General features: G+C 34.4%; 2 protein-coding genes and 1 long non-coding RNA gene across 3 annotated transcripts; 2 read left to right on the top strand and 1 right to left on the bottom strand.

Moving 5' to 3' along the window:
* Nucleotides 1–30,552: 30,552 nt before the first annotated feature.
* On the bottom strand, nucleotides 30,553–34,658 carry LOC141483448 (uncharacterized). Its single transcript, XM_074178097.1, has 2 exons — nucleotides 33,466–34,658; nucleotides 30,553–33,377 (listed from the first exon to the last, which is right to left on the bottom strand). The coding sequence occupies exon 2, from the start codon at nucleotides 31,876–31,878 to the stop codon at nucleotides 30,553–30,555; it is 1,326 nt and encodes a 441-aa protein (XP_074034198.1). The 5' UTR covers nucleotides 31,879–33,377; nucleotides 33,466–34,658.
* Nucleotides 34,659–53,490: 18,832 nt separating this feature from the next.
* Nucleotides 53,491–54,653, top strand: LOC141483446 (uncharacterized). Its single transcript, XR_012466093.1, has 2 exons — nucleotides 53,491–54,041; nucleotides 54,597–54,653. It is a non-coding gene; the product is annotated as an uncharacterized lncRNA (long non-coding RNA).
* Nucleotides 54,654–55,208: 555 nt separating this feature from the next.
* On the top strand, nucleotides 55,209–57,904 carry LOC141483402 (uncharacterized). Its single transcript, XM_074178053.1, has 2 exons — nucleotides 55,209–57,019; nucleotides 57,841–57,904. The coding sequence occupies exons 1-2, from the start codon at nucleotides 55,209–55,211 to the stop codon at nucleotides 57,902–57,904; spliced, it is 1,875 nt and encodes a 624-aa protein (XP_074034154.1).
* Nucleotides 57,905–72,089: the final 14,185 nt, after the last annotated feature.

Here is a 72,089-nt window from a genome sequence, read left to right as displayed (position 1 = left end):
ACCAGTATAGCAGGACATCGACAGAAAATGACCACGTAGTCAAGTTGAAGATCAAACTCAACTTCAAGGTCAGATCATGAAATGGTGGAGGGGAGGAATCAGTTTTCAGGTTGAAGTGTGGAAATACCTCCTTTTCAGTTGAATACACGCTTACGTCATATGATATATTGGCTTGAATCTTGGATAATATTGGGTTTTAAGAAGAAGATAGTAATACATTTCAAATTGAAACATGTGTATTGCGACATGTAAAAGTTCATGTCGAGAATATATTTAGGTGGGAAAAATATGTCTTTTTCGCTGCAAAATGCTGTGTTGTGACTGTATACATTGTTTTGAAGAACTTCCAAACCCCGTTTAGCATGATTTTCGCTAAGAATGAACTTTGTATTCATTTTCACAGTCAAACCACACTCCACCGTCAGATACTGCAATATAGTGTTGAATTTCAAATGATTAGATTGTACTGCAATACGTGAAAGTTCTTGTTAGGCGAGCATATGCATGTGTGAGAAAAATCAATCAATTCTACTGCAAAACGGCATGACCCTACGCATCTCTTTTGGAAACTCCGCAAATCTCCGTCTAGCATAACCTGGGCGTTCAGTTTCAAGCTCAAACCAAACTGCTTTGTCAGATCTTGACATGGTGGGGGAGAAACAGACCAAAGTGAGAACTAACCTGTTTTTCAGTGGAAATCATATCAAAATCATCTACTGTATGGCTTCTGATTTGTAATCAATTATGTTTCGAAAAGAAAAACGTAGTGTGACATTTTAAATTATTACTTAAATTATTTTTAAGCATGCGGAAGTTCATGTAGGGCATGCATATATGTGAGAAATATCAGTCTGTTCTCCTGTAAAATGTCAAGTGTTGACACTACATGTCTACAAATCTCCGTCTAGCATGACATTGACGGAGAAGTCAAAGTCAAATTTCAGTCATCATTTTTGATACATGAATGTATATATGACACGTCACATTTTACAAAAGATATTTTATCTTATAGCACTAAAATCAATAACAGCACATGTTAGACAAAAATATTATTTTCATACTCTATCAGAAAGTAAAAACAACTTGTTACCAAAAAGTCTTTGACTTTTTTCTTGAATATGAGAAAATTTCTTTCATTATGGTTTATTTTTTCCTGATGGAAATCGTGTCTCCGTCTCGTTTAATGACAGTGAATTAAACTGCTCTGTCAGATCTTGACATGGTGGGGGAGAAACAGATCAAAGTGAGAACAAACCTGCTTTCCAGTGGAAATCATATTATAATCATCTACTGTATGGCTTCAGATTTGTAATCAATCATGTTTCGAAAAGAAAAACGTAGTGTGACATTTTAAATTATTACATCATTTTTTAGCATGCGGAAGTTCATGTAGGGCATGCATAAATGTGAGAAATATCAGTCTGTTCTCCTGTAAAATGTCAAGTGTTGACACTACATGTCTACAAATCTCCGTATAGCATGACATTGACGGAGAAGTCAAAGTCAAATTTTAGTCATCATTTTTGATACATGAATGTATATATGACACGTACATTTTACAAAAGATATTTTATCTTATAGCACTTATATCAATAACAGCACATGTTACACAAAAATATTATTTTCATACTCTATCAGGAAGTAAAAACAACTTGTTACCAAAAAGTCTTTGACTTTTGTCTTGAATATGAGAAAATTTCTTTCATTATGGTTTATTTTTTCCTGATGGAAATCGTGTCTCCGTCTCGTTTAATGATAGTGAATTAAACTGCTCTGTCAGATCTTGACATGGTGGGGGAGAAACAGACCAAAGTGAGAACAAACCTGCTTTTCAGTGGAAATCATATCATAATCATCTACTGTATGACTTCAGATTTGTAATTAATCATGTTTCGAAAAGAAAAACGTAGTGTGACATTTTAAATTATTACATCATTTTTAAGCATGCGGAAGTTCATGTAGGCATGCATATGTGTGAGAAATATCAGTCTGTTCTCCTGTAAAATGTCAAGTGTTGACACTACATGTCTACAAATCTCCGTCTAGCATGACATTGACGGAGAAGTCAAAGACAAATTTTAGTCATCATTTTTGATACATGGATGTATATATGACACGTCACATTTTACAAAAGATATTTTATCTTATAGCACTTATATCAATAACAGCACATGTTACACAAAAATATTATTTTCATACTCTATCAGGAAGTAAAAACAACTTGTTACCAAAAAGTCTTTGACTTTTGTCTTGAATATGAGAAAATTTATTTCAATATGGTTTATTTTTCCCGATGGAAATCGTTTCTCCGTCTCGTTTAATGACAGTGAATTTCCTCATTTCTTGTTAGCAAATGGGAATGTACATGAACGTAGCTTAATATTTTGTAACGATAAATGCATGGTAATGTGAAAAAAAATTGTGTCTTGGAATGTTTTCTTACAAGATTATCTGTATTTGAGATCAAAAATTAGTCTAATGAAGCGTTTTTGCCTTATAAAGATTCTATTTATTTCTGATGAGTGTCCCCAAATGGTAATATCTATATTAAGCTTAGAATACACTAGACCATAGTATATATCCAAGAGATTATGTCTCAAACAATTTAATTTCATTGTTAGGAAGGCAAAATACGTTTTTCAGAGAAGTGCACAAGTATTCGATGTGATTATTGAAAGACAATTCAGTTTCGAAACTTAGATTTATTTGGAAAGGGCGCTGATACTTACTTGAGAACTGGATAAATGTTGTTTTATTTCCATTATTTATTAAATGATTGTTTCTATACCAACATTCGAATTCATTGATTACTAGTTTCGTTTCATTTTCAATTTCATTCAGATCTGGGGACGTCACAATGTTGTGTCATCGGCATACATGAAAACTCGACCCTCGAAAAAATTCTAGTATTTAGTTTCAAGGTTAAACCAAACTTCACCATCAGATTTGCCAATGTGTGGAAAAAAAGAGACCAAAGTGAGGCGGTACCCACGTTTCAGTTGAAGTTACGTCAATATCATCCACTATGTTGGTTCAAATTGTAATGTAATCATATTTCAAGAAAAAATATAGTGTAGCATTTTGAATCATCATTAAGTATGCGGTACCTAGTTCATGTTAGACATGCATATGCGTGAGAAATGGCAGTCTGTTCTCCTGTAAAATGTTATGTGTTGAGTCTACGCATCTGTTTTGGGGCAGATAATAACCTTGAATTCATTTCAAAGTCAAACCAAACTTGCCGGGTAAATCTGGCAATGACAGGTGAATGAATTTATTTTCGATCAAAGTGATGGCACAGCCTACTTTTCAGTTATAGTTACGCTGATGTCATATGCTGTGAAGGTCGAAACAGAATGCAAAAGCTACGTGCAATATCAAAATCGACAAGTTTTTGTCATGCGGGACCAAGAAATACAGGCACAAACTATAGAAAATCGGCTCATCAAAGCAGTTGTCTCTTTCGACAATTTTTAAATTCTAACCAAACCTCAAGATTTTTCCAAATCCTACTATATTTATTTCTCTTCCGAATATGTATTCTGTAATTCAGTTTCACTCTCTTCAGTGTTTTCCGTACATAAAATAGACCTAAATAATAACTGTTCTTTCATTCGTTATCATGAATATAACATTGCACAAGATTCAGATCTTAAATTCCATTGGATAGTTACAAGCAACAAGAATCCACTCTCTGAACTCTCTCTTCTTATCACTTGTGCTTCATTGGTTTGTTCCATGTTGAATCATTTGAATACATGCAATGAACCCTTCTCATTACTTATCTCCAATTATTTTATAACCTTTAACTTTGCAGTCCGACGCGGGCCTCAATAGTTCAATGAGGTTTCAAAGCGAAAATGTGAGATCAAATTTTGCTATAATAGAGAGAATTTCTGTCAATTGTTATATGTATCCAATTCGCCCTAACCATACCTTGGCACAGCTCAAGTTGATAATTTTCAGATTATTACTTCACGAGAAATTTTCAGATTAATACTTCACGAGATTCCACAATATTATCTATACAAATGCACGTTATTTAACTCTCTTCAGTTCACCCTACTTCGCTACCCACTAGAGATGCCTGACGTCACAGCCAAACCCACCTCCCAACTGAATGTCCATACCAACAGGCAGTGATCGTTCCGCTCTCGGAGAGGGCAGATGTTAGCACAGTCCTCGGCCGTCTGCGTGTCACCATCGATAGCGAGGCTAGAGCGATGCGTTACGTCACATCTTTCACTGCAGCGATAGGGGTGAGGGCACGCCGATGAATACGCATTACTCAGCCGCACGTCGTGGAGTGAACATCTCGCTCTCTTACCGATGAACGGTTGATGCTGTGACGTCACACCACTACTAACTTGGTGGGATCACATCGATGAAACATTTATTACTTGAAGGATCTTCGAAGTATGCAGACGTTTGTTTGTACATAGACAAGCACATGATGAAACCCTGTACCGTGCATTCTCACACACACACACCAATCAAATGTAATTACGTCACTATGTCACACACACACACACAAAATCTCATATGAAAAAAATTCTGAACGATCCATGCACCAGACCCTTCAAGGTCACATCGCCTTGATGTTACTAAATAACAACAAAAAAAACAATTAATACGTCATAGTGGTGGGGGGAGGCCCAGAACCTGCTGTAATCTGTGATGTACACATACCACCTATGCACCAGACATATTTTTCAAGGTCATATGCACCATACATATTTTTCAAGGTGGCATGCACCGACATATTTCTCAGGGTCACATGAGTCGGTCTAGGTCATCCACCCCACGTGACGTCATAGTGGTGGGGGGAGGCTTAGAACCGGCTCAAATCTCCTACTAAAGAGCACGTTACCAAGAAGTTGAAAAATGCATATTGTTCCTTGAAGTTGCATTTCTCACAAAGAATGTTCCTGGATTCCGTGATTCTCTTGTTCTCTCACACTTTATTCACTGTGGTAGCGTATATGGTCCTTGCTTGCATAGTATAGACGACAAGCACATTCAAAAAGTAAGGTACTGTCTCATTCGACTCATTCGTGGAATAAGAAAACGACAGAGTAATAAATATAAGTTCAAAGAAAGAACTGTTGAACATCGTCACACTCTCCATAAAACATATCTTTTTTGATAAATGATTTGGGAAAGAGAGGTTTTGGTTTTCTACTTCCCCATCTTTATACAAAAAAATTGTGAAAATATTCCAATGAAAGGAAGGATGACAGTGTTCTTTGTAAGACACTTGTATTATCAGATCTTCAGTACCAAATCTGAATAACATTATGAGAAATAACAGTCAACTCATTCATAAATACAGATTTGATACTGAATAGCTGATAAGGCAAGTATCTTACGGCAAAATATCGGATGACTACCAGTGAGGATGACAGTGTTCCATGTAAGTGAAATATTACTTTCTTCATTTAGTATATTGTGTAGCAATTCTGTGAATGATATCTGATTCAATTCCTTACGAATGTTTGAAATATGCACTGAATAGAGAAAAGTTATTTTTGTATAATTCAGTGTTCATATAGAAGTATTTAATAATAATAATGAATCATCTTTATTGATAATACAAAAAAACAATACAAAGATATATTTGAAAATGAAAGTAGGTTACAGGAGATTCTGGTACTCCTTGGCGAATTCTAGCTCAAAGCTACTCTAACTCAACCAACAAGCACCACTCCATAATGCACGCAAACATACAAAAATAAAAGCAATTAACAGTGATGGTACCACGAAATGAGAACCGTAAATAAAATAATAATTTGTGATTACCTTCTAAAGATGGTTGATAAATAATTTAATTTAATTGATCTGTTGTCTAAAAAGCAAAAGTTGACATTACTGACTATCATAGATATAATTTTCATATTTGTATTTGAATTTCCTGATATTGAATCTCTTCAATTGCTCGGACAATGAATTATAGAGTTTTACAGCACCAAAAAGAAATGATCTCTGAAACTGTGCAGTGCGATGTTGTGGCATAGTTAATTTGTTTTTATGTCTAATGTTTCTTGAGTGAATATTTTCACGCAGAATTAGTTTTTGTATTAAAAGAGGTGAATGGGAAAGGGTGATCAATTTATGAACAAAACAACCCAAATGATGAATCATACGGTTTTTCATATTGAGCCAGCGGGAGTTTTTAAAGGCTTCAGAAATTGAATCATACTTACGAAGTCCATGAATTAGGCGGCAACAAAAATTTTGCACTTTTTGTATTTTTTTTTATCTGAATCATATAAGTATGGCCCATATATGAAGTCACAGTAGTTGAAATGGCTTATCACCAAACTATCACAGAACATTCTTTCTAGAGGTTGGCTCAAAATAAAACGATTACAGGTATAACAGTTTCAATGACATATAAGCTTTTTTCATTAAATTTTTAACATGACTAGTGAATCTAAGATTAGTGTCAAGCATCACCCCTAAGTTTTTAGCTGTATTGACAGGAGTCAAGATAGTATGACCTAGTTCTAAACGGAAATTGTTTTCTGCAAATTCACGATTCTTCTGCGATCCAAAGTGCATCATCATTGTTTTATTAGGATTAATTTTCAAATCATGTTCACTTGATAGCCCATTGATCAAATCAAGATCAGTGTTGAAGAGATTTTATGCCTCAGCACACTCATCGATTTTAAAGTGCATGTATAATCAGCATACGCCTGTATTTTACATTTATTGATGGACGAGATAATGTCAGTAGTATAAATGATGAACAATAAAGGTTCCAAAATGGAACCCTGTGGTACTCCTGATAGAATATCAAGAGGTAAGGAGTGATGACCATCAACAACAACTTTTTGAGATCGACCAAGTGAATAAGACCAGATGAGAAATAAGGCAGCACTATCAAAACCATAATATTTAAGTTTCATGCAAATCAGCTCATGATTGATGGTATCGAATGCTTTCGAAAAATCAAGTAGTACCAAAATACTAATCATTCCCTTATCAAATCCCTCAACAATGTCTTGTGTAACAGTAGCAAGAGCTGTAGCCGTGCTAAAACCCTGCCTTAAACCACATTGCGATGGTGATAACAGATTATTGCTATTGAAATATTCAATAATTTGTAAATAAATAACTCTTTCAAAAATTTTGCTCATGGTTGGAAGTATACTGATAATTCTGAGATCAGAATAACTAGCTGGATCATTATTCTTGGGAATGGGTTTCCCAATGGCAATTTTCCACAAGTCTGGAAAATATGAACATTCAAAATAACAATTGATGATATGTGTAATATATTTATCTATAAACGAGCTACAAAATTTCAACATTCTGATTGAAATAGTATCAACCCCTGAAGCTTGACTTTTAATATCATTCAGGATTTCATGAATAGCTTCTTCAGTAGCGAATTGAGATGAGAAGTTATCTTGCCTGATTGAATAATTATTGCTATAAAATTCAATATTTCAATCACAATTATTATACATATTTCGTACGAATTGGGCAAAATAGTTGTTTATTTCATCGGGATTCGAGAGGTAATTGGGTAATGAATATTGTTTTTTTGAACGAACATTGAGGTTAGAAAGAGCATTCCAGGTTTTGCGTGGTATTTTTGGACAGACTTGAGATATGTCTTTTTTTCAGTTCTAACTATTGACAATGTATAATTTCTCGATTCTTTATACCTCATACGATCATTAACAGACTTAGTTTTTTTAAATTTTTGAAAGGCTTTATCACGTTCTTTCATAAGAAGTCTGAGATTTTGAGTGAGCCAAGGAGCGGGTGGTTTGGTAATTCAAACTTTTTTAAGACGGGCGTGTCTGTCAAAAGTAGAGATTAAAAATGAATTGAAATTGTACAATTTATCATCAATATCATTTTCACTTATAATTTCGAACCACGGCACCTGGTATAAATCTGATAAAAAGTATACAAAGTGAAATTGTTGAAACAGCGGTATGTTACAAGTTTGGGTTCTATTTTGAATTTCTCTGTTGAATATTCAACGTAAACTAGCCTGTGATCTGAAATGCCTTGGAATGATAAATTACCAGATCCTACAACATGATTATTATTACTAACGAAAATCGGGTCAATGAGCGTGCTAGAAACGTTGGTGATTCTAGTAGGCTCATTAAGAATTTGTTCTAAATTGTAACATTCAAAGCAGTTGAGTAGGGGATTGGGTAGTTTGAAATGGTCAACGTTGAAGTATCCCATGCATATCACATAATCAGAAACAGGACAAACAGCGGATAAAATATTATCACGGTCACCAATCATGCTCACAAAATTAGTATTTGGAGGCCTATAAAATACCCCTAAGGCCAGACTCCTACATCCAAGTTTCACTTCAATAAAGATGAATTCAAGAGATTTTTCAACCACAAAATCAAAAGTTATGTTGTTGTATTTCAAATCATGTCTAAGATAAATTCCGACACCCCCACCTCTCCCTTTTCTATCGTCACGTATGAACTTGTAACCATAAATTTGAATCAAGTTAGAATCAAACTGATCGGTCAGCCACGTTTCAGAGACCATTACAATGTCAAATTTGTTCTCATGTATAAGTAAAATGAGGTCATTAAAGTCTGTACAAATTGACCTGAGATTCAGATGAGCAATTTTCATAACGGTAACGTTAAATTTCAAATACAGGAAGAGCAGATCGTTTATTCATTAATTATATCCATAATATAAGTATTGAAAATATAGAAATACGGATATTTTTTAATACAACTGTTTGAGAGGAAAAACGGATGAAATTGATCGGTAATGTACAAAAATTCTTGAAATGTAAGAGATATTATAATTTATTATTAGTAACAGATCAAACAAAGAATCAATTATATATCAAAAGTAGAAGTATTTTCCTTTTGTGTAATTCAATATTTGTATGAAAATAGCTGTTTCGAGAGGGCTTTTTTTCAATTTGTGTCGAATCTATATAGATTTAATTTTGAAATTGATTGCATTCTTTCTTTCTTTCTTCTTTCTCCTTTACCAAAATATAATCCCTCCTGAAAAATATACTCCTTTCAATTTAAATAAATGATCATTTTTCAAACAAATCCTGTTTTAGAACTGAGGTTCATACTCCCAATATTTGGAGATTATCATGCTCATTGTGCCACAAATGCTTATTTACCTATTCTATTGCAATTACTATAACAATATCCCGACGATGTCTCCATCTTCACTCGACATGTCACTCGCATTATTCAAAAAAGCATGCAAACGTCTTCTATTCAACAACCTTCCCTACTACTTCGTTTTTATTTGTCTTCAATGTCTTTTATTCCCTTTCAGTTTCATTTGTAGTCTGCTATAGTTCAAAAACCGAACTTTTCTTGACTGTACCCACAATATTTTTATATCAAGGTGAGGTCTGGTGGAAGAACGGAATAAGATTAAATCTTGCCTCTGAACCAGCAGTCATTCATTTGCCTTGTAGATTTGGAAAATAAAGGTTTATTTTGATATCAGACATTTTATAACAAGAATGAATGTGGTGAGTATAAACATTTCTTTATATCTTGTTGAATTGAAATTTCGCATCCCATTTTTTTCACATCTAACTAATTTAAAAATTTTGGCGAAGGTGCCAATTTAAATTCTCGTAGTAGAACCCTTCAAATTATTAGGCATCAATTATCAAAACTAAATGTTGTCAAAATTTGAAGAAAAGTTTCACATATAGTTTTCATGATATTTCAAATTTGTTTGATAATGAAAGTTCAAATGTTCAAACAAACTACATTTATTTCGAAATAAAATTATGATTTTATAAAGTTATCTATACAGCATTCCTGAAATGAATTGAATTTCTGCAGCATTCATATCAATACCCTGAAAAAAAGATATTGTCATTGTGACGTGAAATTTCAGTCAATATTTTCATCATAACGCCTCAGAATATAACATGATAATGATGAAAAATTAAGGTTTCAAGTCATATCAAAGACATTATCACAACATATATTGGACAGGAATAGATCGAATATATATATATATATATATATATATATATATATATATAACATATATAACAGAATAATTAGTGACTGGATTAACTATAAATCGAAATCTAAAGAGATTTGATTTTTTGACTGAGAGACCCCGTTAATCCATTTTGCTATATATATATATATATATATATATATATATATATATATATATATATATATATATATATATATATATATATATATATGCATATGTGCATATGTGATGGTTTTTCATTTTTGGTAACCAGTTGTTGTACATCTTTGCAATTGGCTGCACCGCGCTGATGAGGCCAATAGCCAGAAACACGTGTCCGCGGTTTGCCTCCATATTTCTTGAGTGTTCTGTCCACGAATTTCCCCCTTTTGATGTATATCATACACACTCGACAATAATCTATATCTATGTATATATATATATATATATATATATATATATATATATATATATATATATATATATATATATATATTCTCTATCTTTTACATTCATAATTAGGTCGTTTAAAACAAAATTTAACTAAAATGGGGGAAATGGTGTATGCAGAGATCCAGATGATATTATACGTACAAAATGGTATAGGAAACCAGGTGCCAGTAACAGGTTACTGAACTACCATCCTTACAATCCATAGAAGATGAAAATAAACTTAGTCCTAACCATGAACCATGAAGAACAGGGTGATCAATCTAACACTTCCACTTTTTAGAGAAGAATGTATTAAAGAATTTAAAGGTATTCTTCTCGAAAATTCATATCCTTGCAAACTTTTGAATAAACTACTTTTTAGGTTCCCTTCCACAGTCATGAATACTTTTCCAAACAATTTAAATAATTCCATAATTATATCAAAATAATAATTTGAATATTCCAAATAGTGGAGAGATACCTCTGAATACATTATTTTTCAAAACACTACCATATTTTCAGTCTTTAACATCTAAACTCCTGTACGTTTTCAACAGTGAACATATTAAATTTGCCCAATGCATTGTTACTACTACTAATAGTCTCTTTTCCAAAATTAAAACTCCGTTGAAAACTTTAGAAAAGTCAAATGTAGTATATGAAATTCCTTGTCATACATGTGACAAGACATATATAGGACAAACATCTTGAATTTTATCTGGACGCATAATGTCCAATTAAAGTGATTGTAACAAAAACAAAACCATCTGTGCACTTGCAGAGCATGTCATCAGCACTAAACACACAATGAACTACTTCAAAGTTAAAGTTTTGTGTACTGAAAGCAACTTACAAAAACGGTTGTTTAAAGAAATGTTCTTTATGCATCAATCAAATATATATATATATATATATATATATATATATATATATATATATATATATATATATATATATATATATATATATATATATTGTATATATATATATATATATTGATAAGTACTTTTTGATCATTCCCATATTGATTTCAATTTAAGAGCCACCGGTAGACAGCTGTTTCAGCTTATTGGGCATCGTCAGTACTGGGCAGGCGGTCCTCGATTGAAGACAAAATGAGAAAAACCGAAAAAAAAAAGAAAGAAAGAAACATAAGTGGAACCACCTATTGGTGTGACACCCAAGTCAACTTGCCAAGTTTTTATATCAGTGTTGGTGGTTTGACCAACCAACCGACAACTGCGGTGGCAGAAATTTGGGAAGCTAATCTGAAATGCCTTCGGAAAACGAATCCACATGTTTCTAGAAATGATATGAAATCGAGAAAGGTTAATGCAGTCAAGCTGCTGGAAAATAATTCCATGAAAATCAAAAGATAAATTGATAAGTACTTTTTGATCATTCCCATATTGATTTCAGTTTAAGAGCCACCGGTATACAGTTATTTCAGCCTATTGGGCATCGTCAGTACCGGGCAGGCGGTCCTCGATTGAAGACAAAATGAGAGAAACCAAGAAAGTACTTGATGAAAATAGCTGCGTAAACGCAAGCGAAACATAAGTGGAACCACCTATTGGTGTGACAACCAAGTCAACTTGCCAATTTTTTATGTCATATATATATATATATATATATATATATATATATATATATATATATATATATATATATATACTATCTCCATTGTTTGAATAAAGAAAATAAATTTGACAACAACTGATAATTTCATAACAGGAACTCCTTACCTTCACTCTCTGTGATTTATCATTTTACAGTTCTGTGAAATCTCATTGGCAGCAATGCATTGGTCAGAACAAGAAATTCTGTCAAACTTAATGTTTTATATTCAATCATGTCCGACAAGCTGTTGAGTTCAATTTCCAATTCATAATTTCATATTATCTCTGCAATCATCTCATATTATCGCAAAATTGTTACGAAATGTTACATGTTTTTAACCAATTTTAATCTTGACATACACATATGAGGATCCTCTTTGTTACTTATTTGCTAACTTCATTTCAACCTCACTTTCGGAAGTATGAACACGTTGTCCATATCCTTTGTTTATTCAATAATTATTGTAGAGTTCCCGATGAAGAGACAATGAACGCCTCGAAAGCTTGAACAGAAAAAATAGTTTTACAATCTTTTTGCCTCTGACTGCTACACCCGATTCAATCCCTACGTTTCGTAGCATTGAATTTTACTTGGTTTCTGTCACCCAAGCTCAAATTTTTTCAGATCTCAATGTTGATATATAACCTAGTGTTTTCGCTCAAGGTATACATAGTAATCCAGTCATTCAAGCTTAAATTTGGTAAGAATCTCGAAATTCGAGATACCCAGCTGTTAGTCTGTAAATACTTGTATATTGACACCCTTAAAGTTGTCTCAAAAGCTACATATGGTAGAGTGTAAGCAACTATTAAATTTCAAGGTCAAAGGTCACAAAAATCGGTTTTTTGCGCTTTTTTTGAAAATATCTCATTTCCTATGGGTTTTTTGCTATTTGTATTTATTATCAATATTGCAGAATACGAAATTTTCTACAAATTTTGTTTGAAAAAAATTTTTATACGGTGAACCGTTTTCGAGATAGAGGGCGGAGAGCGCGCGGTCACAGCATCACTTCAGGTCAACCGGTGCCTCCGGTCGAAAACGCGCCATATATAGTTGATGAACTATCGATAAATCAATGATTATAAATATTTGTCAATTTGTCATTGTATGACAACATGAGCCCAATGGATTTTGTTCTCAATGAAAATAATGTGACGTTCATTATTGATGGCGGATTTCTTCTTCATCATGTTGTATGGAGCAGAGAAGATACTTTTTCTATTATTTTTGATAAATACATGAATTATTTACAAAGGCATTACAGTTCCAAAATAATTGTTGTATTTGACGGATATTCAGACTACAGTAAGAACGTAAAAGCTATGGAGCAGCAGAGAAGACCTGCTGCACTTTCAAAAACGTATGAAGTTTGTTTCGATGAAACAATGGTTGTACCAGTTACTCAAGAAAAAATCTTATCAAATCGAAATAACAAAGATAAGTTCATTAATATGTTAATTGAAAAATTACAAGCTGCAAATATTACTACTAAACAAGCCAGAGATGATGCGGATGTTCTTATTGTTGAAACTGCAATTGAAGAATCAAAGTCTAAAAAAAACTGCAGTTATAATAGGACAAGATATTGATTTACTTGTCATTTTAATTGAGCGTACACTGTCTTACGAACAAGAAATTTTCTTTAAAAAAGTTGGGAAAGGTAATGTAAAAACGGAGATATACTCGACTAAAAGTTTTGATAATTATCCTCATTCTAGTAAACATATTTTATTTCTGCACGCATTAAGTGGCTGTGACACAACTTCTGCGCTTTTTAAAAAAGGAAAAAAATCATTTTTATAAGTTTTTGAGAAACTGACAAATTTGGATGAACTAGCTGCAACATTTGAGGAAGAAAATTGTTCGGCCCAGAGATTATTAAAGAGTGGAACTCAAATCTTATTGGCAGTCTATGATGCTCCGAAATCTATGAAAAGTCTCGATCATCTTCGTTATATGCATTACGTCAAGTCTACAAAACTCAATAAACCTGTGCAGCTTTCAAATATTCCACCAACAAGTGCAGCTGTTCATCAACATTTCAACCGTGTATATTATCAAGTTCAAACATGGTTAGGACTTGATTTGGAACCCCAGTTATGGGGTTGGGCAATGCGAAACGATTTTCTGGAGCCTATCATGACAATTTTACCACCTGCTCCAGAAGATTTGCTAAATACAATTTTCTGCAACTGCAAGAGTGGTTGTGGTTAGCGATGCGGATGCAGGAAAGCGGGCTTGCAATGCTCTTTAGCTTGTGGCCAATGTAATGGGCAAGCTTGTCTCAATGCTCTACCATATCAGAGCGACATTAACGAAGATGGAACCTTTGACCCCGAAATAATAATAATAATAATGAGTTTATTCACCATAATGATAACAACAAAAATATTATAAAATAGGGGTGAACAAACAAAGGCATCACAAAAGAAACATTTTCGAAAAAATGTTTCTTGTGCGTGATATCGCCTAGTATAATATGAATAAATGAATGAATAAATATACAATACATAGATAAATACACGAGTATCGTAAAAACATGAATAAATACACAATACATGAATAAATACATAATACATAATACATAAATAAATACACAATACATAAATAAATCCACGATATTAAGATAGATAAACGAATAAAATGAATAAATAATATATATATATATATATATATATATATATATATATATATATATATATATATATATATATAATATATATATATATATATATATATATATATATATATATGTATATATATATGCACTATATATATATGTATATATAGTGCTCTTCAGAGATTTAATTTCTTCCGGAATGTGATTATAGCATTTTGGTGCAAGGTAAGAAAGCGATCTTTGTGTTGTTGTTTCAGTCATAGAAGGAAGTTTGTAATAGTTTTTACTTCGTGTGTTATAGTTATGAACAGGGAGTTGGTTGGAGAGTTTTGAAGTATGATATTTGATACTTGTGATGAAGAAGTATAACTGTCTAAGATCTGTGATTCAGAATAAAGTTTGTCAGAAGGATATCTGAGGTTTTTAGAGTATATCAGCCTTATGAATCTCCTCTGTATCACTTCTAATTGGTTTATGTGCGTCCTCAAAGCTCCACCCCATGCTAGAATTCCGTAGCGTAGATGGCTTTCTACTAATGCATGGTATAACATTCTCATCAGACCCACAGGTATGTTTTCTTTGAGTTTTCTGAATTTGAATAGAATGGTTCCCAGTTTCTTCAATACGTATGCTATGTGAAGATCCCATTTTAAGCGATAGTCATGGACGATTCCCAAGTATTTAATTTTTTTACAGGTAGTATGACAAATTTTTCAGTGGTGCTTTCTATTTTCAATTCTTGGAAATCGGGAAGTCCAGGTGAGCTGCAGCTAAACGGTAAGTAATGAGTCTTGTCTGTGTTGATTGTAAGTAGTTTGTGCTCGAACCATTTTTTTATAATTTCGAAATCGTGTTCAGTTTCAAGTTTCAGATTCTCCCACTTATCAGATTTATAAAATATAGCTGTGTCGTCAGCAAATCCAATTAGATCCCCGGAGCATCTCAATGAGAACAATCCATTGATATATATATATATATATATATATATATATATATATATATATATATATATATATATATATATATATATATATATATATATATTAAATAGAATAGGCCCTAGGACTGTACCTTGCGGTACTCCATAGTCAATCGGCTTTACGTCACTGAGTACACCATCAACATTTACTGACTGAGTTCTATTATTTAGATAGCTCTTGAAGAGCTGCAAGCAGATTCCTCTGACACCAATATCTTCCAGTGACTGCAGAAGGAGACGGTGACTAACAGTGTCGAAAGCTTTCGACAAGTCTACAAATATACACAGACAAGGGCTACTCTCATTGAGGGCTTCTGTTATTTTTGTTGTTAAAGCAATTATTGCGTCTTCAGTAGATGTCTTCTGTCTGAAGCCAAATTGATGTTCGGATAAGATTTTATATTTGTTGAGGAAAGAGACTAATCTGTTTTTAATTATTTTTTCAAATATTTTCGAAAGATGGGTTATTAAAGATATGGGACGATAATTACTTATTTCTTGAGTATCTCCTTTTTTATGTACGGGAATTACTACTGAATTCTTAAATGCTGACGGGAATGTACCTTGTTCAATGCATTTGTTTACAATATGCTTCAAAGGGTCAATAATATGATAACATATAATTTTAATTGTTTCAGCTCTGAGATTGTCAGTACCAACTGCCTTTTTATTTTTCAGTTCTCCTATTATGATCTGGAGTTCAGCTGAGTCTACCGGAGTGAAGACTAACGAGTTGGACTTAGTTATTCGTCTTAAGATAAAATTTGGATCTTTTTTGATTCTGTTGGCCATTTTCCTACCCATACCTGAAAATGTGGAATTGAATTCGTTGGCTATATATCTTCTGTCTGTCAACACCCGCCCACTTTCGTCAAGAACGGAGTCAATATATTTGTGGGTTTTTTCAGTTTTACTAATTTCTTGTACTACTTCCCATAATTTTTTTGTATTATGATTGTTTTGTTCTATTCGATCTTTATAATATTTTGATTTAGTTTTTTTTATGATAGTGTTTAGTCTATTTCTATACATTTTGAATTCAATTCTGAGTTCAGTATCATCAGGTTGTCTTAGGAGAGCTTTTTTCATTTTATTTTTTTTTGTTTATAGAGTTCAATAAACCATCAGTAACCCAAGGTGCAATTTTTTTATGTCTCCTATTGAATTTTCTTTCCGCAGTACATGCATTCACCGAATCAGAAATGATATCAATAAATATATTTGTCGCAGAATCTGCATCATTAGAAGAGAATACCGGGTCCCAGTTTATACTTTTGAACGTATCGTTGAGTTTTTTTCATTAATGTACTTGATAATTTTACTTTGTTTGTTGTTATTACGAGTTTCATTTTCTAACATAATTTGAAGAATAGTTGTATAGTGGTCTGTTATTGATGTTTCTAGGATTATTGGTATTATTTGGTCTTGAATGTCAACACTAGATTTTAGAAATATGTGATCTATACAAGTGCTACTGTTGGATTGGACCCTTGTCGGTATATTGATTGTAGATGTATAACCATGCTCATTCATTCAATCATGGAAGAACTTGAGACAAATGTCGTTGAAAACGATAATGAAGACCAGTTTGAAATTTACCAGCAACCAGAAGACGACGATGAAGAGGAAGAAGATGATTAAAATCATAAATTGTAGTTTTTGTACCCTTTATTCCATTTCTTTACTTTCAATAAAAATAAATGAATTCAATGATATTTTTTAATAAAAAGATTAATTTATAATTTATTTGTTTTTTTTTTCATCATGTAAGAAGTTATAAATATTAATTAGGTTAAAATTCAAATATAATTCCTATATTTCCATTAACAATTTTGCAATTACATGGGCAGGTAAGTGTTGTTAAATAAATTAATACTGAATAAAAAGTGGATAAGTTAGGAAAAAAATGATAAAATATAATATAATAGTTAATAAAAATTGACAAATATTTATAATCATTGATTTATCGATAGTTCATCAACTATATATGGCGCGTTTTCGACCGGAGGCACCGGTTGACCTGAAGTGATGCTGTGACCGCGTGCTCTCCGCCCTCTATCTCGAAAACGGTTCACTGTATAAAAAAATTTTTCAAACAAAATTTGTAGAAAATTTCGTATTCTACAATATTGATGATGAATAGAAATAGCAAAAAACCCATAGGAAATGAGATATTTCCAAAAAAAGCGCAAAAAACCGATTTTTGTGACCTTTGACCTTGAAATTTAATAGTTGCTTACACTCTACCATATGTAGGTTTTGAGACAACTTTTAGGGTGTCAATATACAAGTATTTACAGACTTACAGCTGGGAATCTCGAATTCCGAGGTGAACTTACTATAATGACTGGACTATAGTCAGTTGATGTCCGAATAGAAAGAAGAGTTGGTTGGTTCCGAAAAGATATTTTAGATACCAAAACTTCAGAAAACAAGAATATGTTCATAGAATTTTCATACAGGGTATCATATTACTTGGGCCACACTAATATTTGAAATTTCATAGGGATCTTTATTGGTGGAGAAGTTTTCTGATCAGCAGAATGTCGATAATGCGATGCAATGCAATGTTGCACATTTAGACCTGGATAGCTATAGATCATCTGAGAGGATCAGAGGAGCTTTTTGTAGCTGGTGGGTGATATTTCTCAAGCCACATATTTGTGATATACATGTTTGACGAAGGCTGATTGACCGCTGATCAGATCCTCACTAGATGGGAAAATGTACCAATTTATCAACCTTGAAGTGAATTAATTATTCTTCATTGAGAAATTGAATCACTGGTTGCAGAACACATAATCTATGCCTGTCCCACCGCAGACCAGATCAGGTTTTTATGAAGTAATCGGCTTAATTATGAAGCTGGATTTATTTTATTGTGTTTGGATATGTATGAGCCACAATTAACCCTCGCGAATTGCAGTGGAGAGTCGAATAGACTCTCGTAAAATATGTTCAATTTTGCATTCAATTTACATACATTTGAAGACTCATGTGCTGCAAATTGAAAGTGCTAGTGAAAGAAGTTTGGGAAAGAATTGTTGAGACAATTTTCATTGGAAAATTCTCTGTATATTAAAATAATATGTAGTGTAGTTCATGTTATCATACTATCATTTGTTTGGCTTTTATGTTTTCAATTATTCATTGAGTAGGCTATAGTGAATCTGATTGAGTTATTCAAAATTTTGTTCTTCAAATAAATCTTAATAAATATTTTAAAGTGACTGGAATGAGGGCAACAAGTTTTTCTATCTTCCCACCCCTCAGTGAAAAAGTTTAATTCGAAAATGTTTGAACATCTTGTTGAAATATCAACTTGGCGTAGATCGTAAAAGCTGGATTCATAGCTGCATCTGGAAATTGTTGATTACATTTCACCAGTTAGATAGATTTTTAGCTAAGAAAAAATAGCCATTACTAAAAATACCAGTTCCGTCTCAGAACTCAGGGATTTATTCCATTGAATTTTTGACAGTTATGACAGTTCACTCTCCAGCAAATGTCATTCATTCATCAATAAGATAAAAGATAATAGAAATGGTCGAGTATTTAACGTTGGATTTGGATGATTCCATCTTGAAATTTCTACTGTCGCTGATAAGGCCTTCACTCTTCTTTACTTCCTGTTGACTACTTTTTGGTGCATAGTACTATTTGTTTAAAACACAGCAAAAGACGCAAAATAGTGAAATTCTTAGTCAAAAAAACTGTTTTTACTCATAACAAATAAAAAAAATAAACATTAGACAGTGTAGATGATTTACTAGAAAGACGCTTCATTCAGTTCATTTGTACTTGGTCCCACCCGACATCGCTTGATGAAAGTGGTTTAGCAGCGGACACACTCAGGTTATAATTGAGCTAACCAGGATTCCTTACTGTGATGGAGAATATGGTAATCTTCTGTACCTATCAACGAATCCAGAAATTCACACACTTACCATGAGGTCTCCATTCGAATCTCCAGACCAAAAACTCATTCCAGTGTTGAGTGAATTACTGATAAATATTGGGGAAAAATGCGCGCAAAGTTTGACATTACAGATTTGCTTAGTGGAAGGATCTTTAAGACCATTTCCGAAATTTTTCCTAGCTAGATGTTTGTTTCAGCTCTAATGTGCTTCTGAAGTTACGAAAGTTATTCTATCGTCCATGGAAGCATGAATTGCGACCAAGCTATCTCCTCCAACTTCTACCGGCGGTGGCGCAAAAATCCCAATGTCGAAAACCGAACTAGGTTTGTTGATGCTAACAACAGCTGCAAACTCAAAATGGATGAAAGCAAAGAACTTCATAATCATATTGGAAAAAACGAAGAACCCAATATATCGCTTTACTGACGACAGCACACTTGTCTCGTCATTCCATTTGCAATCTGAACATCGGCTGCGGATGCACATGTTCACCGGCAGCAGGGGGTTGCATTTCCAAATGAGGAGAAGTGATTAAGTGATTTCGAATCAGGGTGGAACTAATCAGGTTCAATTCAGTACCACGAAAACCCATATATCGGTTTTCTACAAGAAAATAAATGTCTCCGAACTGGATATAATAATGTGAAGACAGATAATTCCGCTTTCTGTTTCGATAAATTCGTTAGGGGTTGAAATAGACACGAAAATGTATTGGCACAATCACTTCGCTGGAATTGCAAAGGCTGCTTCTGAAAAGCTTGGAACACTGTTCCAAACCAAAAAACTGTACACACCTCGGCAACTTCCATATGCCTGATTGGAGTCTGGAACATCGAAGAAAGGTTGGGGATTTTTGTCTCTTCTATTCTTTCACGGGAAGTGTTCAAGTGACTTGGCACATTTGATTCCACCAAGAACGTTACATATCAGAAATATGCGACGCACTGTGACTGCTAAATGTTTGAGGATCAACTCAGTACACCTCGAACTTCACCATTTGAGAACCCTTTCATTTGGAGAACTGCGTTTTTGTGGAATAAACTTCCTGAGAATGTTTTTCCAAATGAATTTAAATCCAATGTGGTGTGTTTTGTCCTTAGAAAAAAATTCTGATTTCAAAAGAAAGTAAACTACAAACTGGATAAACCAAAAAATCCATTTGAAATTCTCTTTGAATCAACATGTCCAAATAGGAGAGTAATAACTTTCCATGGAGTTGATTCAGTTCTCATTTCGATTCCAACTGGTTTTTGACATTTTCATATGATCACTTTCAACCCTCTAATGTGAAACAAAAAATTACAGAGCCCACTTGATTCTACCCAAATGTATGTCAGAATTGTGCAACAAAATACTGCTGCCGTGTCTTCGAACTTCAACTTGAACTGCACTTCATGATGCTTATGTCACTTGGAGAACAGCACGTTATGGAACAATTTTCTCGGAAATATTTCATTTTATGTCATAGTGTTGCATCAGCCTGTTTATAATAATAATCTCCTCTGGTGAAATTGACTCAAACAAAAGTATATTAAAAACTATTAGCAAGAAAAATATTGAATTCATTCATGTAACTGTTCTTTACGAGATATCCACAGAACAGTTTTCATAACCCCAACATGAGTTAGACACTATTGTATAGTGAAACACATCTTGTGAACAGTTCAATTAATATCTCACAATAAAGTGTTACTTGAATACGTTACGGATTTTCATCAAGTATCGACCAATTTCATCACATGAAATTGAAAAATAGACAGGTACGTATCTACACAAAACAAAAATGCGACCTTAATCTTGGAAACAATTCCTACGTTAAACAAAACCAATGCAGTTGCAGCCTTTCGCATCGGTTTGTGGGGCTGCTTGAACTTTTTCTTGCACGATATTTTTGATTCTACAATGACTCTTAAGCAAATAATTTCAATTGTATGGTGTCAACGGACATTATAATGTGCATGTTATGCTAAAGGTAATTAATGTATTTATTTGGTGAGGATCAATATTGTATTCGTCATCAGTCTAAATAGATAATTTTTTCAAACATTTGAATTGGTATTTTTTTTTTGGGAAAGAAAGTTTTTGGCTTTCTACTACTCCATCTGATACAAAAAAAAGGGGATGAGATAATCTTCCAAAGAAAGGAAGGAAGTAATCAATTTGAAACTCTATACATGAATGTGTAGATCATGCAAAGAAGTAACTTTCAGACACAAACTGAAAGAAAGTCCTCCTGAAACAGCTTCTTTCATATAAACATTGAATTACACGAAAGAAAATAATTCTTTCGAAACAAATACTTCTATATGAACACACTTCTATATTACTTTCGTGTAATTCAATGTTTATATGAAAGTAGCTGTTTCAGGAGGACTTTCTTTCAGTTTGTGTCTGAAAGTTACTTCTTTGCATGATCTATACATTCATGTATAGAGTTTCAAATTGATTACTTCCTCCCTTTCTTTGGAAGATTCTCTCATCCCTTTTTTTGTATCAGATGGAGTAGTAGAAAGCCAAAAACTTTCTTTCCCAAAAAATTAATCACTCCTAAAAATATAACCCCTTCAATTTGAATTGGTATATTCTGAAAAGATAATCATATAACATCATGGACTTTGTTGTAGATCAGCCCCCACTCCTAAGGATAACATCGTCATACTTTAACCAACTCATTGAAAACAATAATAAATTATATAAGTGAACCTAATTTGTTTTATTTTTAACTTCTTCTGCACAAGTGCTTTTTGAAAACATTCTGAATATCCCATAATACATGAAAATTTATATTATCAAAATATTTCCTTTACTTATACCAAAATAAAAAGCAAATTTCCAAATGTTGTTTCCAAAAATACGTTTGACCTAATAGCACTATGAACTCACAAGAAATACAAATAGTTAAAAAAAATTTATGTCAGAGAAACAATCATCACTTTCCCACTTTCCGCCTGGGTAGAAATTCCAGTTCGATATTATCCCTATATGATGTTAGAACAACATCGTGTGTTGATATTATCTTACATATCAAGGTGGTGAAGAGTGCACGAATTGCAAATTAGGCCATTAGAAAACACCGCTGGCGCAAATTCCACGATCTTCATTAGATAGCAGAAACAGATATTCCCTTTTGTTGTAAGTTATCGCGTACCTAGCACGCTTTCTAACATACCAATTTTGATGTACCTATCAATTCATTAATATCATAGATAAAAACAAATGAATATAACACTCAATCAGTAGATGACAATAGGTAACAATTATGATTTTTTTCACATCCAGGAAGATGAGCTTTCACTTTCTCAGATCATGGGGTTGTAGTCAGTTGATCGAAGATTTCATTGTTACCCTTCGGGATGGTGTCTTCTTTAATTCATTCTGCTATAGCACGATTAGAGTTTTAGAAGTTCCTGTTGCAAGATACAGGTCCCATCGTAGGACTAGTGAACTGATTATTCCAAGTCGTAGTACGTTTATAAAGTATTGCATGACTATATCATCTGAATAAAAAATAATTTTTTTGAAAAGACTTGATTTTCTGATTTTGAATATCTGTTTAACAAAATGCCAGTTGTCGTACCCAAAAACAATATTATAAAGAAAGTCAGCAATGTATATTCATCACATTGTTTTCTACAATGTTGCAAGCGAGAAGGTCGAAGTTTCACAACAAAGCCGTAACGCAATTAGACTGCGGAATATTGCGGATCAATCCTCTTCAGATGAAAAAAAAATCACACTTGAGGAACGCCATATTCAGTGTTGGCTTTCGAGCTACTGTCCTACTGTGTAAGTTGTGAAATCTACTGATGACTCATTTCACTTTCTATAACAATTATTGAATGACTAAATAATCGAAATTACGATGTATGTAGTATCTATGAAATATTTTTTTTCGTTATTTTTTTATATCAATCTACTATTTTTGTGTCACAAAGTCTTTTGCTACCCTTGAAAATGATCAGTCAATACTGGTCAACTTCGTGCTTCATAAACACGTTATAAAAAACTTGGTTTAATTCAGCCAATAATTCGACACAACATGTTTAGAACTCTAAGGCCGGGCCAGCTCTTGGTGACGTCAAACCTGGTCTTATCTTTGGGCCCAAGAATCATGTGCCCCAAGCAGAATGATAGTTTTTAGCATTTGCTTGGTGAAGATTCCTGTCTTGGTGTGGAAAGAGAATGATCTTGGGATTTGAAAGTCCAATGTGAGGCCTGAATCAGAAAATAAAAAGTCATGTCCAGAAAAATATGACTGTAAGAACTAGAAGAGAAAACAAGATTGTTGTTGGAATGGGTGTCAAAAAAATGATGGTGAATAAGATAATGAACCAGTGTGATTGTAGTGTTTTCCGGAGACTAGCATGAAATAGACATTCAGATGACCCCCAAGTAATAGAAAAAAAATAGACACTCAAAACTCGCATACTCCTCTTTTGGCGTGTGTAGTGTAGTAAACCACTCACGTCAACCCACCAGGCTACCATACCACTATTTCGATGAATTGATTTATGTATGTAGCAGGAGAGGAGAGGAAAAATGGGAAATGAAACTTTCTATGTATTTTATCACATTTATTTGGAACTAACGTTTCTGCAGTTTCTTCAAACTAAATACAATATATTGAAAATTATTTGATAATAATAAATGATAATGTAGAAAGGCTTATATTATCAATTAATTTTCAGTTTACTATATCACTTTGAAAATATCCTCATGGGACGAAATTGCAGAAACTTTAGTTACAAATGAAAGCAGTGAAAAACATAGTTTCATTTTTCATGAACTCTTTCGACACTGCATGATCCGAGAAGGTGTACAGTTCAGCTGGCCTGATCACTCGTTTGTAGATCAGTAGTTGGTTGTTATAATAGATATTCAGAAGCGTGACTGGTCAAAGATTGCCACATTTGTGAATTCCTATGTGAAGTTCACCAGCTCTGTGATAGCCAGGTTGATTCTTCTATTATTACTCTCCATGTATCTTCCAAATAACTATAGATCAGTTGCTTTGCTATCAGTGATATCAAATATCATGTAAAAAGCCGTAAACCACCATATTCATCAACCCTTTCATCAACAACTCATTGGAAAAAAACAAGAATCTAAAATAGATATTGGTTTGCTGACAACAGCACACTTGTCTTGTCACCTCACAAACCACAAGAGGAGACTAAATCATCTGTCGGTAACAAATAAGACAGATGGGTATCCGCGGCTAAGCTAAACAGTGGAGACGGAAGTGGGTTAAACAACTTAGCAAATTTCAAATAGATCTTAATGGGCGCCAGGTAAATTTAATCCTCCAGATACCCTAAGTAACTCACAATATCAATAACTTACCAATTAATATTGGAAATAAAAGATAAAGATCCCCAATATGATTTATTCAGTAATCCTAACTTACATGGATTAACCAACAACGCTTCTAAGACAACAATGCAATATTCACACTACTACGCGATGTTCAAATGTCAATACACGAGCGCGGTGTATATAACCACGAATTCAATCAGCCATAAATTACGGAAGTAACGACGCTCAAAAAAACTACAATACGTCGAGTAAAACTACCACGAAAATTGAGTAGGTGAAATCGTAAATACTAGTATCGGATGGTATGACAAACTCGTTTGCGTCGCGTGAGCTCAGGCGTAGGCGCATCGGTGTCAATCAGCAATCGTGAAAGGAAGAATATACCTCAATTTCCGTTTCACAAATATCTATATCAATCAGGTATCAATAAACAACTCTTAATCAATAAACGATAAACAACACTATATCAACAGGTATCAATAAACATAAGGGCAAACAATTATTTAAATATCTCAGTATATCACAAATTTTCAATTAAATCAATTATAACTTGCGTGCTCCTTTTGGGCCACCCGGTATATGGTGTTAGGCTACCCCGTAGTTCGACGGAGGTGGATCACCCTGTAGCACCGGTGGATCACCCTGTAGTACGGCGGAGATGGATCACCCTGTAGCACCACCAAGATAGATCACCCTGTAGGGCACGACAAGCTGGACCAGTAATGGATCACCAAATAAGATCCAGAAAGACAAATAAAACTTAAAGAAGAAGAAAAAAAAAACCCTACGGAAGAAAATTCTCAATCAGAATCAGATAAAAACAAGGTGAGATTCAACCCCCATTCAATAGGGACTATTTGACTAATCAATACCCCTGGTATATTTTCATTAAGCAAAGTAGCAAGATAACAAGAGTATATTTTTGGGTGCCCTGTATAACCATATGACCCGTAAAAATCAAGACAATTGAATGAGTGTTGAAACCTCTCTTCAAAACTAATATTCACTTGAATGACAACGCTGGGAGCAAATATTACTGAAATCATTTAAAACACATTTAATGGTAAAATTCTTACCCTGGCCAAGGGGTTTTCTATACGATTCTTCGTGTGCGGTGCTCTGCACGGAAGTCCTGCTGGGACTTGATGAGTGACTGAGGGCCTTCTGTTTCTTACGAATCTAGAGACGAGAAACGAAGGTTGTAGAATTGAAGAGGTGATATCATAGCTAAGACCACATGAGAGATGCGACAGTGATTCAGACATACCTAATTTCGGAAATCCTTCCACCTGGCACGAGTTCGGTAACCACCACAAATCCTCAAAAGAGCTTAAGTTTCAGACTGCAAATATCCACACCAAAATGACCAATCAGTCTTCCACTATACAATCCTGACTTGTAGAAATAATCCCCGTGAAGGATGGCACAAATACAACCAAATATATCCTACAATCAGTCTGATGGTACTCTTTGAACTCCGAACCAAGTTCAATCGAAGGCCAACTTCCGAATACTAAGGAGACTGCCACATCTGACAGCTAACCAGTTGTTGCCACACTGCGTCCAATCTACACTACAAGCACCAAGGGGGCGCTGTGCACAACATCATAAATCTATAAATTCCTCCACAGCCACTTGAGACAATATCAACAAGTCTATGACCCATCAAAACTCCTTCTCAAAGCAATGCAACCCTAAAACAACCCTTGACAACTTGAGTAGCCGATAAATCCTCCACCCGTGAACAACTGTAGAACTAGTTCGGTGTAGTTCGTCGGAACGACACTACGAAAGTTCGGCGGATGTCAACCAACAGCTGTCTCTTAACCTTGTAATGAATAGAATGTACAAAAATATTGTTCCAACCTATTTTCAACTATTTACCAATCCTTATTTATGCGATGGAATAGAAACATATAAGGTAAGTCGTCACATCTTTCCCATTCAGTACGAATATTTGAACATTCATCTTATGCAGAATATTTACCGAAAATATCAAACAGTATTCAGAAACCAGAGCTAACTAATATTGTTTTTCAGGCTATATGGCTCTAATATGTCAGTAAACCTTCTGGAAGTGATGAATAACAATCTATGCAAGAAATATTCTCGGAAAGGTATAGGGAATAAGGCAGACAACGGCTGAAAAAAATGATAGGTGAAGAAAACTGAGAAACAAACAATAACAACTATTTGAACCTAGCGAGGAATTTCGGATCTCCAACGTCGATTGGCAATAGGAGAATGCGTAAGTACTGGTCAAAGCAGTTAGTCAGGGAGCATACATTTATTCTTATACATTTCAGGTATGGTTTTCTATGGAACGGAAGATTCCCATTACTATGATGTTAAATGAATAAAATCAACTTGTAACTGAATTACATTGTTAATATCCTCTGAATAAAGATCTTAAAAGGTAAGGTAGTGTTTTTGAAAGGTCACATAAGAGCAGTTTGGTCTAGTGCTGAATTGAAACGTAACAACTCCCCCCTTTCTCGAAGAAATTTACCCCGTAAATTTCACTCAATTCTCAAGAACTCAGTCTTCTGAAGATGAAGGTTTTAAATCCTTCACATGCCAGGAACCCTTCGAATTACCATCAGAGTCCCTCAATTCATAAGTCCAAGGCGACAGCCGTTTCTTGATGTAGAACGGGCCTACGTACTTCGGGGCCAACTTCTTACTAAAGTATCTCGATGCATCTGATAAGACGTAGTTACGTTTCCATACCGGCTGATTCGGCACATACTCTTCATGACGACGCCTGAGATTGTATCTATCACAACTTTTCTTAGTGGCAACTTCTAACCGTTTCCGAACATCATGGAACATTTTACGAAAAGCTTCATTCTTCGTAGTATCACCAGTCTGAGAACCATTCTCCTCTTCGGGAGGAATACCCTGTATATATTCATCTCCAGACAAAACCATGTTCCTACCAAAATTTATGAAATACGGGGTCAACTTAGTGACTTCGTGTCTAGAAGTGCGGATAGCACAAGCAATCTCATTAAGTTTCTCATCCCAGCATCGATGGTTGTCAGAGACATACATTGCCAACATTGTCTTCAGGATGCGATTAATTCTTTCCGTTGGATTCGCTCTCGGATTGTAGGGAGCACTGAACTTAATTCGAGAGTTATAGCGATCAGCAAACTCAGGAAACTTCTTATTACGGTACTGAGGACCATTATCACAAATTAAAACTCTTGGTACACCAAACATAAGGAAAACATTACTTTCAATTTTGGCAATTATAGCCTCAGTAGTAGCTCGCCTCAGAGGAAATATAAGAGGAAACTTACTGAGATAGTCGGTTACGACTAAAATAAAACTATTTCCTTTCTTAGATCTCGGGAGCGGACCAACAAGATCTGTGGAGATGATTTCCCACGGACGGTCAGCCTTAGTGTGTGATACCATCTTATCAACAGGTCGATCCTGAGATACTTTATGACGTGCACAAACCTCACAATGACGAACAAATTTGGCAATGTCACTTCGCATCTCAGGCCAATAAAAGCGATCTGCAACCCTAGCAAAAGTTTTGAACACACCCGTATGCCCACTAGTGGCAGGTTCGTGAGCAGCAACAATAATGTTGTACCGATCGGACTTAGGCACGACTAATCTCCAGTAGTCAGATTTTGACGACAAATCAGGATAATCAGACCTAACATACTTCCATAATTTACCGTCAGAATATCTCCAATTGGCAAACTTCAAAGGGTTCTTTTGAATTCTGTCTCTCATGGACCTATACCACTTGTCATCGTCAATCCCTCCCAATGTCGGCTGATCATCATCGCTGACTGCGACAAATTCTACCATAGGTACTGACCGAGAAAGCGTATCCGGCACTACGTTATCCTTTCCTTTTCGATGTACAATCTTAAAATCATATTGTTGGAGCCTCACTGCCCACCGCGCAAGTCTACCGCTCAAATCCTTTAGGCTATGAAGCCATAGAAGACTGTGATGGTCTGTCACTACCGTGAAAGACACTCCTTCAATATACGGTCTAAGTTTCTCCACAGCCCATAGAACTGCAAGACATTCCCGCTCGGTGGTCGAGTAATTTCTCTCTTGCTTTGTAAGAGACCTACTCAGGTAGGAAATCACCTTATCGCCTTCGGGGTAAGGTTGCGATAGGACTGCACCGATTCCGAATCCAGACGAGTCAGTCTGCACCACAAAGGGTTTCGAATAATCCGGACAACATAAAATTGGCGCTGCCACTAAACACTCCTTGATTCTTCGAAAGGATCTAGCACACTCGTCTGTCCATGTGAACTTCGAGCTCTTCCTCAGTAAAGCTGTGATGGGAGCGACGATAGAAGAAAACTCTGGAACGAATCGGCGGTACCAAGAGAAGGTGCCAACAATTCTTCGGACTTCCGTAACATTAGTCGGGGGCGGTATTTCCAACATGGCCTTTACCTTATCGGGGTCAACATGCAATCCGTTACGATCCACCACGTAGCCAAGATATTTCATTTCAGGACGGCAAAATTGACATTTATCAATGCTAACTGTAATATTTGCCTCCCTGAGTCTGCGGAATACCTCATCCAACGTTGACAGATGTTGTTCGAATGTCTGACTTACAATTACCACATCATCTAAGTAGACAAATACATGTGGTTCAAGGTCATGACCTAGTACTTCATCTATCAATCTTTGCCAACGGGCTGGAGCGTTATGGAGCCCAAAAGGCATGCGCCGAAACTGGAACAAACCACGATTGGGGACAGTAAAAGCCGTATATTTTTTTGATGATTCTGCCATTGGGACTTGCCAGTAAGCAGATTTTACATCTAAACTGGACAAATACTGAGCATTACGAAGTTTATCTAAAGTATCCGAAACATGGGGAAGGGGGTAGATATCTCGTATGGTCACAGAATTCAATTTACGATAGTCCACGCAGAATCTGAACTTGCCATCCTTCTTTTTTACCAAGAGAATGGGCGAAGACCAGGGGCTATTGGAAGGTTCCACAATTCCCAGCTTCAGCATCTCCTCAAGTTCTGCGTCAATTTGTTGCTGTACAATAGGATTGACCCTATAGTAGCGTTGTTTGATCGGAGGACTATCTGTTTCAATAACATGTTCAGTTCTATTGGTACAACCTAGTTCTGTACCCATAAGTGCTAGATTACGATCTATGACTTCTTGGAGTCGCATCTGGTCCAACGGACTTAACAACGTTGAACTAGCAACATGTTCAACAGTGTTGACGGTAACAGGTTCATCAGAAAAATGCCATTCATCATGACGCAAATCAGGAATCAGTCCCATATGTTTCCAAAAGTCAATTCCAAGGATGAGAAGATGGGGCATCTCAGGAACAACAATAGCTTCCACAAGTTTCAAACGACCCCTCAATGAGATAGGCAAATCAACTACTCCTATACTCCGAACACGGGCGCCGCTGGCTACGGTACAGTATGTTGTCCTGGACCCATCCACTGGTAGTCCTAAGGCACGAACAACCTCAAATCCTCTACTACCTAGTATAGTCCGTGAAGCACCAGAGTCCAAAAGACCTAATAACGACTTCCCTAAGACATCCACTCGCAAATAAGGGCGTTCATCCTGGTTGGCGTGTTCTAAGACATAGTCCAGGATGACTTGTATTTTGTCGATCGAGGGTTCTCGACCAGCACACCTACCTCGATCTCCTAGGTGCGTCGGCGACCGTTTCCCGTCGACGAACAATTAGGACAAGATCGAATAGTAAATCCCTTCTTCTTACACCGATAACAATGTAAACCCGCCGACTTCATCAAACAACCAACAGCTCGATGTCCGGGTTTATTACACTTGAAACACAGTTGGTCACTTCGGGACACATCCGAGTCACCAACAGCATGTGAAAGAGATGAAGTTCCACAGCTATCAATCATACTATCGTCAACCTGTACATAAGCCAAATCAGGTTCTAAAGCATTAAACTTCTTCGATGGTGCTGAGAAGTTTTCTACTGCTTCTTTTCTGGCTTCCAATCGCCTTCCTAACTCACGAAGGTGATTGATCGAAGTTACGTCAACCAGAGCCAATTGAGTTTGATAAAACGGGGCAATGTTTCTCAGAAGTATTTTAAGTTTTACTTCCTCAGAAATTGAGCAAGTCAACCTGTTGAAATAACCTGTCATGACTGCCAGATAAATACCAATAGACTCATCAGGACCTTGAGTTCGTTTTTTAATTTCTTCAAAAAGCTTTTCATCGTAATTGGAAGACAGATATTCTTCTCGGAGAAGTGCAACAAATTCATCCCAAGTCGATACTTCCCTTCGATACGCGGTATAGAATTGATACGCCCTACCTGTGAATAAATCGATCCCGGAGTCAAGCAATACCTCTTTTGATACATGTCGAGCTACTCGCAATTCTTCGACCCTGCTCAAAAAAGCACACAAGGACATACCTTTTTTGTCTCCCGAAAATTTACAATCCCATTTATTGGGAAGAATCGGCTTGACATTAACAGTGGGAGGTTGAGTAGGAGTGATGTCGGAAGATCTTCTATGAGGAGAGAGAGAGCCACCAAAATTACTATTCCCCAAGAGCATATGGAAAGGTGGGACGTCTTGTGTCTTCTGGTAATCTTCTGCTTTACGGTGTAAGTTATCCAATAATGCCAGTGCCTTCGCAAGCAACTTCGGTTTGTCCTGGGTGTCCTCTTCACTGATGTTGTCCAATCGGTTCAGGACATGGAACATCTTCGATTGGAGTCTTGCAAATGCATTACTACTCATTGAATCACTGAAGGTATCTATAAGTGGTTCCAGTTCTTCCAACTTCGCAGTAACTGCTGCAATATCTTCTTCAACTGTGAATGGATATTTGGGATACTTCAAACTTTCGCCCTTCTCCTCTAATCTGATTGCCATCGACAGAGAATGCCGCATCTCTTGAACAGTTCCGGTAGCAATTCCTCTAACTCTAACCTCATACACGAGCTCATCTTGACTCAAACGGTTCACTAGCATTTTGCGGGACATGATAACAATTCCAATGAGACACAGAAAAATATTAAAAAAAAAGATCCAAAAAAATTTTCAAATTTATCAACAATTTTTTTTTTTCCAAATTTATAAAAAAAGAACTATGAAGACGTTGTTTTAACGCGGCCCCACGTTGGGCGCCAAAAATGTCACCTCACAAACCACAAGAGGAGACTAAATCATCTGTCGGTAACAAATAAGACAGATGGGTATCCGCGGCTAAGCTAAACAGTGGAGACGGAAGTGGGTTAAACAACTTAGCAAATTTCAAATAGATCTTAATGGGCGCCAGGTAAATTTAATCCTCCAGATACCCTAAGTAACTCACAATATCAATAACTTACCAATTAATATTGGAAATAAAAGATAAAGATCCCCAATATGATTTATTCAGTAATCCTAACTTACATGGATTAACCAACAACGCTTCTAAGACAACAATGCAATATTCACACTACTACGCGATGTTCAAATGTCAATACACGAGCGCGGTGTATATAACCACGAATTCAATCAGCCATAAATTACGGAAGTAACGACGCTCAAAAAAACTACAATACGTCGAGTAAAACTACCACGAAAATTGAGTAGGTGAAATCGTAAATACTAGTATCGGATGGTATGACAAACTCGTTTGCGTCGCGTGAGCTCAGGCGTAGGCGCATCGGTGTCAATCAGCAATCGTGAAAGGAAGAATATACCTCAATTTCCGTTTCACAAATATCTATATCAATCAGGTATCAATAAACAACTCTTAATCAATAAACGATAAACAACACTATATCAACAGGTATCAATAAACATAAGGGCAAACAATTATTTAAATATCTCAGTATATCACAAATTTTCAATTAAATCAATTATAACTTGCGTGCTCCTTTTGGGCCACCCGGTATATGGTGTTAGGCTACCCCGTAGTTCGACGGAGGTGGATCACCCTGTAGCACCGGTGGATCACCCTGTAGTACGGCGGAGATGGATCACCCTGTAGCACCACCAAGATAGATCACCCTGTAGGGCACGACAAGCTGGACCAGTAATGGATCACCAAATAAGATCCAGAAAGACAAATAAAACTTAAAGAAGAAGAAAAAAAAAACCCTACGGAAGAAAATTCTCAATCAGAATCAGATAAAAACAAGGTGAGATTCAACCCCCATTCAATAGGGACTATTTGACTAATCAATACCCCTGGTATATTTTCATTAAGCAAAGTAGCAAGATAACAAGAGTATATTTTTGGGTGCCCTGTATAACCATATGACCCGTAAAAATCAAGACAATTGAATGAGTGTTGAAACCTCTCTTCAAAACTAATATTCACTTGAATGACAACGCTGGGAGCAAATATTACTGAAATCATTTAAAACACATTTAATGGTAAAATTCTTACCCTGGCCAAGGGGTTTTCTATACGATTCTTCGTGTGCGGTGCTCTGCACGGAAGTCCTGCTGGGACTTGATGAGTGACTGAGGGCCTTCTGTTTCTTACGAATCTAGAGACGAGAAACGAAGGTTGTAGAATTGAAGAGGTGATATCATAGCTAAGACCACATGAGAGATGCGACAGTGATTCAGACATACCTAATTTCGGAAATCCTTCCACCTGGCACGAGTTCGGTAACCACCACAAATCCTCAAAAGAGCTTAAGTTTCAGACTGCAAATATCCACACCAAAATGACCAATCAGTCTTCCACTATACAATCCTGACTTGTAGAAATAATCCCCGTGAAGGATGGCACAAATACAACCAAATATATCCTACAATCAGTCTGATGGTACTCTTTGAACTCCGAACCAAGTTCAATCGAAGGCCAACTTCCGAATACTAAGGAGACTGCCACATCTGACAGCTAACCAGTTGTTGCCACACTGCGTCCAATCTACACTACAAGCACCAAGGGGGCGCTGTGCACAACATCATAAATCTATAAATTCCTCCACAGCCACTTGAGACAATATCAACAAGTCTATGACCCATCAAAACTCCTTCTCAAAGCAATGCAACCCTAAAACAACCCTTGACAACTTGAGTAGCCGATAAATCCTCCACCCGTGAACAACTGTAGAACTAGTTCGGTGTAGTTCGTCGGAACGACACTACGAAAGTTCGGCGGATGTCAACCAACAGCTGTCTCTTAACCTTGTAATGAATAGAATGTACAAAAATATTGTTCCAACCTATTTTCAACTATTTACCAATCCTTATTTATGCGATGGAATAGAAACATATAAGGTAAGTCGTCACATCTTTCCCATTCAGTACGAATATTTGAACATTCATCTTATGCAGAATATTTACCGAAAATATCAAACAGTATTCAGAAACCAGAGCTAACTAATATTGTTTTTCAGGCTATATGGCTCTAATATGTCAGTAAACCTTCTGGAAGTGATGAATAACAATCTATGCAAGAAATATTCTCGGAAAGGTATAGGGAATAAGGCAGACAACGGCTGAAAAAAAATGATAGGTGAAGAAAACTGAGAAACAAACAATAACAACTATTTCAACCTAGCGAGGAATTTCGGATCTCCAACGTCGATTGGCAATAGGAGAATGCGTAAGTACTGGTCAAAGCAGTTAGTCAGGGAGCATACATTTATTCTTATACATTTCAGGTATGGTTTTCTATGGAACGGAAGATTCCCATTACTATGATGTTAAATGAATAAAATCAACTTGTAACTGAATTACATTGTTAATATCCTCTGAATAAAGATCTTAAAAGGTAAGGTAGTGTTTTTGAAAGGTCACATAAGAGCAGTTTGGTCTAGTGCTGAATTGAAACGTAACAGTCTTGTCATTACATTTGGATTCCAGGACATCGGCTGTGGATGCACATCTTCACCGGCAGCAGGAGGTTGAATATCTTGATGAGGATCTAGACGTGATTTCGAATTGAGGTGAAATTAACCAAGTTCAATTCAATGGCACAAAAAACCAGGCATCAGTTTTTTCCAAAAAGATAAATGTTTCCGAATCGGATATATTAACGCCAGATCAGACAATTCCGCTTTCTGCTTCGATAAGTTTGTTAGGAGTTAAAATGGACACCAATATGTTTTGGCACAATCATGTCGCTGGAATTTCAAAGGCTGCTTCTCAAAAGCTTGGAATACTGTTCCGAACCAGAAATCTGTATACACCTCAGCAACTTTTGATGTTTCATAAAGCTCAGATCAGACCTTCTATGAAGTATTGTTCTCATACCCCGAAACTGTTGAATTCCATCCAGATGAGATTCATTCGCCTGATTGCAAATGCGAACATCACTTGCAACATTGATAGTCTGTAACATCGAAGAAAGGTTGGATATTTTTCTCTTGTATAGATACTTCCACGGAAAGTGTTCAAGTAACTTTGAATGGTGAGGTGGACTTCCTTAGGACAGCTACCTCTCTACCAGCACTGCTATTGGGCAGGTGATCTACTCAGGTTTCTCGCAGCTATAAGCTTACAGGTGATTTGATGTTGGAGTAGATCTTCTTCCACGGTCAAGGGATTTACATGGAAAGGGAGAACAACTAGTAGACAACTGTAATTAATTTACTGTGCTTTCATCCCATAGAAGAAAATATTTTAAGTAGATCTAACAAATTTTATCGTTTAATGGAAATAAAACTATCTGGATCCAAATGAATGGTCGAACGGTAGTGAGAAAGTCTTCACTGGAATACTTGAAATTGAATTCTACCAAAACCTTATTGCTAAATTTGCTGAAAATTAATATCGATATATTTCAATGATGTTGATTTATAATCGCAAACGTTACAGGTGAAGATGAGAAAAATTCATGAAAAAAACAGATTTCTATGCAAAAATTGGAACAGTGAACCGGCAAAAAGGAATAATTGTTCTATAAATGCTTATAGTTACAGAACAAAAACTTCAACTCCAAACAAAAACAATAAATAACACTTCAATGCTTAAAATTTGGCATGGCCCAGACTTCACGAAGGAGTGTAAATAGAAGAGTTTGAATTACCATTGAAAAATGAAAAATGAAGCTCTCAAGTTATCGATTTGAAAAATGATGAAATCAATAAAAAAAGTAAATAATTGAAATTCAACAAAACAAATCCACAAGAGACATTAGAAAAATGTCTGATAGTTTGGTAAGCAGTGACTAACTAATGAAAAAGAACTTCTAACCAAACGTTGAACGTCTTTGATTCAGAGTCTTAGGAAGATATTCGCAATATTGGTCGAAGAATTCCTAGAACTGATTAGATATTCTAATCGTACTCTTCTTGCCATTGATCGATAGAACTTCACTCCGTGAATTCACTGCACTGAGTGCAGTTATTGGGTACCTCCTGAAATGCCTCACAGAAGGGTTACTTCCCAAGTCTCACATGTACTGCTCACCCATCGAAGATATTCCCAGGCTCCAGTCACGTCCGCACTGAATTGAGAAAAATTTATTGGTATGTCAGTCTTGAAAGCAATCACTGTAATGTTTGATTACTGTAGTGTACTCGCAGAAGCGAGTACACTAATCACTACATTGAGTATACAAGCGAGTACACTTATCACTACTAATCACTGTAGTGATTAGTGTACTCGCTTCTGTTACACCAATCATTATCTGACCGACAACGTACTACCTCTATAATACAAGTCCAATATTATCAATACTAAATTATATTCGTTTTGAGAATAAATCCATGAATGAAACAAAGTAGAACTTCTAGACGTACCGCTGGTTCTGACTGGTGAGAATATACTCGTATGATCTGTTTCATGAAAAACCACAAAATTTTCGTTCCGAAGATATGAAATAAATATAAAGTATTTCACACCTATAACTCTTTTACAGCTAACAGCGTATATAATAAAATGTTTATAGAGAAGCAGTAAGGCGTAGAACTTGGTGATCAACATAAAGTATTTTATATGCTCATATAAAGTTCTGTGACGAATATTATTCTGGAAGCATGTGAAAATAAATATATCATGAGGACAACTAGTTAATTTCAAGAATTTTCAGGTCACAAGAAATTTCATGAACATGTTACAGCATGATGTCCAGAAGTATCGATGAGATTCACACATATATTTACATTTGATCTCAATCTGTCAATAATTGAGATGATGATAGGGTAGGAAAGTAGGTAGGATCGAAGTGAGTAGGTCTATTCGACCACTAATACCCGCGAGGCTAACATCAATTTGAAGTCGGCGGGATAAGTCTAGCTTGTTATCGAAGACAACTAGTTGATTTGGAAACTGATGAAAGTGGAACTTTACCAAACACTGAGCACCTGTTTAGGTTCGCGTCGACCTGACACGAACTGTTTCATCATCTTCCAAACGAGAACGATACGCACTTTTGACAGTGTAAGACAACGTAGGTTATCCATGCTGTCGTCTAACAATCGATGATAGTTTTCCAGTCATGTATAAATGCCTCATAATGTACCAATCGTGATAAATTTTTTATGAAGTATCAAATCCTTCTTTCCACCCAAGTATCCAGTATATGTTCATCGAAACCTGAAGCAATGGCCGATGATAGTTTGGGGTCCGTTGAAACCTATGCAGTGCCCTACTTCACATAGGATATCACAGCTTCATTACTTCCTAGACCACTGTGGCTATATATATATATATATATATATATATATATATATATATATATATATATATATATCATCAATGAGATTCTTGACACTCTCAACAGTTACGACCCATACATTCAATTTACGATAGAAACAGAAGATAACTTGCAGTCAGTACCATTCCTGGATACAAAGTTCATCAGAACAACAGATAACAAAGTCTTGTTTGAAGGTGATTGACAATGTTTCGTGATGAATTTCACTAGTTCGGACTTCCATTGTCTATTAAATAAAATGATTTGAAATCCCTGAAACAAGTAAAAAAGAATAATTAAAAAGAATAGTTGAAAATAACAATTATATTAAGCAACAATAAACCTGAAATGAAATGATAGTGAAATAACCTACAAGTAAAAATATAATAATTGAATAAATAAAAATTAAAGGAATGCAAAAAGGAAATAATAAAAAAAAATCAGCAAATCAGGAATAGCAGACCATGTTTGGACCCATCAACACAACATCGAGTGGTCCCAAGCTGAGATCTTGCACAGAGAGGAACATTGGTTCAGGAGAAAATTTAAGGAAGCCGCATACATGTTGTCCAACAACGTATTCAGCCAGGCCAGCGTAGATATACGAAACATATGGAAACCCATCATCAAACGAAAAATGACCAACTCCCGCCAAATCGGTCATCTCTCACGGAATCAGTGAAGCGGAAAATGGAAAGTAGAGAAAGTGAAAGTATTTCAACGACCTATAAAATAGTCAACTTTGCAGCTCAGGTAGATACATGAACTACCTATCGTATCATAAACAGTCGATGAAAGTGAACTTGGTCAAGCAACTGAAAAAACTACCCATCGTATCATAAACAGTCGATGAAAGTGAACTTGGTCAAGCAACTGAAAAATAGAGTGCTAAAAATCTCTGATATAAGCTTCCATAATAAAAATCTTAAAATTCTTGCTAATCTTTTCATAGAAAATTCTTATCCAATTCGTTTGATAAATAATATTTTGTTCAGTACACCAACATCTCTGGAAAACTATAATTTAACTTCCAATTTAACCCTCCCTGTCAATGACAATATAACTGGTGATGCTCCAGCCCAATTCATTTTTACATCCTTACCTTTTATCAAGGAGATCACTCCCAAACTATCTAGGATTTTTCAAAATTTACCTAACATTAAAATAGCCAATAAAACGGTACTTACCATTAAATCAATCCATAGCAAAGTCAAAGACAAGGTCCCTCTAATAAACCAAGTGAATGTTGTGTATAGTATTCCGTGTCAATCATGTGATAAGATATATGTTGGCCAAACTTCACGATCATTAGGTGCTAGAATTACTTCGCACAAAAGTGACTGTAGATTACATCCAGAAAGATGCTCTTTAGCAGACCATGTGAATAAGTTTGACCACCATATGAATTATAACTCAATGAAAGTATTAACCACTGAATCAACCTCAGTTAAGAGGTCCTTTCTAGAAATGTCTTACATTTTTGAAAATAACAATTGTATGAATAAAAAAACAGACATTGATCACTTGAGTGAAATTTATTCCTACTTATTGACTCTAGATAAAAGCTTTAACAAAAACAATATCAATTTAAACAATTCCATTGTATAATATATCTTAAATTTAATCTTTCATAATAATAACGACGAATAACAATATTTTATAAAAAATAATCTCAAGCATTTAGAATTGTATATCAAGTTTCATCTTCTCCAATGTATCAACATTTTTTCTTCAACATCAATGTAACCATCCTCACATAAGATGTAAGTCATGAACAATTAATTTTTTGATCTTACCTTAAAACTTATATTATTGTAGTTTCCCTGATGATGGAAATAAAATTTTCCGAAAGCTTGGACTAACTTAAAAGAGTACTCATTTACTTGCTGCAATACCCCACTATCCAATAGTTTTTATTCTTAACTAGTCAGCAACGACTACTGACGATGTCCAATAGGCTGAAACAGCTGTCTACCGGTGGCTCTGAAGAAAATGAAATCAATATGGGAATGATCAAAAAGTACTCATCATTTTATTTTTTGATTTTCATGGAATTATTTTCCAGCAGCTTGACTGCATTAACCTTTCTAGATTTCTATATATATATATATATATATATATATATATATATATATATATATATATATATATATATATATATATATATATATATATATATATATATATATATATATATATATATATATATATATATATATATACAGGGTGTTTCAGAATTCGACGGACAAACTTATACCACGTCATTCCTCTTGCAAAATGATGAAAAATGAGGTAGGACATGTGTGTCCGGAAATGAGCCGAAGCAAACATACCACCTCCAGTGGTATGTTTGCTTCAGTATCAGTAGCCAGTGGCGTTCCAGCGGGGTAATAGCTATATTTCCCCCCTTATTTTTTACGCCACTGACTTTATATCCACAACCGTCTTTTTTTGAATTCCTTGATCAATTTTACGTAAAAACCAAATGAACATTCACTATGAAAAAACCAGTAGTTTTCGAGAAAAATTGAGTTGAACTGATAGGTGCATTCTCATATGGGAATATTAATAATCGAGTAAAATAATCGAAATTCCAAAACCGAAATTATTTGAACTCTTTCATCATTCTACCATTCATTGTGTGCTTGAAAAATTATTCACTTCGGCAACATATTGCGGATTTTCTACCATTTTACCAACTTTTTTTGCAGATATGTTGTGAGCCCGCAGACCTACTGAATGGCTTTACCTCGAGATTTATCTTTTAATAAAATGTTCCTTCCAAACGATTTTCAAAGACAATTACGAATAGTTGGCAAAACTGAACTCAGAATGTTTTATCGAATTATCTTCTCTCACTGGGTAAAAATCCAAGTTTTATCGATTAACCAAAATACCATTACTTGTTTCAACCTTAGCCATCTACAATGTTTCCTGGGCATATCTATTATAGTTTTGTTAGATAACTGTACCGATATTCTCGAGTTCTTCAGCCACTGGTTGAATAGTTTCAGAATACATTCACGTGACTTATAACAATCTTTGATCCACCTAAGCAATGAGGATTACTTTATTCATTGACAACAATAAATTTGTTAGGGGGCTGTGGAAATGAAATGAGATTCGTATGACTGTCAGAAAGTGTTTGATTGTGTATTTCGTATAATAAAAATGAATTTTACATTCGAAGAGTTAGCGGACATGCACCTTATTTATGGAAAATCGGGACGAAATGGAAGGTTGGCACAAAGAATGTATCGTGAAAATTTTCCTGGAAGAAATAGAATTCCTAATTGGAAAACGTTCGAAAACGTGGACAGAAGACTCAGGGAAACAGGAAGTTTTTTAATTACCAGAAGGAATGCAGGTATACAGAGAACTGTAAGAAATTATATCACAGAAGAGGAGATATTGAACTATGCTGCTGAACATCCGTCTGAAAGTAGTAGATCTATAGCTAGAGTGCTGCATGTGTCTTCATCATCTCTTTGGAGGACTTTGCATGAACAGCAGTTATACCCATATCGACTGAGAAAAGTTCAGGCACTGAAACCAGAGGACTATCCAGATCGAATTGAATTTTCTCGATGGTTTTTAAATATAATATATAAATATAAATAATCCGGAACTTATCAAGCAAGTGTTATACACTGATGAGGCAAAATTCACAAGGGAGGGTACTTTTAATTCTCGCAATAGCCATATTTGGGCCGAGGAAAATCATTTTGCTATTCATCCTCATGGTCATCAAACAAAATTTTCATTGAATGTTTGGGCAGGAATAGTAGAAAACCGTTTAGTTGGTCCTTATCTTTTACCAGATAATTTGAATGGGGACAATTATAGCACTTTCTTGGGAGAAGTATTGCCTGAATTGTTAGAAGATGTTCCTCTGAATATCCGGAATGGAATGTGGTTTCAGCACGACGGTGCTTCTATTCATTTTTCGTTAGCTGCTAGAGAGTACCTAAATCGGAAATTCGGTGACAATTGGATTGGTCGAGGTGGACCCCACAAATGGCCTGCCAGATCACCAGATTTGAATCCTGTTGACTATTTTCTTTGGGGTCATATGAAGTCAGTGGTTTATGAAACACAACCAAAAAGCCAAGAAGAATTAGTCGCCCGCATTCAAGCTGCATCGATAACGATTGCCGAAAATTTAGAATCATTTGAAAAAGTGCGATTTTCTATGTTGCGCCGTTGCAGATCGTGTATAAGTGTGGACGGAAAAAATTTCGAACAATTATCCTATTGATTATTCATCAGATGTTCTCATTATTATTCAAAAGCACATTTGAATTTTCAATGTAAATTTCAAAAAGAAATTCGTGTTTATGACTCACTGTTCTAGAATTTCAACAGTATTGTTTCTTATCACATTATCTAAAATATGTGTAGAGAAGGTATATTTTGAACATGATATTTCTACTCAAAGATGAATTATGAGTACCGACATCCAACTAAGAGTTATGTAATTAGCTGTAAATAGACAACTTCCATTTCTTCATTTATTTAAAAAACTTCATTTACTGACTAGAGTTAGCGAAGATCTTATCAGATGGTTATTCAAATAAATTGACTTCTTCCAAATACATTTCTTTTTTTCAGGCGTATAATTAGAGTCTACTGGTAAAATATTGTTTTTCGGCTTCATCTGTGAAAATTTGAAAACACTGTATACTTTGAGAATGTTTTTCATTTTCTTATTAATGAATATTCTTCAAGATATTTACGATTCTACAAAGAGAAGTGTGATTTTACGAATGGGAAAGACAGGATAATTGTGAACAAAAAATAATTTTCCCAAAATCCAGAATAATGGTGTTATTTTAGGATTATTGGAGCCTAACTCAGTCGAGATTCCGAATGATCGCAAATTTTATTTGGGGTCACTATTTTTCAGATCACAAAGTCACTCGAAGATCTGAGAACAATGAAAACATTTCAACAATGAAATCTATTGACAAGCACGAAAATAAGCCTCAAGAGTTATGATTTGTCATTACAATATGCTAAACATAACAAAAATTGGTACGATGATAGAAAACCCACAATAATTACCATCACTTGCAAGCGCTAAATTAATGGTAAAATCATAAAAGAGTTCAAATAATTTTGGTTTTGGAATTTCGATTATTTTAATCGATTATTCCCATATAAGAATGCACGTATCAGTTCAACTCAATTTTTCTCGAAAACTGCTATAAATGTGATTTTGGTGCTCCGATAGTATGACAAGAAGAACTTATTTGATTTCAGAATAGTTCATGAAAGCAAATCAAATATTTTTCAGTGATCATAACCCCTGGATAACTTTTTTAAGTGAAACATTAATTTGCAATATGAATTTTTACCAATATAAGATGTTATATTATATTATGGAGATTCTGTAAAACATGTTCTTCCTTACGAATCAGTAGATAGTTGTCCTGAAAATTTAGAGATGAAAATTGGATTGGATAATTTAGGAAACACTTGCTACATGAATAGCATTTTACAAGTGTTGTTCATGACGAAGAATTTCAAGAACGAAGTTTTAATGATGAACGAGAACGGGAATGTTTCCTACTTATTCATCAAACTCAAACAACTGTTCATGCAGCTGCAGTTTCGTAAGAAGGTATCATCTTTCCCTCCAACCGATTTCCTGGAGTCTTTAAAGTCCACTAGATACTCGTTAGGACAACAAGAGGATTGTTTCGAATTCTTGGGGTTCTTGTTGAATACTCTTCGTGAGCAAAACAATAGCAAAATCAATACTCCTGACCGCTCTGGACTGAATGATTCCGTACAACCCATTTCGTCTTGTGTTTGTAAATCTTTTGCTGGAAAAATCCTCACTGGTTTACTTTGTGGTAAATGTTCAAGAAGTACCGAAAACTTATGTGAATTTCTGGACCTTCATCTAGCTTTTCCTAATACGACTAATAACCAGTCCGTGCAAAGCTTATTGTTAAATCATCTGAAAATGAAATTTTTAACAGGTGATGATCGACTGTATTGTCAAACATGCGCCCAAACTAACTGACTGTTATAAGGAAACAAGTATAGCTAAGACTCCAGTCAATCTAATAATAACACTGATGATTTTCAAACAAGACTCAACCTCTAACGAAGGTTCAACCTCTTTGGAAGGTTCGAAATAGATGAACATTTCAACCTAGCAGACCACTACTATAATATTCATGCAGTCAGTGTTCACTGTGGTTCTGGCGTTGACGCCTTGGTCAAAGAAGAAACGGACTGGTTTAAGTTTGACGATAGTCAAACTGAAAAAGCAGCTGAAAAAGCAAATGCGCCACTGGAATCAACGATGTTGCCCCGGAGCGCCAATTAATTTTTATTGTTGTTTTTATTTTATTTTTATCGTTGTTTTATAATAAAAATAGATGTAATGTATAATGAAATGCTGAATCCCAAGCATTTTAAATATACTGGATATCCCATTTGGAATTGAAAATTTTGTGTGATTTTCTGTAAAACTGGAAGTGCTACAGAATATTTTTGATCCAATCAATCCACATTGAAATACCAATTGAACCACCAGATTTCCACATTGATACAAGAAGAGACAAAAAAGACCTGAATCGGTTTACCGTCGATATATTGCTCAATTACAAGCAATAATATTTTTCCTCAAATGACTTCTTAGTACAAAGAGCTGTCATATACACTTTTACTAAATGTTTGCGGATTCGTTATTCTAAAATGAATAATATCGAAAGCTCAACTGAAACAAACTTTTTCCCCACTCAGTCGTAACTTAGTGGACTCAGCGGATGTACTTGAAGGCAGTCAATAACTTCGCGAAACGCAAAAACCCGTAGTCGATATTGTAAATAACTGAGTTAATCTAAAGTAAATTTTTTCAGTGATTTCAAAATCACTTCGAGAAATAATTCGCTGTTTATGTATTCAAGGTATACAATTACCGGCGATACTTCCACGCTAGTGGAAGGGTGAAGTCTAATTGGAAATAGAACTTTTTTGAAGACATCAATCTTTCTGAATGTATGTCGTCGTGAAAAGCAATTTCTTTGTAATTTCGCTAAAAGGGCAGCATTAATTTTAAAACGCCGGACGTTTTAATCCAACAAAGAACGCTTTGCTTGGACAGTAGGAAATGTATTTTGGAAAGTTTTTATATCTTTTCATTCTTATACATCGTAAAGAATCCCTTTGAAGCGATTTGTCGTATAAATGTTGAAGTGGGTTGTATCGAATGGTCATATCTTTCTGAAGGTAGATGGAAACATTTGATGGTAGGAGAAGGTGCTTGCACACCAAGTGGGTGAAATAAGAGTAAATGCACGGGTATCTATAAACGATGATAATTACAGAGAATGTTGAATGGAGACAAAATTCCAAATAACGAATATCATTATTATGCTCTTTGAGATAAATCAATGGTTTTGTATTATTTGCACAAACCCTAACTATGCATTTCCAAAAACAAATCTGTATACTTTGTTGACGTTTTTTAAACATTCCGTGTCATCTTGATAATCAATTGTTTCTACAATTTTGAGTCACCATCAGTGAACAAATTAGTAACATTATACTCTTGACATTATCATTATCATAAAGAAAAATAATGAAGAAGGAGTGACTATCTCTTCAATGAAATCGAAAGAAGATTTTGTTAATATATTGAACAAAAATACTGCCAGTTCAAGCATTATTATAAATCTGATAATTAATTCAGTTGGATGATTATGATGTAGAAATGAATATTTTAATTTATTCATAGGCTTTTTCTCGTTCAAATTCCAGGAGCTTGAGAAAAATAAAGTTTTTTCATGAAAAAATAGCAGAACAGGCAAATGTCTATTGCTCTTCTTCCATTGTAGAATTCTAAAATAATTAGTTCGAAACATGTACTGATTGATGGTTTTACCGCTCTAACATCTGAGGGTGATATTAAATTGTGGAGACGACATTTATTTTTATATATATATATATATATATATATATATATATATATATATATATATATATATATATATATATATATATATATATATAAAACAGAATAATTAGTGACTGGATTAACTGTAAATCGGTTCAATTCGTGAGGTTGCACGTAACAGCTGGGCTGTTACAAAGAAAACTCTTTGTTATATGTCAAGCTTTCGGTATATTTTACACCTTCGTCAGGACAACTACAATAATAAGATTTTATATTTGTTTGAAGGTGATTGACAATGTTTCATGATGAATTTCACTAGTTAGGACTTCCATTGTCTACTATATAAAATGATTTGAAATCCCTGAAAAACTATAAAAGAAAAATTGAAAATGAATAGCTGAAAATAACAATTGTATTAACCAAAATAAACCTGAAATGAAATAATAGTGAAATAAAATACAAGTAAAAATAGAACAATTGAATAAATAAAAATGAAGAAATGAAAAAAGAAAATAAAAATAAAAAGTGGAGAGATTCCAAGTCACGTTAGTTCACGACGTTTCGATTGTTAGTATCTACAATCGTCTTCGGATGATGACTGGACTGATTCCTCCGAGAGATGACTATTTATAGGTCGTTCGAGTACTTTCACTTATCCCCGCTTTCCATTTTCCGCTTCACTGGTTCCGTGGGAGATGACCGTTTTTGCGGGAGTTGGCCACAAGATGAGGGACTGCCAATGGGATCGCCATTTTCACCAGTCATAGACAACATATATATGGAGTGGTTTGAAACTCTGGCCTTTGGAGAAGCCCACAAGAAACCTCGAGTCTGGTTGAGATATGTTGACGACACCTTCATAATATGTAACCATGGAAATACTGAACTAGACGCCTTCCTGAAACACATCAACAGCGTGAGACCTTCCATCAATTTCACAATGGAGAAGGAAATCCACAACTAATTGCCATTATTAGACGTTTTGGTGAAGAGGACCGACACTAAGTGGGAAACATCTGTATACCGAAAACCCACTCATACGGGACAGTATCTGAACCATGAATCCAACCACCATCAATCGACTAAAAGGGGAATCATCAAGACTCTATTAGATCGTGCTTCTGGGCTTTGTAATAAGAAGGAAGGTATCGAGGAGGAACTGGACACCATCAAAAATGATCTTCGAAGGAATGGCTACTCCAAAGCGATGGTAGAAAAGAATTTGGCTAGAAGACAGCAGGAGCCTCGCAAGGAAGAGAAGCCGTCACAACCAGTGCTTGCACTTCCCTACATCAGAGGATTATCGGAGAGGATAAGAAGAATTGGTTCCAAGTACAACATCAAAACCTGCTTCAGATCCGGTAACACTATCCGTAGCAGCCTCACGAAAACCAGGCCCCCAAACGCGGACTGCGATTCCAAGAATTGCATTTACCGGATACCCTGTGAGTGCGGAAAATCCTATATTGGTGAAACTAAGAGGCCATTGAATGTTCGCATTGCCGAGCACAAAAAACACACACAGCGAAGGGAAACCAGCAAATCAGGAATAGCAGACCATGTTTGGACTCATCAACACAACATCGAGTGGTCCCAAGCTGAGATCTTGAACAGAGAGGAACATTGGTTTAGGAGAAAATTCAAGGAAGCCGCATACATGTTGTCCAACAACGTATTCAGCTAAGCTAGCGTAGAAATACGCAACATATGGAAACCCATCATCAAGCGAAAAATGGCCAACTCCCGCCAAAACGGTCATCTCTCACGGAACCAGTGAAGCGGAAAATGGAAAGCGGAGATAAGTGAAAGTCATCACCCGAAGACGATTTTAGATACTAACAATCGAAACGTCGTGAACTAACGTGACTTGAAATCTCTCCAATTTTTATTTTTATTTTCTTTTTTCATTTCTTCTTTTTCATTTATTCAATTGTTCTATTTTTACTTGTATTTTATTTCACTATTATTTCATTTCAGGTTTATTTTGGTTAATACAATTGTTATTTTCAGCTATTTATTTTCAATTTTTCTTTTTTAGTTGTTTCAGGGATTTCAAATCATTTTATATAGTAGACAATGAAAGTCCGAACTAGTGAAATTCAAGATTATATATCTTGTAAAAAATATATAAATATGGAGAACATACTAACGTGAGAATTAAATATAAAAAAGTTCAAAAACAGATAGAAAAACATTGAATAATGACAGTTGATAGAAATTTTTGGCTGACAATGTTAAGTGGGAAAATTCTGAATGCTAGTCGAATTACTATAGTCTATTTCAAAAGAGTGTAGAGTAATAAAATCTCATTAAGTATTCAAAAGCGCTACAGGGTGATCCGTCAATAAATTCTGTCACTTCCCTAGTCCGCATTGCAAAATTATGTCGTTTCATAAAGAGCAGGTAGGTATCACCCTGTTTTAAGGGATTTGTCCATTGTTATCGACGGATAAATACTGAGCCAGAGGCGCGCTAGTGGGATAATTGCCAAAAGAATATGCATTCATAAAAATTATATTAAAGGAAATAAAAATTTAATACAGCAGAACAGTGTTATTAAAAAAATATAAAATGTAACAATAAAATATATACGAACCGAAATCGGGAAATACTCACAAACACACACGAACGAACTTTACGTATTGAAACACTTGTGGGGACTCTAAATCAATTTATTCACAAAAACGACAAGAACTTTACTGGATACGTTATTACAATTTGACACTTGAACAATACTAAAACTGTGAATTTCCCTTAACGTTTAACAACACTCTATTTATACCCTAATTGAATGTCCTAGAGATTACTAGGTACAATTTTCGAGAACCTTCCGAGAAAATAATTATTCAGACTACCCTTAATTCTAAACCCTAACCTAAGCAAAAGTGTCACTGTCACTGATACACTGGTCTCTGTCCAGATTGCTTACCCCGCTACAGTATATTTACAATTCAATTAAATTATTCTACATCAGTATAGTCTTCATCCGAAGAACTGTCATCATCCCCTGGTGTTATAATTATAGGGTCAACCACCTGATCGACCAAGTTGTCCAGTTCCCACATTTTATCTTCCTCTTTTAAAACATGCTGGATTGCTTTTTGCCAGTTTTCTGATGTGATTTCCATAATGGCTTGATCAAACAATACCTTGACATCTTTCATTTTAAATAAGGTATTGTGCCTTGCAACATATCCTTTAACTTGTGCCCATATAAGTTCTATAGGATTTAATTCGCAATGATATGGCGGTAGGCGCAGCACAGTTACTTTATACTTTTCTGCTACATCTTCTACGGCATATTTCATTAAGCGAGATTTATGTTGTTTTACTATGGCTAGTAGTTCCTTCTTTACTGAATTCGTCTCAAACTGAATACCTTTATTTGACAGCCAGTTAATAATTTCTTGCTTTCTCCAAGCTGAAGTTGGTACCTTCTCTAAGCGCCTTGAATGGTAGCTTGCATTATCCATAACCACGACCGAATCAGCTGAAAGAAATTTTAACATTTCCCCGAAGTAGTCTTCGAAGACATCCGAATTCATGTCCTCATGATAATCTCCCGTCCGGCACGACTCAAAGCTTAACAAACCTTCTTTTAAAAATCCGTCTTCGCTTCCAATGTGAGCAATTATAAGCCTCTTCCCTTTTCCCGAAGGCACTTTAATACCCGTCGAAAGGCCTTCTATGAAAGCTTGGCGAGAACTTGTTATATTTTTATCTTGCCACATTTTTTTGACTATATAACCTTCGTTTATCCACGTCTCATCAAGATAAAAAATTTTCTTTTGCTCTCTGCGGTACTGCTTTATAGTTGTCAAATATTTTCGTCTCCAGCAAACAATTTCATCACTTTCCAGTAATAGTGCCTTTCGATTGTGCTTTTCCCAGGCAAAATTCATACTTTTTAAAGTTTTCCATAAAAGTTTTCTGGATATCAAAGGAATATCGTTATCTTGGCTTATCTCGATAAATATTTTTTCAAGAGTGGGTATTTCCTTTTTAAAATAAAACGAATGAACTTTTCTTCGAATGTCACATTTGGTGTCTTCATCTAAGATTTTTATTGGTCTTCCTGATTTTCTCTTGCATGGACTTACCTGGCCTGATATCTTTCTTTCTCGCAATAATTTAAAAATCGTGGACTGTCCAATTCCAGTCATTCGGGCACATCGCTCAACACTTTCTTGCACAGACAAACTAGGGTGATCGTGTTTTATGCAATCATATACATTTAAAATTATAACTTTTTCGCAAACAGATAGCGGAGAATTTTTTACACTTCTTTTCTTTGGAGTAAATGTCCCCATTTTATAACTTTTTCACTATTTCTATATCACAATATCAATGTACGTTTAATTGGTGTAGTAACAATTACTATTATAACTCGAATGTTTAAGACACCATTACAATATATTTAAACCCTTTTTCTTAATTACCTGGGTTTAATAGGTATTGCATGATTGGTGGGCAGGGTCAAAAAGGGATTATTATAATGACATGGCACCTCGGAACTAAGTGTTAACCCTTTTTTGAGAAATCATGCTCAAGTATATGAACCCAAATTGCATATTAAATAAGTTTACAAGAACCACTAAAATTAATCTTAATCTTTTTTTAAGAAATTTTACTTACCTAAATACATGTAGGTACTTAGTTTTAGACCAAATTACTTCCCAAAAATGGCCTTTTATTATTATCTATGTCTGTAATTTTTAATTTACTTCAATTATTAAGTTTAATAATCCTAAGATTTGCCTACGCCCATGGACGACAACGAAATTCAGGCAAATTTTATGACACTTCATGATTTATTACTCTACACTCTTTTGAAATAGACTATAGATCTTTTATTTTCTTTATTATATTTCAGTAGGTATGTGTAAATTTTGCTGAGACTGTCAATATCAGTTCGTTTATTTATTGAATGTTCTTCGCCATTAATATGTATCATTTACAACTAAAAAAATATTTCTGCTACTATTGTCTTTTTTTTCATTGTCATCAGTTATGCCGAAAGTAATGTAGTCTATATAAATAGACTAACCTGAAATGAAATCTAGATTTCATATCATTTCTAGAAACATGTGGATTCGTTTTCCGATGGCATTTCAGGTTAGCTTCCCAAATTTCTGCTACCGCAGTTGTCGGTTGATTGGTCAAAACACCAACACTGACATAAAAACTTGGCAAGTTGACTTGGGTGTCACACCAATAGGTGGTTCCACTTATGTTTCGCTTGCGTTTACGCAGCTATTTTTATCAAGTACTTTCTTGGTTTTTTCTCATTTTGTCTTCAATCGAGGACCGCCTGCCCGGTACTGACGATGCCCAATAGGCTGAAACAGCTGTATACCGGTGGCTCTTAAATTGAAATCAATATGGGAATGATCAAAGAGTACTTATCTATTTATTTTTTATATATATATATATATATATATATATATATATATATATATATATATATATATATATATATATATATATGTATATATAAATCAAGAATGGAATGATTCGTGGACACAACACTCAAAAAAAAGGGTGGCAAACCGCGGGCACGTGTTTCTGGCTATTTGGCCCCTTTTTTCTGAGTGTTGTGTCCACGAATTATTCCATTCTTGATTTGTATCATACACACTTGATAAAATCTCTATCTATATATATAAATATTCATATATATATATATATATATATATATATATATATATATATATATATATATATATATATATGTATATATATATATATATATATATATATATATATATATATATATATATATATATATATATATATATATATATATATATATATATATATATCCCGCTAACAATGCTGCATCCGTACATGGGCTTGCCACCATACATTAGTGCGTCCTGTACAATGCTGCGGCCATATACCGGACGCAGTATTGTTTTTTCAGTTTCTGTCCTCTATAGTCCATCTAGGTGAAATCAACGCTCAGATTACAATGAATTTCCAATTCGTGTTTTGTGTAGTGTAAGTATCATTCAAGTGCCTTTCGTCATTAAAAAGATATGCTGTTTTGAAAAAACCTCTTGAGGACGCAGTATTATACATACTTTGAACGAAAATGTATATTTTCAGTTTTTGATTCTATCGTTAGGGGCGTGACAATCTTTGTATGAAATATATACTCTTGTTAAAACTCAGTTGAAACGTGGCAACATTGTTGGAGAACGGTATTCCCATCATTTGCATATATTCTGCAGTGTGTTCAGTGACTAAATGGTTAATATGTTTACTCGAAAAGATAAAATTATTTCAATGGTAGAAAGGCAGGTAAGCGTGAAATAATTACTTAAGAGTACGTAAGTCATTGAATGTTTGAAACATTTTTAGAGAACAGGAAAGGAACCTGTGCACACCACCCGAATATTCCAGAATCGGATGTGCAATGTACCTCTACCACCAATTCAAAGAGCAACTCAAGAAAAAATCCTTATATTATCGAATGTACTTGTAAGTAGATGATAACTAATTGTTGATATTTAAAACGTAGGAAAGTGTGTTCATTATTCAATATACTGATTAGTTTTTAACCTAAACGATTTTTCGATTGCGGTTGTAGTTACTAAAAATTATTGAAAAACAGTCGTCTCAATAAAAATAAAAGAAAAGGCTTTTCAATTCTGAAAAAATTGTGAAAGAAGTTGAAATTTATTGCGAAAGTCCCACCTCTTGTAAATGAATGGAAATAATGATTTTAAATTTTTAAAAAAATTCAATTATCAATATTGAAGGTTCATTTTTTCATTATTAATTTTGATTCATATCTAGAATAAATATTTTCATTTATTTTTTATTTGTTATTCAAAAACAAATTGAAAGTTCTAATGAAATATTGATTCTAATTTTCAGATGAGTATTTGAATAAATGTTCATCTAAATTTCTGTAAATTTTGTTTGCTCCTATTTTTGATCCGTTCAACTCAATTCTGTAGTTTTCACTTTTTATTTTAATATTAAAATTGTAGATGTGAACATTTTTGGCAATAATTTTTTCAGAAAGTGAATGTCTCAAAACTCGTTATTTCTCTCATTAATCTTTTAAAAAGTGGTTTTATTTATAATTATCAATAATTAAATGAAAATTCGGATGAAGGATCTTTTCTGAAGCCTTTAAGCCTTTCAAAAAGTGATTTTATTCAAAATTATCAATAAATAGGTGAAAATTCGATTGAAGGGTCTTTTCTGAAGCTTTTAAACAACTGCCAGGAGTTAAAAAAGCCTAGTTTATTAATTTCAAATAAGTTATCTGGGGTTCATCTGTCAAAAAATTGTTTAGTTAACAGAACCATAGTTCATTGACAAAAAAGGGTAACATATTTTTCCGAAGAATTATGGTTCATTCATAAGACTAAATGATACCCGATTACTTATATTTAGATGGTCTGACTAGACTACATTATTGAGAGTAATATTTGACACGACCACAGATTTGCAACCATCATTATTCAACGGGAATTTCTCATAGTACAATAGTTCAGTTGTTATTTTCAATAATATTGATTCAACGAGTTTTTACAATTTTGCAAAATCAATTATGGTGTTTCAATACAATTTCAAATTGATTCATTTCATGATATTTATCTCATAATGGACTTTTTTCGGTAGTTTTTTTAATATAGTTGTGTGGTATCGTGAGAAAATGATATTTATATATTATCGAAAAATATAGGTTATCAGAAGACTAATATTTTTCGTTATTTTTACTGGAACAATTTTGATTTCAATTAGTTAACAAGCATTCGATGAGAAACTTCCAAAAAGATGAATACATTTAACAAATTGACATTATCAAAAAAACACTCACGCGATTTTTGTGAAGTTATTCTTTTTGATTTTGAATGGATAAAATGAATATTGATTAAAAACTGAGAAAAAAACAATAGAAATAGAACGGTTCAAGAGCAAGTGTAGAAAACAATATATATATTTTTGATAAGCAATATTTTGTGCTACACAAAAATCTTTTTTTCATTTCAAATCTGAAATTTTGAAAGATTATATTTTCTGTTACTTCATTTATAACGCTAGTATTCGAAATTCAAATTTGATGTATTAATTTGAATAGATAATCCTTTTACAAATTTCACAAAATTTTCTCGTTCACTTTCAGTGTAATAATTTTTTTAAGGTGCACCAGAAGGAAAGTATTACACATGATAATGGAAAGATAAACGTATGTGGAAATATATCAAATGATCTAGATTCTGCCTCATATAAATCGAGTCCTCCTCCAGAAATCGACTTTTCTGAATTCGAGGTATATAAATTATATTATGCAAATATGATAAAATATTTTTTTAAATATTCGTTTCAGTTATCCACTCCTTCAGACAAAGAAATAGAAACGACATCTGACGAGAAATATTCCAAAACAAGTACAGCTAATTTCAAAGAAGAAATTAGTTCTTTCCTGAAAATCAAACAAAAAGAACCAAAAGAAAGAGCATGTGAAAATTTCATCGCATGGAATGTAAAGAAAAATGTGAGTGCTTTCAAATTAAAGTGAAATATCTTAGTCATTATTCATGTCGAACTATTTCATTACAGAAGCGGTTAGTTACACAGATATCATACCAGAATTCGAAAGACATTGAATGTTTTAATGAAAAAGATGTAAGTTATATTTTTACATGTTACATGTTACAAATTCTTAGTTCGTGTTGAAATACATCTATGAAATTATTTGAAATAATCAAGAAAGAATAAGCTAGTATTCATCATTGATAGAAAAACAGGCGGGTCAACATTTCTTGTGGAAAATATTGTATAAAACCTATTTCTTCATCATAACGATTGATGAAAAATTCGTTAACGAAGTGAACACTTTTTCCGAAATACAAGTTCTAGAGCATATATATCGACGGGCGCTGACCCCTTCATCAGGTCATCAGGAGATGACTAAAAATTTCAGTCATGACTTTTTGAGTCGTCTTCTGATGATGCTAACTTGGTTACCGAAACACACGTCGAGACAAGTGCTTTAGTCCTGGTATGTGGGAAAAACTGTTCCCTTTATGATCATTTTACGCCAGAAGTAGGTAATTCTACCTATTGAATAATGAAATATTCGTAACAAAGTTTTACAAAGAAATGCTTCATTATCTATGTATCCTTGTTCAAGCGTTGTTTGTTACTTGATTATTTAATTCTTTATTTGCTTCTTTTTAGACATTTTCACCAGTAGATGATTCAGACGAAGATCCTTCATTCAGTCCTTCCCAATATGTTAGTATATGAATTCAATTTGTATTAATAGTGATTAAAATCATGTGTCTTTTGTAAAGAAAAAGAAAGAAACGACGTTTCTGTGAAATATCTTCTAACTCTTCTGGTTCGAGCCGTCGAAGTTCATCTATTAACTATCATCGATCTTCATCTGAACAAACTCAAAAACCTATAATAAGAAAACTGGAAAATTTCTCCGAAAATCTTTCAATTTCACAATTCATATTATTATCTGATGAAAAAAACAGTTCTGTTGACGTATCAAAAAGATCCAATGGAGAACATTTTCCTAAACACTCGAACTTGGATAAAAATGATAATTTTCAAAAAAATTATGATCAAATATTATACATAGACAGCAAGTATCTAAATGAAACACACGATCATTCTTCAGAAAACCAACCAGTGACAAGAAATGAGGCTAATTTGATAAACAAAATTGAAAAAAAACCTAAAAGAAAACCTGACTACTGTTACTTCTGTGAGCAAGAAATTCAGAATTATGCAAGACATATACTGAGAAATCACTCGTTGGAGATAGAAGTTCAAAAAATAATGGCGTTAACACCAAAATCACGAGAACGAAGACTGCTTATTGATAATCTGAGAAAGCAAGGCAATTATTTGAAAAATGTTAATGGTTATTATAAACCAGTTAGGTCACCTCAAATCAACAAAGATAATTTGTTACCCTGCCAAAACTGTCACGGTTTCTATTCTGCAAAATTATTATATCGTCATAAAAAAAGATGCTTGGGTACAAGTGCAGGATCCAATTATAGAGCTGATAGTCAAAGTCATCTAGCTTCAATTATTAATAAAAAAGTTGACGTGCAGATGCAAGAACAGGTTTTTCCCCGAATGAGAGCGGATAAAATTAGTTTGGAGGCAAAGAAAGATCCTCTGATTTGCGCTTTCGGATCAAGATATCTAAAAACTCATAGGGAAAAACATTTCATTCTAGTTACTTCGAGAAAAATGCGAGAGCTTTCAAGGCTCTTACTTTTCATGAAAAAAATTGATCCATCAATAACTAATCTTTTTGGTGCACTAAAACCAAAATATTTCAATTACTTTGTTGAAGCAACAAAGAAAGTTGCACAGTACGACGAAGTAAAAGATGCTTACAGTGCACCCACTTTTGCAATGAATATTGCTACTTCACTCAAACAATGTTGTGAAATAGCTCTCACACTGTCATTGACAACAAACATTTCAACATCAACAGCAGAAGTGGAATCTGATCTTAAAAACATGATTCATTTATTTACTTCAAATTGGAGATTTGAAGTTTCTAACCAGGCTGCAAATGATCTCTCGATTAAAAAGTGGAATAAGGTTACTATAGTTCCCCTAGCTGATGATCTCAAAAAATTGAGGGTACATCTAATAGAGAGGGCAAAGGATGCAATTACATCTTTAAATAATAATGAAAATGATGAAAAGGCATTCACCACCTTATTAGAAACAATTTACTGCAGAGTCATTTTGCTTAATAGAAAGAGACCAGGTGAATTAGAGCGAATGACGTTGTATTCATATAATGAATGCATTAACAAAACTGATTATGATGAATATGAATCTCTCCTCACCCCCACAGAAAAGATTCTTTTGAAATCTTTCAAACGTGTAGTTATAAGAGGAAAAAGAGGCAGGGGGGTCCCAGTTTTATTCAGTTGTGACGTCCAAGATCATATTGGTTTGCTTTTGACTCTAAGACCAAAATTTGTCGACATGAAAAACCCATTTCTTTTTGGTAAACCTGGTTTTCTGACGTCTGTTGCAGGATATAAATTCTTACAGAAATATGCTCATTCAAGTGGTGCAAAAAACCCATCCTCCATCACTTGTACTAAACTAAGAAAGCATTTAGCGACGCTTTCTCAACTTTTCTCGATGAAAGAGACTGAGATCGATCAATTAGCGACATTCATGGGCCACACGATTGGAGTTCACAAAAATTCGTATCGCCTTCCAGATGACATTCATCAAGTTGCCAAAATTTCAAAATTGCTCATTCTCCTCGAAAATGGGTGTTCGAATGAATTTAAAGGAAAAACGCTAGACGAAATCGATGTCAACATTGAAGGAGATCTAATTGAGGAACAATCAAATGAAACAGCAAAAATGGAGAGTACGTACGAAGATAATGACCTTGAACATAACGAACAAAAGACAAAGAAATTCATGGTTACAGAAAAAGAAAATGTGCCCAGAGGTAAAATTAAAAAAGGAAGGAAGAGAGAACATGTACCTTGGACTGAGGAACAGAAAAAAGTAGTTAAACAATATTTTTTTGAACATATTAAACAGAAAATACCACCAAAGAAATGGGAATGTGAAAAGTTATATGAAGAATCTGGAGAGTTACTGAAGAACAAGGAATGGAAAAAAATTAAAGTTTTTATTCAAAATGTGTATTCAAAAAATATTAAATAAATATTTTCTGCAAAAATCTGTTCGATTTTCACTGCAATTACTAATGCCTATTTTTATTTTCATTTCAATTTCAATAGACTGAAATAATTGGTGACACTATACATTAAACTAATATCAAAATATATAGTAGGTGAAAGTGAACCCAACAAATTTATAAGATGAGAAAAAACAAATAATTAAAAAAAATACCTTGTGGTTAAAAATAAATATATTGTTCGATGGAAAACTAGCAGAGTATATGACTGGATTCGAAATAATAGACATTAAAATAGACATTAAAATATAATTGAAATAATTGTATTCATTATTTGGCGAAAAACCATCAGTTATTAACAATTCACAAACAATTATTGTACAATGAACAGTGAAGATACAAAACTACAAAATAATTTGAACTTTTGTGGCTTCTAGCAAACCTCTGTTCAAGCAATGCGTTCATTATATCGTTTGTAAACATTTCTTAATGTGTTCGATGATATAGCTCAAACTTTCTGAATTCTTGTGTTCAGTTCCACCCAACACTTAGACATTTTGCTTAGGATTTCTCCATGAGCAGATCGAGTGAAGTGAGGTCAAACAACCAGGTGGCCACTCAATCTACTACCTTGGCCATATCCATCCATTAAGGTTTTTGATGATGCCTGCATTATGTACAGAACCATCATCCAACTGCAAAAAATACAGTTTTGGTTTCTGGAAGGGGATATCCATCAATTACGTCCAAAAATTCATCCATTTGAAATTGTAGGAAATTTGTGGATTTGAATATCACCAAATACGAATCTTCAGTGCCTGGAGAGACTATTTTGTGATAAAACTTCTCCATTTTTGGGAAAACGATTTTATTACTTGTCTTATCAATGCCGTAGACTGATGAGGAGAATTGTGTGATGACTGATACCTAGATCCTATCGAATTATTTTTCAGCTTTTAGTATATTATCTATATCATTATTATCTTTATTTTAAAAAAAACCGTTTCACTAAAAAAAATTTGACTTGATTTTTCGGAAGGGACAAAATGATGTTTAAAGATTTCTTATTGAGATTCCTGAAAACTCTGGTGCGTAAACTAATACCTAATAAAATTTGGGACGAAGTTGGAGAAAACACGATTACTTGATTTTTAAGATTCCAACTATTTCGGACTGAATTATTAGATGGTGCTGTAAAACCTGAAATTGAAAAAATAACGAAAGCAAATGTGACGACCATACAAAAAAATTTTTGATTTTTTTCGGCTGAAAGATAAACAATATAAAATCAATGATATCTTATCTGAGTTTAACTGACAAATGGTTCAGCTAAATGATTATGATTTGCCAAAATTTCTAAATTAAATTACAATAGAACAATTATAATGAAATCAATCAGAAAATTACTTAGATACAAATATCTAGTACGAAATCTAGAAGAAAATAATAAACATTTCTAAAAAAAATTAATACAGTCCATTTTTTATTTCACACTAAATTACAGATTGTTCGTTAGTAAGGCGCAGGAGATCCTTATTGAAGAAAATTAGAATAGTGAAAAATACTGTTGATGATGAATATTAGAAAACTTTAGTTCAGCAAAGTTTGGCAACATGGGCGGACGCAACAAAATTATCATAATATATGAGTATAATAGATTTTTGTGCAGCAAAGGTTCAACTACGAAAGTATATATACATCGGACTCGATAAGGTCGTAATCTGAGTCAGACGCGGTATTGTCAATATATACAACTTTTTTATTTGTAGAGATATTTCTAATCTGAAAGTAGCAATATAACATATTTTTCAGTTTGTTCAATATACTTCAATCAGATTATACGTAGATACAGTAATTCTGGGAGACGCAGTAGGGTTGTTAGTAGTTGTTTACAGCTGATTCTCGGCCTCCCCCCACCACTATGAGGTATTAATTGCTTTTTTTATTGGTTGTTGTTTGGTGAAGTTTTTTTGTTGTGCAGTGAAGTCAAGGCGTTGTGACCTTGAAGTGTCTGGTGCATGGATCGTTCAGATTTTTTTTTCATATGAGATTTTGTGTGTTTATGTTTGTGTGTAGGAGAATGCACGGTACAGGGTTTCATCATGTGCTTGTTTGTCTATGTACAAACATACGTCTGCATACTTCGAAGATCCTCCAAGTAATAAATGCTCCATCGGTGTTAGGGCACCAAGTTAGTAGTGGAGTGACGTCACAGCAATAACCGTTCAACGGCTAGAGAGCGACATGTTCACTCCACGACGTGTGGCAGAGTAATGCGTATTCATCGGTCTGCCCTCACCTCTCCCGAAGCGATGAAGGTTCGCTCTAGCCCCGCTATCGATGGTGACACAACGGCAGCCGAGGACCGTTTGCCTAGCGTCTACCCTCTCCGAGACCGCAACGACCACTGCTTGCTCGTACCGGCAACTGTTATCGCATCAAGTTGGGAGATGGGCTTGGCTGTGACGTCAGGCATCTCTAGTGGATAGCAACTAGCAATGTGAATCTTTCACGGTTTCATGGTGGGGGTGACTCACACTGTTTAATATAAAAGAAATGCCTGGCACACTATGAAATCAGTAGACGAATATATCTGCAGCAGTTAGCAATTGGTAGAGTGTTATTCAGTTCGTAATAGAAGGAAGACGGTGAGTGTATTTGTCTGTTGGAAATTGTTTATATTTTCATATATATTTTCATCATGTCCGTTTCAAAAGTAGACTTGAATAAAATAATTAATTTGATTGTACAGGAGGTTGAAATACTAGAGCAAAAGGCCTTATCATCATTGCCAATTGATGAAGTGTACATAATTAAAAATATGTCAACTTATTCTACACGATTTGGTAAATCAATTTTATTAACTTTGCAAGATGTGAGCAATGATAAATTATTTAAAACATGGCTACCAAAACGTATTTCGTTGCAATTCAGTGATGACGATATATCTTGTATCAACTCATCAGGTGGTAAATATACGATGATGTATTTAGGACAGAGCCAACAAAGTTTTGCTGGCATGAAAACGCGATCTCTAGTCAAATTCAATATGATTGAATAATAATAGTAATTATAACGAATTTCTTATTGTTTTATTAATATTCATATATTAGATGATAATTATATGGAAATATAAACATTACTAACTTAGTTGAATACACTCACTTTGTAACTACAAGTAAAATGGGAATGTGAGTATTATATCACTGAAAAATTGGAGGTTGCTTATTGTTTTTTTTATTCGATTTCAGTTCCACCATTTAAAGATGTGGATGCAGTACGCAAGTCAAGATTGGGTCGATATTGTAGATCTCAAATCATCGGTTCAACATTTGTCGTCTAAATTGAAGGTGTTGGGTGATGGAGCCGAACATGCAAGCGTTTATGATATGAGTGTATGCTATGATGAAAAACAAATCGAATTATGCCTTCGTGATGCTGAGAACTATTGGAGTGGTGCAGAAGTTTGCAACAAATTTTTGGATAATGAATTGGAATTGTGGCAACTTTGTGAGGTTATGATTGAACTGAACCTAAGAAGATTCCTGTATAGCCTCCAACCATACTTGCCAGAATGGATTATTCATCACTTTGAATTGAATGATGAAAATCGAGAGGAAATTGAAGATGGTCGCGAAAATGATGATTATGAGGAAGAAGTTATTTTAGATAGTCTGTATGTTCCTGTAAATCATAAATAATGTCAAATAAAAAACTTTGTATTATTTTCATGTTTTATTTATTTAAATCTGATGAAATACAATAGAAAATGATTACAAAACAATAAATATGATATAAAATACAATACACGATATAAGTCAGTTACAAATAAAAAAAAAAGATCATAAAACAGTACATGATAGAGTGAAAAAAAAAGTGTCAATATCTGCTATGAACTGAACCATCCAATGCATTGTATGTTAAAACTGTATCATGCAAAATTAATGCATATACTTTAGTGTTGTCTGGAAACTTGGTCTTCCTCGTCTCAAACTCAATCTTTATATCAATAGTTGATGATTTTGTTGCATTCGGTTGATGGGAACAATCGATGACGAATAGTGGATTCTCTCTAAATTGTCCAATGTCCATCAGAGGTTCACTCATATCTTTATCATAATAACTTCGCTGGAAACTCTCAAAAGCATAATAAGCAGGAGCATCAAGTTTTTTATCGAAATTCAAATTCCAACGCTCATATGGATAAACTTCAGAATTCAAGTATACTCGAATACTATTGATATCAGCAGTTGTGAATTTTGTAATATCTTGTGTTCTATCTTCAGATGTGGTAGTACTTTGGAATGCGATGATGACAAAACGAGGAGTTTCCAATGCGTTATTTGTTTTGATGGCCCATATGTCTGAAGAAGTCCCACGTAATGATGGTAGTTCATAGAGGTCCCACATACGATACGCCAACTTGATTTTGGCATTCAGACCGCTTTTGTTTATTCTACTCAAAAGTTTGAGCTTGTGTTTATCATCTGGTACAATATGCCTTATTTTCCATTCGATTTTATTTATTTCCAAATCAGCATCAACCTCACCTATATATGAGTTTTTGAATGATCGAGCGATAATCAAAATCAATTCCTGTTTGGCATTCAAGATACTTTTGTTGTAATCTTCAGCAAAACCCATCAAATATTTCAGTGGTAGTTTTCCATCAAAAACATGACTGTTTGTATCCAAGATATCTTGCTTCAATTGTGAAAGTCCCCAACCAGATGTCAATAATGTGTTAGCATGAGATTGTCCAAATGATATCATGGTTTTCATTGTAGATGTTATCCCAGGTTTTCTAACAACAGCCACTTGTTCACCACCCATTTCATAACGAATTTCGTCAAAGAGAAATGCAATTGCATTATTCGAGAGATAGCATGTTTTCGCTACATCTTTGGGGGTGAATTTACCTTCTATGTAAATGAAGCTCTCGGCAATATCTAGTATAACATCTTGATTATTGATTGCAATTCTGATTTCATCCGAATTCCTGAATAGCGGTGATCCATAGGGCTTATATGTGTGCTCATGTAAACTTATGAGAGAATGATCGAGCACTGGTTCATTGAATATATTCAACTTTTCATTGTTTGTTTCGAGCACCAATGTTATTTTCTCACTTTCAATCCAATCGATTTCAAAAATTTAAGATCACTCACAGACAGAGCGTTATGTGCTAACTGTTTAGCATACACTTGTGGAATGAGCTTCTTTTTATGCACACCTTTCTTTTTGATAGTGCAACTCGTTTGGGATTGTTCAATGCGATTTTGTCTATTATAAATGAAACCCATAACAACAGTTATTCGATTTTCTTCAATTCCAAAATAATGAAAATCTCTTCTTCACTTCCAAAATCGATAAGGTTATTTTTTTCATCCAAAATACGCACTGTAATGTTGTGAATCAATTGACGACCTTCTGGACTGACAGGCATATATATAATACTGTGTGGTTCTTTAGTGAGATTGTAGCCAGGTTCAACATCAATATCGAATGAGAAAAGAATGTGGGATTCTTCACCATTTATATATGAACCAGATATTATATTGCAATCTAAGCGGATAAGTCTCACAGTTGTAATGTTTATTGGTAATGATGATTCATGTATCTGATTTGGTGGAAATATTTCATGAGCGAACCCCATCATTTCTGCTATTGAAATTGGATGTGTCAGATCAATTTCATATTTGGATCGCATTTCACATTTGAATGTATTATTATTGGCGTGTAAATAGAAAATATCATCTGCAACGACATCATTTGGTTTTTTATCATGAAACAATCTGAACATGATATGTTTCTGTATGACGGCATTGATCTCTTCTATTTCATAAGCACCACATGGAATTTCAATTGTCAACTTTTGGGGTATCGATGAGTTGTCATTACTGATTCTAAAACTAACTAAGTTATTAGCTTCAGTTATATTATTGATTGTATTGCACCCATAGAATCCCAAAAGTCCTAATCCATAACGACTGTTCCTATCCAATTCAATTGGTGGAAAAAAATCCGCACTCAAGACACTTGTCCCGACAGCTTGTAGCTCGAACTTTCGTGACATGACTGATGAATATTTTGAAACACATTTCAATTTATTATTGTACACAGCAACAGCACATTTGAGACAATTTACACTTTTTGGAAGGTGTTGTATTGTAATAAGTATCATTTTTATTGATACCAATATTCACATCCTCTATATTACAAATAAAACACATAGATTTCCGAGGTATAGGACCGTCATTAACATCCGATTCTGAATTTTGATCGTGGTGGTGGTGCTCATAACAATATCTATGTTTCATTATATCGATGTCATCTTGCAGATGTTTAGGCAACTTTTCCCAAACATATGCAATCTCATGTGCAACACATGCAAGTATCACTTCCTTAGGCATATTTGCAAGCATCACTTTATCCATTTTTTTCAAGGTACCATATTTTGAAAACATTCTAAGTGAAAACCCCATTCCCTTGATAGCCTCCCGATCCAGTTTTGGTGTTGAATCCATTTTTATTTGGAAAATTATTTAGAGAGAAACTGCAAGCACAAGTGACCACAGAGAACTGTATTAAATTTCTGTTGTCGATCATAGTTATATTTGATTTTTACATTCGAACATTTTCGAAAGAATCGAGTCAATTCCAATGGTGGGGGTAGATCTCCAAAACTATCGAAATATGTGACTTCTTTCCCACATTTTTTATATGCCACCCAATGTGTTCCTGGTCCACTTATTCCATCTAAATTAACAATAGCTGTCTCGTTTTGTTTTGGACCTGAAGATGGTAATCTATCACGCATAAAAACACCACGAAAATGTGGAATTTTCATTTTTTGTGCATAATAACTGAGATCGAGATCAGTAAGAGGCCTCTGAGGTAGGGGTTCAATTAGTTTTTTGTTTTGTTTGTGGCTTTGTATGGTTTTAAATATAGTCCTAAACCTTTACGGTATGGTTTGAGATATATTCCACTTCCGCGTTTGCCTAATGCTACAGCCTCCATGGTTTTATTGTGACGATTGGCTTCCATTAAAGCCGCTCTGCTGGCTTTTGCCGAATTCACGGCCTTGGTAATACCAGCAGCGGCTCCCGCCAAACTTCCTAGTGCGGATAGTCCAGCAAAAATTGGTATCAATGGTAAAAGTCCACCGATCTTGGGAACAGGAATTATGCGTGGTGTGCGGATTTTCTTCTTTCCACCGGCAGCTTTAAGGTATTTACGTGCCGCCTGCAATGCCACAGTGATAGCTTTTTTGCTATTATTCGTCACAAATTGATTCCCACCAGCTTTCTTCAATACATTTCGCACTTTATGGACTATCCCAGCACCAAATGCAACTTTTTTAATTTTATTTTTCTTCGTTTGTTTCCTCTTACATTTTTTCTTATTGGTACTACAACCCATGCCCATATGTCTTTTCGCTTTCATAATGTTGGTGACAAGTAATGCAGCTGCTCTTTCCCCAATACTCGCGTCCTTCGATTTAACCCTATCCCAAGCGCTGTATTCAAGTTCTTTGTCGGCTAAATGTCTTGCTGCAAGATCGGATGGATGCTTAGAATATTGAATATCGTGTTTTTTGCATTCAATATCTAATTTATTGATTCCAGGGTCGTTACGAGCTAAACGTTGTTTCAATTTTGTACCCGGTCCACAGTATTGATAACCTCCGGGTAGATGTAATTCGAAAGGAAGTTTGTTTATTTTTCTGATTGATTCGGCCGTTACTTGATGAAGATCCATAGTAATTTCACAAACTACACTTAAACGATTTGATCTCCACTAACTTTATTGAAAATAATCATAACATGTTTCGCTAAAACATTAGCTTTTTCAAATGATTAATACATCCAAGCATCCTTACATTCATATTTATATACTACAGGTAACCACAATCGAGACTACCTGTAAGAAATTACCTGAATCTCTACATCACATACCTGCTCGATTATGCTTACCTAAAGCAAATTGCCTACCATCTACATCAATAATAATTCTTTATGGGTTTTTAAGAAAACAAGTTCAATAATGGTGATCTATTCAAATCTAATTGGTCATTCATTAGAATATTTGAATTTTTAAGTTTATTAATTTCCATTGCTTCTAAATGATTCAGTTTGAAACCTTTATTTTCAATGTGCAAAATTTCGAATTCTTCATTAAAGATGTGATTTTCTTCTAGAAGATGATTTGAATACGTTGAATTTGTTTTCTTGTTTACATAGCTCTTATGATGTTCCTGGATTCGATTCCTAAATGTCCTGCCAGTTTGACCAATATATACCTTAGGGCACGTTCCACACTTTAATTTATATACCCCTGATTTCTCGAATTTAGATGTCTTATCTTTATTATTTTTAACTAGCTTTCCCAACGTATTACTTGTTCTATATGCAATTTTAATATCTCTATTTCTCAAAAATGAAGCCACTTTTTCCGTTGGTTGTCCAAAATAGGTTAAAGCTCTATAATTTTGATTATCTACCTTATCAATGGGAAAAACGTCTCGCATCGCTTTTGTGTAGACTTTCTTGGCAAGTATTTTGTTTATTAAATCATTAACAAAACCACAACCTCTTTTAATTTTACGATCACTTTCAATACGTCCGTATCGTTTGATGGTACACATGAAATGAATAAGCTAATAACATTTATATAGTCTCCAACCACGGCACGATGCGCATTGTAAAACAGAAAGAAAAGTTTGCTGTAGATAATCTAGATGAGAAATTTGGTTGTGGATTGAATGGACAAAGGGTATTCAGACATGGTCCACTACTTCCATCATCAGTTCGAGGACTCATTATAGGACCTTCAAATTGTGGAAAGACGAATGCAATGATATCACTATTAACACATCCACAAGGACTGAGATTTAGAAATGTGTATCTCTATTCGAAATCACTCAATCAACCTAAATATCAGTACTTGCGAAGTGTTTTGGAACCTATAAAAGGATTAGGTTTTTATACATTCAGCAATAATGCAGAAATAGTGGAACCCTCCGACGCTAAGCCTAATTCTGTTTTCATTTTCGATGATGTGATATGTGAAAAGCAAGATATTATTAGATCATATTTCTGTATGGGACGTCATAAGGATGTTGATTGTTTTTATCTAGCACAGACATATTCACGGGTACCCAAACAGTTAGTGCGTGACAATACCAATTTCATTATAATGTTCAAACAAGATGAGACGAATTTACATCACATTTATTCAGATCATGTTTCACCCGATGTAACATTCAAACAATTCCAATTGATGTGTGTTAAATGCTGGGAGGACCAATATGGATTTCTAGTCATTGATAAGGATAGAAAAATAGATGAAGGTAGATATCGCAAAGGATTCGATAGTTTTATATACCCATGATCTTGTTTTTGGAACTTATTCGATCACTGAATATTGTAGTGGTCACTTCACCAACGAATTAAGCTTTAATTCAAAAAAGGGCATTATGAATACAAAAAAAGATCCTGAAAATAAAAACAATGAAATAAATTTGAAACGTCAACTAGTAGAGACAACAGAAGCTGTCAGGCAGAAATTCAACTCTATCAAGAATGATAATATTGAAAATCGTACGACACTTGAAAGATTGTATGAGCCCATAATGAAACCATTGAATGTTTTATCATTAAACGCTACTTCTAAATCACCAGTGTTATCACCAAATCATGGAACTGTTCAATCTACTTCAAATTATCCCATGAGTACTCCAATAGGAAGAAAACAATCTTTTGGTAGTGTATCATCTGTGAATAGTGACACGAGCACACTTCAAGACGATATGAGAACAACTCTATTCGAAACACCATCATCGTCCCACATCGATTCCTCGGATCCTGACATCTCACCTGTTATGAATGAAAGTGGTGAAGATGTTTTGATGAAACATTTGAATAATATAAAATCTAGAAATCCAGCATATGATGGAACATTTGGCGTACGTATGGATCCAATTACACAAAAGCTGAAAATGGGAAGTCTAGTGGTAAATTTCAAAGATGGAAACATTTCATTTTGGGATGCTAATAAAGTGAAAAAATATGAATGCGCAGGTAGTCCAGAATTGTATGATATGATTTTTTTGAAGAATCCACAAGATGTTGATAATGAAGAAACTCGTCAAATATATTCCAAAATATTGAAAATAATGAATGCTCCATATAAACAATATCATCTGAAGAATGGTTTTAAAAATACAAATTCTAAAAAATTTCGTGAAGTTATCAAACCTCTATTAGACTCACGACAATATCCAATAAGAAGTAGAAGTAAAATTGGTGGAGCACTCAAACGAGTGAAAATGGAGAAAATATATTAATTCTAAACCTGTGAATTATGTGTACTGGAATTCACCGAAAGAGTTAGTTGCTCGCCTACGACTATTGGTAGCTTCAAAGTCAGCCGGACATACCGGACATGATAATGAAATAATTTCAATAATTGAAGAATTACGTGAAGAAGGTATAATATATTAACATATTCACATGTAATGATCACTGTCACATCATCATTCAATGCAGTAACATTATCACCTTTTCTCTTTAATCATATTGAAATAGAATGACTAATGAAATAAGTGATGTCAAACGACAAGTTGTTAATGAATTACATAAACCTGCAAGACGTAATTTTCGTAGAAGAATAACCACCATCAAAGGTTTTGCAGATCTATGGCAAATAGATTTAGCTGAACTGCAACCTTATGCAAAAAGTAATGAAGGATACCGATATATACTTGTAGTGATAGATTGTTACTCCAAATATCTGTGGACTGTAGCAGTTAAAGATATAAAACAGGTAGTACAGTAACTAATGCAATGAAACATGTACTGAAAGAAGCCAAATACTCCCCCAAACACATACAAAGCGATCAAGGGAAAGAATTTTTCAATAAAAGCTTCTCATCTCTCATGCGAGAATATAATATCAATCATTATTCAACATTTAGCACAAAGAAGGCAGCTATAGCAGAAAGAGTGATTCGTACAATAAAGGCATGGCTCTACAAGGAATTTTCGATGAGAGGTCACCACAAATGGCTTGATATTCTTACAATTATAACTAGTAGATATAATAATAAAGTTCATCGTACAATAGGTATGGCACCCATCAATGTTGATTCAACAACAAAATTAAAATTCAAGGGTATCAATGGAATTGGAGGAAGACAAAGTAAACCCAAATTCCAATTAAATGATATTGTACGTATAAGTAAATACAAACATATTTTTGAAAAGTCTTACACTGCGAATTTTACCACGGAGCTATTCAAGATTGTTAAAATTAATAAAACCATCCCAACGACTTATAATCTTGAAGATATGAATGAACAGCCGATTAGAGGATGTTTTTACGAAGAAGAGTTATTACGAACCGAGAATCCTGACGTATATCTGATTGAGAAGGTGTTGAAGAGAAGAAAAAATAAAGTATATGTAAAGTGGTTAGGCCTTCCTAGCGAACAAAATTCTTGGATTGATGAATCAAATATGGTTTAAATGTATATAATAGTGACTTTTATGAATGAAGTAATATTAAAGTTCATTATTGTTTTCATTTCAATTATAAGTATGTGAACTGAAAAATATTGCAGCGGTAAACATTGCCCCAGCCATTCGCAATGTTCTGTGTATACCAAACCAAATTAATTGTATACTCCATTCCCGCTTATATTTTTCAACTCACGATATTGAAAACACATTATCATTTCCAAAACTAATCGCCGTCACTTTGAAATGCAGTATCCAACTCTTTTTGCCAATTATCTCTCACTGATAATGCTGTCTCATAAAGCTTAGTCGACTCCTCAAGCTCAGCCTGAGCTTGCATTCTCGAACGTTGATGGAATTGCTTATCTTTACCAATTTTTGAACGGAGTTCATCAGCATCTTTAGACATTCTAGCCAATTCAACTTTCGCTAATGCAATCTTGGCATCTAATGCTTCAAGAGTTTCATTATTAGCATTAATAGCTCGCTCACTCTTTTCAAGTTCAGCAATAGTCATCTGTGCCTTTACAAGACGGCATTTTGCTTTCCTTTTCATTTCCCCAAACCGATGGAGGGGACTGAAAGAAGATAGCGGTTCAGCTTTCAAATCACTCTTCATTTCTTTAGGAGTACCTTTTGGCTTCCTCTTCGATCTGTCACTTTTCGTTGCGGGTTTTTTCTGTCGCACAACACTTTTGGATTCTTTCTTTTCTTTAAAGTCAGTGACAATCGATGAAGATGCCTTAGTAACCTTCCTCTTGATTGTTCTAGATTTCTTATCAACACCAAGAGGAAGGGTAGATGAAGAGTGTTTGAGTGATGATAATTGCGAAACGATCGGATTTTCAATAATAATTTGCTCATTTGGTTCTGGCACATCTGCAAAGTTAACGAAGTCGTTAATATCAAAATCATTTATCGAATCTTGACTCGATAAATGTAATACTGGAATATTTTCAAAATCAGTCTGATCGATATCAACAAGTGGTGAACCATCTTCAGCAATCAATAGCGGCATAGAGCTCATGATTATTAAGGTCTGAGGAATGATATGTGATAGCAATAGAATATGGATAGGAAAGGTGATGATGTTACTGAGACCTCACCATTTATAGAAGAAAATAAACTAGCGCATGCGCTCTTTCATCAACTGGCACATGCGCTCTCTCACTAAACTATTCACGCATGTAACAATCTTTGTCATTTAAGAGAAAAACTTTGTGTTGCATGCATGTATTTTTAAATGTTAGAAAATAATACAAATAAATTCAAAATATATATATATTTATTAATAATAGAGGACAATAACGATAATAAAAAATGAAAAATGTTAATATGTCTCTGTGGATGTGGAACGTTCTTTGACTCTATTCCTCAATAGTTGTTGCTCGTGCGTCAAACACCAACATTGAAAAAAATGGATTCTCCTATTGGGGTAGAGTTGACCAACCTTCTCACACAGATCCCAAGTACTTCTACATGCATTGCATACATGATTCCAACAATTCATGGAATATGTATCACAACGCAAACAACGTTGCAGTGGAGTTGGAACGGCAGCACATGTACCACAAATATTTCTACATATACCTATATTGTTAAATATTATAGGTTCGGAACACTTCAGACACTGTAACTGTTGTTGACGATAATCCGATTTTGTTCGCTTCGGTGGATGAGAAGGAGGCGATAGTTGAATCCGCAACACGCAATCACTACACATACCAGTACATGGATTGATTGAATCCTTAGGTCTACTTATTTGACAAAAGTAGCACACAATAGCCCCTGCAATCATCATTGGGTAGACACACACTTTTGGTTTTTCATTCCACTCTTTTGGAAACGGCATTTTACTAATTCGATTAGAAATATTAAGAGATGACTTACAGAAACTCTGAATGCTCTCTCCTATACCTACGATCTCTATTTATACAAATCAACATCATGTGGAAGTATAGTGGGATAACTTCTCCTACTATTCCACTCTAAACGAGTCAAGTGGGAGTCGCATCACCTCCTATATAAGTTGACTTGCAAACCTAGAGTTCATTCATTCACTCTCTACAACTGTGAGCAAACAACAACAAGATGAATTCTGCAAAAATAAATGCTGCATTAAATAGAATAGCTGCTGTTGATGAAAACAATTGGATAGACGAATCAGATGATGAGGATGTCAATGTTCCGCTAGAGGAAGTAATAGTTGAAGCAGAAGATGTTGGAGTCGATGAAGATGAGATAGACGAAGTTGAAAACGAGGCCAACCAAAGCGACGAAGATGATGACGTGATGGAGTTTGAGAGGGTCATGGATGAAGAAGGAGATGATGAAGGGATAGAAGCTGACACAACTGAAGGTGATGGTGCTATGAGGATCGGTATGCGAACACTCAATGTCAGTGAGACACTGGAAGATCCCTTGGATTTGTATTGTGCATTGGATGCATACGTATTGATCAGCACAATAGATGGAGAGAACAAAAAACTATGTTGGTGCTGCTTTCGGTTTTATTCGCATAGAAACAATAATGGAGGGTGGTATGCCCATGTCAACACCCACAACACTGTCTCAATTATGGAAATGGGACAGAATTGGTGTGAAGCTTGCGAGAGGCCACTAACAAACTTCACCCGAGTATCTACATGTATTATATGTAATAATGTCCAACCTGTGGCACAATAACCGTGGACCTACTGGTCAAAAAAAAAACAACAGCCCTTTTCAGGGCTACATTATTCACACAAACAGTAGTTAGTTGTATTAGTATTCATAGATTATGTGACAAATGAATACTTTGACTAATAAAAGTCTAAGTTGGAAATTTGTTAGTCTTTGAATATCTATACATTATATGACAAATAAATTACTATTTGTTAGTCTTTGAATATCTATACATTATATGACAAATAAATTACTACTTTGACTGAAAAGTCGAAATTTGGAATTTGCTAGTCATTGAATATCTATGCATATGATGAGTACTACTTTAAATGAAAGTTGAAGTTGGCATTTGTCAATCATTCATATGCATATAATGATGAATACTTTCACATACATATATTTCGTTTGAGATTATAATGTTAACATAATGTTAACAATGGTATGAATCTGTTTCTGTTTGAAAGTATAATGGTAGCTCTGAAAAGAGCTATTTTTTTTTATTGTTTCAGTCTTTAATTGTAGCCCTGAAAAGGGCTGTTATTTTTTTATTAATCCATACAATGATATGGACTAACGCTCCTCATCATCAGAAACAATAATTATGGTATCGTCATCTGAATCAGATGATATACTAATGATATCATCCTCATAGTCATCTGAATCAGATGATATACTCATGATGTCGTCGTCGTCATAATCAGCTGAATCAGATGATATACTAATCACATCATCCGCATTATTATCGTCAACAGCATCTATGTCGTCCTGAATACCTTGTTCCACTCGTTCTGCGAAATCATCAGGAAGATCATAGATTCGCTGCAAAAATTGAGCGAA

This window comes from Leptinotarsa decemlineata, unplaced genomic scaffold (assembly GCF_025532065.1).
Source record: "Leptinotarsa decemlineata unplaced genomic scaffold, Ldec_3_MD MMD2_tig00003348_RagTag_RagTag, whole genome shotgun sequence".
Classification (NCBI taxonomy): domain Eukaryota; kingdom Metazoa; phylum Arthropoda; class Insecta; order Coleoptera; family Chrysomelidae; genus Leptinotarsa; species Leptinotarsa decemlineata.
Note: the sequence above shows the minus strand (reverse complement) of the source record. Positions and strands in the feature narration are given on the sequence as shown.

Excerpts from the sequence above, each read along its gene's own strand:
- LOC141483402 (XM_074178053.1), top strand. The coding sequence starts at position 55,209 with ATGGCGTTAACACCAAAATCACGAGAACGAAGACTGCTTATTGATAAT. Across the intron at positions 57,020-57,840 it reads TTATATGAAGAATCTGGAGA|GAAATTTGTGGATTTGAATA; the intron begins GTTACTGAAGAA and ends TTGAAATTGTAG.
- LOC141483448 (XM_074178097.1), bottom strand. The coding sequence starts at position 31,878 with ATGTCCCGCAAAATGCTAGTGAACCGTTTGAGTCAAGATGAGCTCGTG.